The sequence below is a fragment of the Camellia sinensis genome, chromosome 1 (genome assembly GCF_055761805.1).
Source record: "Camellia sinensis isolate YWXY chromosome 1, ASM5576180v1, whole genome shotgun sequence".
Lineage (NCBI taxonomy): Eukaryota > Viridiplantae > Streptophyta > Magnoliopsida > Ericales > Theaceae > Camellia > Camellia sinensis.
The window spans coordinates 38,586,987-38,659,075 of NC_138961.1; the positions used below are offsets into that span (position 1 = coordinate 38,586,987).

General features: G+C 37.7%; 1 long non-coding RNA gene and 1 pseudogene across 2 annotated transcripts; one reads left to right on the forward strand and one right to left on the reverse strand.

Moving 5' to 3' along the window:
- The first annotated feature begins 1,234 nt into the window (after nucleotides 1-1,234).
- On the forward strand, nucleotides 1,235-9,574 carry LOC114264969 (putative methyltransferase ICS2; annotated as a pseudogene). The gene is made up of 5 exons (XR_014365902.1): nucleotides 1,235-1,496; nucleotides 6,894-7,292; nucleotides 7,869-8,140; nucleotide 8,575; nucleotides 8,969-9,574. The product of XR_014365902.1 is annotated as a putative methyltransferase ICS2 (transcript).
- Nucleotides 9,575-37,798: 28,224 nt separating this feature from the next.
- Nucleotides 37,799-41,228, reverse strand: LOC145793467 (uncharacterized). The gene is made up of 2 exons (XR_014333863.1): nucleotides 40,849-41,228; nucleotides 37,799-38,033 (listed from the first exon to the last, which is right to left on the reverse strand). It is a non-coding gene; the product is annotated as an uncharacterized LOC145793467 (long non-coding RNA).
- Nucleotides 41,229-72,089: the final 30,861 nt, after the last annotated feature.

The following is a 72,089-nucleotide window of genomic DNA, read 5'->3' on the forward strand; positions in this document are numbered from 1 at the left end:
ATTATTGTCTTGTGACCGAATTGATATTACAGAGTCCACTCCACTCCACACAAAATGCAATGATCCAGACATCCCCATCTTCACCTTCTGATTGGGCCCCATCAACCATCATCCCCTCTTTTTTGGATTATATTATCAAACTATCAAACATGCCCACAAACCCCATTACAAGGAACAAGAAGGTCTGTGTAGATCACAGACTATTTCCAAACCCCTTTCACCATAATTATTAATTTATTAAAATTAGAATCTATTTACATTTTTTTTATAGAAAATTATTAACAATATCAAAATAAATAATTTATATAATGTAAGAGAGATGCTACTATAATAATTTTTACAATTTATGAGTGGGAATAAAAAATGTAAGATTTTGTGTTACTTGTATATATAATATATATTCAATATGATTTAATAATCTAAATTATTTTAGTATCGCATAATGGCTAAAAATTTATATGTATATTTAATATTTTTATATATCTACATATGTATAATTCAGGTTTTGAGTTACTTGGGTTCAGGACCGGCCCTGAGATTTAGGGGGGTCCAAGGCAAACATCAGAAATGGTGCCCTTTTACATTGAAAAAAAAAATTCATAAATAAAACGATAAGTTACAACTTTTTTATTTGTTTGTAACCACAAAAAAAAATTTACTTGCACATATAATCATTAAAAGTATAAATAAAAATTTATTTTCGAATATTAAGATAGGAAGTAATCGTTACAAATACTTAAAAAAAATAAAAATATAATCTTGCTGCTTTTTTTTTAGCCCCATGTTCTATTGGGCCTATATTATTTGAGCCCTTTTTTTTTATATCTATAACACAAAATTATATTTGGGGACCCCCATTTTTAGCCCAAATTTAGGGATCCAAGGCGCAGGCCTCTCTTGCCTGCCGTCAGGGCCAACCCTGCTTGGGTTGTTTGATATGTTTGTCCAAGTCCTCTCAAATTTAGTTCAAACTTCTAATTTTTTGTCTAAATTCATACCGAATTCAAAAATATTTTGTCTATATCCTACAAAAATTTGGATTAGAGTCAACTTATTCAAATTGAGCTCGGTCAAGTTGTATCCCTTGAATTTAGTGTTCCTAGAGCATGTTTGATTTTTATTTTATTTATTTATTTATTTATTTATTATTATTATTATTATTATTAGTTTGGAATAGAACAAAACTAGAAAAGCACTAAATAATTGAAGCACAATCACATCCTTCGTTCTTTCATAAAGGACAACATGGCCGACCACATTGCACTAAGCTAAAATAGAGAACTGATGCAACAAATTCGAGAGAAGAAAAAGAAAAAAACAATAATAACAAAGGAAGACGCCATTGCCATTGCAGTTGGCACCAAACACAACGTGACACAGAGAGAGAGAGAGAGAGAGAGAGAGAGAGAGAGAGAGAGATGATGGAGGTGAAAGAAGCGTTGTTCATGAACAGAGGAGAAGGAGGAAGTAGTTATGCACAAAACTCTTCTTTCATAGTAAGATAATGTTTGTATATTTGTGTAATAGCATTACTCTTCATGTTCATGGTATGTCCAATTCTCACTTCTGTGAAAATTTCTGCTAACTCAACAATTGTTATACCTTGCAATTTGTATCGAAGTTATAGATTTTGTTAATCAAATAACAGTTTTGAAGTTTTATTGGATTGCTAGGTCCTTTTTTTTTTTTTTTTCCACTCACTAAAATAATTGTGGATCAAACTTTATTCCTTTAAGCCATGTTTGTTTGGGTGGGTATGTGCTTGGGATTGGACTAATAGTCTAATAAAATTATTAATCTAGTATTTGGTTAAAAAATTGAAGTATGGACTAATAATCCATCCGGATATAGTATCCCACATATGATGGACTATTCAATCTCACAGAGGGAGTAGGATATAAATTGGAGAATTAAGCCAATGTAATGCCCTCAAAAATAAATCCATTATAACATACATTCATGATAAATAGAAGAGATTTCATATTACAATCATCAGAGTATTCTTACAAAAGGTATTACATGTTGACAACAAAAGTAAATGCCTTATAGGCTTACAACTTTCCAAGTCAACACTTGGTTACAAAAAGAGAGTACTAACTCTACACAAAGTAAGCCCTTGGCTTGATATACATGTAATACAACAAAAACAACAAAAGTAGTCTGACAGCCCCAAGCCTCCCAAGCTACGTCCTTGGAGGTGGCATAACACCCGTACCTAAAAATGATGTCTCATATAGGGTGAGCCAACGCCCAGTAGAGATATGCTAAACATAATATGAGCAATAACTAAAACATTAGCACTTGATAAATGTTTAACTCATGTATACTAACATGCAGTACAATCCAGTTCAATAATCCTTCACTTAACAAAACTCAACTTATAAACACGGCTTAGAACCAGGCCAAACAACTTAAGTGAGACTACATCTCAAGCCAACAATACTTCAACTTGCCATTTTACGGAAATTGCATCCGCGGGATTCGGCACCCATGTGTGATTATTTTCTCATGGCCATTTTACGAAAATTTCATCCGCGGGACTCGGCGCCCATGTTTAGATGTTTTCGGCTTGCCATTTTACGGAAATTTCATCCACAGGATTCGGCACCCATGTATAGATATTTTGAATTGCCATTTTACGGAAATTGCGTCCGCGGGATCCGGCACCCATGTGTAATTATTTTCGAATGGCCATTTTACGAAAATTTCATCTGCGGGATTCGGTACCCATATATATTCAAATACTCAACTTGATTAGTTTTAATTCACCTAATCATAATGCAGTGTCTACAACAATCAAGACTATCCTCCACTGATAGCCCAAAGCAGTTATTTCTAAACAGATAACAAATGCATCAACAGGTAAATTATCAATAATTTCAAAGGTGAGTGATTAATAAATCCAACTTCACCATTTTACCTCATAATGAGCCAATTTCATTATTCCCAACTCAATTTCATAATTCCATAACATTCCCAAATTAATTATATAAATTAATTCATAGCAAAAATTAGGGCCCCCTTTTCTCTATAATGACCCAATGGTCTCATATATCCTCAACAACAACAACAACAACATTCTAAGACCCAAGATGCACATTATGAGTCAAAATAACCAAACCCCTCTTTATTCATTTTGAAACCCTAACACCCAAAATTACCCAAATTCAACATTACATCAAAATGACCAATAGTTTATGTCAAAAACTATAAAAATGAGTAGTTATCCCTACCTCAAATTCGGAGCTCAAAGGGAGAAGATGAAGAATTTCGAGATGCTCCAAATCCCAAGATTTTCGGATCAAAACGTAGCCCACAACGAGATCAACACTTTTTACAAAGGCCCAAGGATAGAGGATCAATCCTACTAGATCAAACCCTAGAGAGAAGTTGGGATTCTAGAGAGAGATGCTCTCCAATGGAGGTTTTGAAAAAGTAGGAGAGAGAAAGGAAATCAAAAAGTGATCCAAAATGTCACTTTTTGGATTGAAATAGCAGTCGCCCCGTTCGAGCGTGGAACTCCCCGCTCGAGCGTCAGACACAGACTCACGCTCGAGCGTCAAAAGCGCCACTCGAGCGTCGGATGCACACTTCCAGAAGTTTTGCAGACCATGGTCCCCGCTCGAGCGTCTAACTCCCCGCTCGAGCGGAGGAACAAAATCAAAGGACCCGCTTGAGCATCAAAACTCCCGCTCGAGCGTACGACGACTTGCAGATCAAAAATGCTGAGAGATGAAAAACCACGCTCGAGCGTCAAAACTCCCGCTCGAGCGGAGAAGCAAAAACGAAGGGCCCGCTCGAGCGTCAAAAGCCTCGCTCGAGCGTGAAGGCCAAAATCTGGGCATCAACTCTAGGTTTCTAAACACAACCAACCTGTTTGAAACCTGCCCAACACAACCCAAGACTCAAATACAAAGAGTAAAGGATGTAAATGAGAATAAGACAACAACATAATCACGGAACCAAGTCCGAAATGCAATAATCAAAGGAAAAGAAAACCTGGATCGCTATAGCCAAAGTCTGGATTAACTCATCAAATGACCAAATTAACTATGACTATATATATATAACCCTCATTTAAATATTTTAAAAATATTTGAAATATTTAAAAAAATTCCATAATTTTTTTTAATTTGTAAATATTTTAAAAAATTAAGAAAATTTTTAAATATTTAAAAAAAAAACCAAAACAATGTCAAAATGCAACTAAGAACATGATATTGACATATTCTTTGCTAGAGATGATCTAAGAACAATTACATTATTATTTATAACAATTATGAATGGCAGTAATCATTAATTACCACCCTAGACTTTTAATTCAACATGTTTATAATTGGTATTCTGTATGCATCTTCTCATAAATTTATTTGCTCTGTTTTCTATATTTTCTGATTTCATTATTTTTCTAAATAGCTGTATTTCATAGTTGAACGATTTTTGATATTTTTTGTTCCCAAAAAAAAAAAAAAAGTTAAATTTTTGTTTAAATGAATGTCTTTTTGAATTTTGGGCAATGAATGGTTGGATGATTAAAATAGTAGTGCATATTTTTTAATGGTTGCTTGTGTATTTAAATTTTATAGTGAAATGATTTTTGATGTTTTCTATTAAAAAAAGGGGGTTAAATGAATATTTTTTTGAATTTGAGCAATGAATGATTAAAATAGCAGTTCATATTTTTTAATGATTGCTTGTGTATATATAAATTTTATAGTTGAATGATTTTTTATTTTTTCTATTAAAAAAAAGTGAGGGTTAAATTTTGTTCCAATAAATACTTTTTTGAATTTGGGCAATGAATGGTTAGATGATTAAAATAGTAGTGTATTTTTTTTAACAGTTGCTTATATATATATATATATATATATATATATATATATATAAATTTATAGTTGAATGATTTTTTATTTTTTCTATTAAAAAAAAAGTAGGTTAAATTTTGTTCAAATGAATCGAAATGAATGTAGAACAACAATAGCGAAATTTTTTTTTTAAAAATTATAACACATGCTAGTGCAAAATTTTACAATAATTATACTAAGGGTATTATGGTCAATATATTGGATGTCCCATGTCCGGTCATGTCCTATCCATATCAATCCCCTCAAACAAACATCGGATTAGATAATATTTTGTTAATCCCTCTTTATAATCCTAACTCAATCCAAACATACGATATGGTATACAATCCAAAGGAATTCATAATCCTAAGACTATTAGTCATGGAAATACTAATCCAACCTAATCTAATCCGCCCAAACAAACATGCCCTTAATTTTAACTACAACAGAAACTGTAGCCATATTACTAATAGGACAACTTGATAAGTCACCGACAATAAAAATAAGTCGTTGATAGTTAAAAATTGTAATCATTTAAATTATATTCATATCATTAAGATAGAATGATGTAGCAAGTCATTGATAATAGCATGACACGACAAGTCACTGCTATGAATTGATTCATGTCACTCTATAATATTTTTGCCTGTGATTTTACGTCCATTTTTAATGAATTTAATAAACAAAAAAATAGATATTACAATGGATCATATGCGACATTGATAGAACTCCCGATTAGAGAATTACAAGCAAATTCTAAAACTCATATGTACTTAAAGGACTAAAAATAGATTGTCTGGAGTGAAATTGAAAACAACACTCTAAGACCTGTATTATAATTTTACAATTCAATTACTCGGCTAATTTGTCACAATCTGCATATTACAATCACATGTTAAATCGCATCTTAAAAACATAATTTTAATAAGACATTGCAAGATTGAAATTGTATCTTCAACCTATCACGTTGGCACCCTATGCAATGCTAGTGGATGCTTGAGGTGGTCATATCACAATGAAATCATATCTTTAACTTGTGATTTTATATTGAAATTGCATTTTGAAAATATGATTTCAAAAAAAAAAAATGCACTAATTTGCTAAATAGTTTGAAAAGTGTAGCATTTTTATAAATAATTTTGTTTTTTTCCAATATTTATAAATTAAGAGAAAAAAAAAATGCAAATCTTTAGTTTGATAAGTAACAACTCTATCATTCACACCATAAAAAGTACTTAAATAATGAAATGTGTGAACCAAATTTATTTTAAATTTAACATACATCATACAAGTTCAAATTTACAAAACAATTTTTAGGCCATGTTTGATTCACAAGACTAATAGTGAAGGTATTAATAATCTCATCAAATTAGTATGGTATTTACTATCCAATTGGATTAGTAGGATAAATTATCTCATTGTCCATTGTTTGATTTGCATTAGATAAGAAAACATATCAATGTACGATTACAACTATATGTATCTTCTTTTCCAATCTTACCATCCATCAATGTTTCTTTACAATCTTTACTTTATCAAAATTTCTTCATAAACGTGGTTTTGAAAAAAATTATAAATAAATAAATAAAAGAAAAATAAAAATACAAAATACCAAGGCCATGTTTGGTTTGTTTTTTATTTTTATTTTTTCAAATATGAACTAATTTGATAAAATAAATATCAAAAAATATTTTTAAACTTTTAAAGATTATTTTTAGCCTTCTAAAATATAAAATTATATAAGAATAATAAGTGTTTTTAATTTTCAGTCAAGGGTAAAAGAGTCTTTTTATTTTATGTCCCAACTCAGGATATATAATCCCACCCTTACCCCATTACTAATAATCCTACAAATTTATTGGATTAATTATCCATTGGATTAACAATCCTGAAGCAAAATTTTAAAATAAACATAGGATTATTGGGCTCATAGATTAATAATCTCAATCTCATACTCTAATCTTGTCAATCAAACATGTCGTAAGTGATATGTGCTCAGATTCATATAACTTTTTCCGGAACAAACGCAAAAGTTGTTCTCTCTTGCAGCAAAAAGTGGCCTCAATGACAATGCTAGTGCTAGAAAATGCAGTTGAAACTCTCTTCTCCAAAGATTTCCACCTTCTTCATGCTCTTAACGCAGCGGACTTGGGTTGTGCAGCGGGTCCAACCACGTTCACTGTGATTTCTATAATCAAGAGAATGATGGAAAAGAAATGCAAGGAATTGAATTGCCAAACACTGGAACTTCAGGTTTACTTGAATGATCTTCATAGAAATGATTTCAATACCCTCTTCAAAGGCCTGTCATCTAAGGTTGTTGGTAACAAATGTGAGAAAGTTTCTTGTTATGTGATGGGAGTACCGGGGTCTTTCCATGGCCGGCTTTTTCCTCGTAACAGCTTGCATTTAGTTCATTCCTGTTACAGTGTTCATTGGCTTACTCAGGTTTGTACATCCATTTGTTTCTACTAGTAATTGACCTTGTACTTATCAAATTATCCTATGTTAATTTCGATCACAATATGAGCGGAGGAGTTGGATGTTGGTCACATACTGCGATGGACACATGAATAATTTTCATTGACCATGCCATGCCACTAGAGAAAGATCAATATTTAATCTAACTGTATGACGGGTACTATATGTATTTATTTGTATTTGTTGTATGGATACATATAAAAGTTTTTAAAAAATTGTAAAATTATTCAAAATATGTAGACTAAAAAAAATAGGCAATATAAACCCGTGTAAAATGGTCTTTCTCCATGTCTTTCCCAGTGTTTATCGAAAATTTCATAAAGTCTGGAATTTTCATGTGATGGACTTGGTACATGTGCAACTTAATTAGGATGTGCTTCTTAAGCAATGAATGATGGTTCGATCCTACTCTTTTTTTGTTAATGTAATATCATCGTATTGCTTGTATAAGTTGTATTATTTATTTCATATGACCCATTTGCTTTTGACGTGTAATAAGCTTGCACACTAACCATTTCAATGGTTTCTATGGTGAAATAAAAGGCACCAAAAGGACTCACAAGCAAAGAAGGCTTGGCATTAAACAAGGGGAAGATTTACATATCAAAGACAAGCCCTCCTGCTATAAGAGAAGCTTACTTATCTCAATTTCATGAAGATTTCACAATGTTTCTCAATGCTAGATCCCAAGAGGTGGTTCCAAATGGTTGTATGGTGTTGATACTTCGTGGTAGGCTATCTTCTAATCCTTCAGACATGGAGAGCTGCTTTACTTGGGAACTATTAGCCATAGCCATTGTTGAATTGGTTTCACAGTAGTTGTAATTTTTAACACTTCTTTACCATTAAATGTCTTCGTTTGATGTTCATAAGCTCTTACATACCTCTAGAACACAATTTTTCTAGGCCTAAAAATGGTAAAACATGCAAACTATAAACCGAAAATTCCCTTAGGTGCCGTCCACAAAGGTCGATTTCGCTTGTTATATATTTTTTGTGTCAAATCTCTCATTTCTCAAAATTCGTTTCAATCATTCGTCATTATTCTCAAAATTCGTTACATACATATATAAACTATTCTTTAATTGAGTTAAAATGAAATAGTTGTTAGCCAAACCAAACCAATTCAAGCCTTAAGTCTCATCAAATGGGATCGGCTACATGAAATAGTTATTAGCATTTTACAAAAATGAGTATTCTTCATTGCTCTCAAAAAGCATTTCATATATATAAACTACGCTTTAATCAGAGTTAAAATGAAATCATTATGAACATGTTATCACATTGACTCATATTATTACCCTCTGAAGGTAAAATATTCATAACTCAAAAACGTACTAAGAGTTTGGTGCTCAAACTAGTTATATTCTTAAAGCTTTCCAACTATTTCCGATCATGAAAAACAGAGTTCAATGTGTCCAAAATTAATAATTTTTTGTTTAATTTTTCTCCCCAACATTTTAAAAATATAAGTCAACTTGATGTGTTCTTTCCTTTAAAATGATAAAATCAATACTTGTCCCATCATTTGTATATATATATATATATATATATATATCCTTATTTGGCATAGCACTACCCTAAAATTATTTGCTTTATTTATTCCAATCTATTGATTTTCTCTTTTTCCTTCGTGATAATAGGGATTGATAGATGAAGATAAATTAGACACCTTCAATGTACCTAGCTATTTTCCATCACCTGAGGAAGTGAAAGACATAGTGGAGAGGGACGGATCATTCACAATTGATCATATGGAGGGGTTTGAACTTGATAGCCCACAAATGCAAGACAATGATAAATGGGTTAGAGGGAAAAGTTTGCCAAGGTTGCCAGGGCCTTCACAAAGCCTATAATTTCAAACTAGTTTGGACATGAAATCATGGAAAAACTATATGACAAGTTCACTCACATTGTAGTTTCAGATTTGGAAGCAAAGATACCGAAAACCACAAGTATCATTCTAGTGCTTTCCAAGATTGTTGGATAGTTTCTTAGTGTTGTGAAATAAATTGTAGTCCCCATCACATTTATGCTACTAGAGGGTTGTGCCAATGTATTGCACAAGAAGATTTGAGAAGGGTCAAATATAGAAAGCTTTTTGCTCTTGTGTAGAGAGAGAGTGTTTTCTTGATTTAAATCTGTGATACCCAAATCGTAATGCAGGGATGAAATGAGAAGTTGAACATGAAATTTTAATTTCTTTACCTTATGTATGTATGGAATTAGTGGTTGTTTGCTAAAAATAACGTCTGCTCCAATTATTGTAATGTATTAGGATGGTTCTTGCAAAGAATTTTTTGCCCTTTTTAAATCTAAAATTGAAATATTTTATCAATAGTATCAAAGTCATATATAATAGCATTTCATTAATTAATTCATGATTGTGCATGTTAAGTGTATTTCTCTATGAGTCTTTTGAAAGAGAAAAAAAAAAAGAAAAAGAAACTCATATTCAAATGTAGAGGAAACCACGTGATAAGGATTTCAAAGGTTAGAATTGATATATTTTTAATGTTGATGGTTTAATTTGAAACAATTATAAGTTTCTTTATTTCAGTGTCTCTTATACTTTGCTACCTATTTGGGAACCTCTCCAATGTGGTAATGTTGCTGGTTGTTCCTTCTTGTTGTTTTGGATTGTATTGATGTATTATTTTTTATATAATATTCCATTGTGCACTAATAAAATTGGTTGCACTTTCTTTTTGCTAATCAAAACAATTTCAAACAATCAAAAAGTTAGTATTCGATTTGTTGTAGATGTCAAACTTTAGGTTTTTTTTTTTTCCCCTAATAACAATAGTCTTAGCAAAAGATTAATAAAAATGAAATCCTGAATTGGAAGAGGTTTTGTTTGATATTTTTTCAAATTAAGAAAATTTAATCACAACAAACTAGCAATTATATTTTTGAGTAATGGCAAGATATAACTAAATTTTTATATCAAATTTGCTTAGAAAATTATGTGTCATTACTGTTTTTAATGTAATAGGCCTCACCTCCACATTCATTCATAGATCATTTTCATGGCTAGACATCATTCAAAGTTCAAATTCCAAATCTTCAATACAACAAGCACAATCTCATTAATTGGAGCAAACATGAAATGACTTATCTAGCAACAACAATATGTGGGACCCATCCCTTGTGAGAGAATTGTATCCCATTATGTGTTTGATTTTTGTATTCTTAACATTACTGTTTTGATTAGTATGGGTGCCATTGAGTGCTAGCCCAAGTAGGAAGAAATCTTGGAAGCCAATTGTTGATAAGGTCAAGCTAAAGCTCATTAGATGGAAAAGAAGGCTTTTATCATTTGCTGGTAGGTTGACTTTGATCAAGGCTGCGTTATCCAATTTGCCAGTGTACTATCTCTCTTTATTTAAAATGCCAACAGGAATAACAAAGGAGATTGAAAGAATTCAGGCCGCTTTTCTATGGGGAGGACCAGATTTGAAGAGGAAATTACACTTGGTGAAGTGAAAGGAGGTTCCTAAGAGCAAGAAGCAAGGAGGGCTGGGGTTTCGAAGAACTAGAGATTTTAATGATTGTCTCTTGATAAAGTGGTGGTGGAGGTTTGCTAATGAAGATGAGGCTTTATGGAGGAAGGTGGTCTGTAGTAAATACAATCTAAATGGCGGAGTATGGTTTCCAACTTTGAACGTAGGTAAGAGGGCATCAAAGTTGCGAAGTGATATTTTAGCTGCTGTAGAGCACAGGCCTATGATGTTCATTTTTTTCACAATCAATGTTCAGATTATTGTGGGTAATGGGAACAAAGTGAGGCTTTGGCAGGATCAATAGTGTGGTGATGGTTGTTTCAAAGAGAAATTTCCCAAGTTGTTTAGGTTATCCACTGATAAAGGAGGTTCTTTAAGGTCTTTTGTTGAAAAGCAAGATAGTACTGGTGGTTGGGAAATTAGCTTCAAAAGGAATTTATTTGTTTGGGAGAAGTAGGAACCCAACAAGCTTAGAAAGGAGTTATGTCTGGCTCCATCACTAAATAGGAATGAAAAGTATAAACCAGTTTTGTTAGCAGCATAATCTGGCCAGTATATTGTTTCCACCCTCTATAAGTATACAGATTTGGGAGCTGGTGAGCAGTCTATTGTTAGTAAACTGGTATGGGTGAATTATCTCCCACCCAAAGTGCAATTCTTTGGGTGGCTTGCATGGAAACACAAGGTGAAACCATCTGATTTTCTGCAGAGGATAGGAATTTTGGATGGAAGTGTGTCTTATCAGTGTGTGTTCTGCAATAATGAGCTAGAAACAGTTCAGCATGTGCTAATCTTATGCCCTTTGGTTTGGAGGATGTGGACTAATTTGCTACAGTGGTGAGGAATTCAATGGGTGGTTCCTGAATCAGTGGAAAGGTTGGTACAATGGTGGGATGGTAACAGAGTCAAAAAATCTGAGAGGAAAATTTGGATGGCTTCACCTCTGGTTGCCTTGTGGTCTTTATGGAAGTATAGAAGTGATTGCTTGTTCAACGGTATACAACCAATGATGAGGGAGCTGTAGGAGGCAATCATCACCAAATTAGCTATTTGGTTGAAGGCTTACTTCAAAGAGTACTAGTATTCTATATCTGACTTTTTATTTAATTTTTCTCATATTAGAAAATGTTTAGGGGGCTGAAAGCTTACAAATTTTTTTGTAAGCTTGGGTGTTTTTGCTGTTTATGTTGTTCTATTGAAATCTTTCCAACTTGATTCCAGGGGTTTGGGTTGGTGTTGGTGAAGATGGTCTACTAATGTTGTACATGTTAATGATGCTGGTTCTACTTGGTGAAAAGGAGTATCTACTCTGTGGTGGTTGATCTGTGTGGGCAGTGATCCCTTTTAATTGGCTGTTGTTGTTGATGTTCTTGCTTTGATGTCCATTTTCTACTGATATGGGTTGCTGCTGGTTTTGTGTCGGTAATGATCTTTTAATTGGGCTACTGCAACTGATATTTTGTTGTTGTCCTATTTTATTATTGTGTCTGTTGCAAATGTTATTTTGTTGTTGTCCTGTTTTGTTGTGCTTGGTAGTTTTGGGTTACTTGGTATGTATTAGTTTTGGTTAGCTTTTACTTGGTTGAGGTTGATTTGGGTGTTTGTGATTGGTTCCTCACCAACTCTTGATGGTATGCTAGCATATGATATGGCGGTCTTATTGGTGCCAACCTAGTTGGGGTTGATTTGGCTTGCTATGATGTTTTTGCACTTGTAACGCCCTCAAAATACAGTATAAGCCAACCATCCATAAAATCCATAATCATAGGAGAAATATTATATTTTCATTCATCAGAGTCTTCTTTACAAATGATATCACATGCAACGTTAACTTCTAATAGCAAAATGAGTGCCTTACGGGCTTACATCTTTCCAAGCAATATCATGGTTACAACAAAAGAGAGGCCTAGCTCTAGACATATAAACCCCTTGGCTTGAATATACATTTAACATAAAAAGAAAAAAAAAAAGCTCTTCTACTCCTAAACCTCCCAAGCTAAGAACTTGGAGGCGGCATGTCCCCTGTACCTGAAAAATGGTGTCCCAAGTAGGGTGAGCCAAAGCCCAGTAGAGATATACTAAACAGTATATGAGAATTAACTAAAACATTAGCATCCGATAAATGTTTAACACTTGTAAACCAACTTACACCCTTTCCATAACCAATCAACATTGACATCCATATTTCTATTCATTTGCATTTAGTTATCCAAATCAATTCATTGACATAGTTCATCATCATCTAAACAATTCAAAATAAGACTACAAACCATTTATCAACACTTCAATCATAAACATTATTCGTACACTTCTAATTCTTGCCATTTTACGGAATTACGTCTGAGGGAACCGACACCCAAATATATATAAGATTTCGGGACTTTCACCCTGGACACTCTGGCCAACTTAATTATCAAGGGAGTCCATCCCCTATCTCCTCCCAAACAATGGAGTACATCCCGAATCTCCTCTCAAACAAAGATACATATACAATGTACTATAGCACATTGTCATATACAATGACCAGTTAAATCACATATTCAATGACATAATCCGATTGATTAGTTTCAATTCACCTAATCATCATGCAGTTTCTACAACAATCATGGCTATCCTCCACCGATAGCCCAAAACAGTTATTTCTAAATAGATACATAAATCTATCAAATAGATAATTTATCAACTTCTTCATAGGTGAGTGACTTATCAATCCAACTACACCATTTAATCACAAATTTCCCCAATTTCATAATTCCCGAACCAATTTCATATTTCCACATTGATTTCATTATTTATACAAATAATTTATTTAATTCAACTTAGGGCATTTTCCCCTTTCTCAAATATTGCACCCAAGGCCAAATTTCATCCTTTTTACACAAATATTCCCATTTTCAAGACCTCACATACACATATGGAGCCTAAAGTAGAAAACCCCTCTAACACATTTTCAAACTCAAACCCTAACTTCACCCAAACCTTCCAAATCCCACCATTTATACAAAATGACTAATATTTAGGTCAAAACTCATATTAAAGAGTAGATTATCCCTACCTCAAATGGAGAAGCTCAAAGGAGAAGAAGGGAGAAATCCAAAGATGCTCCAAACTTGAACTTTTTCTGATCCAAAGAAAGCCCACATAATGCTCTAGCTTTTTAACAAAGGGAGTAGGGTAGGAAACCTCTAAAACATGGAGTATTTGTAGAGAGAGTGTGTTTTTTAGAGAGAGAGACAGCCGATCTAGGGTTTGTGTAGAAGAAGAAGATAAAAAAAAAAGAGTGTGTTTCATCTCCACTGCGAACTGATATATGTGAGGCTTGCTCGAGCGAAGGAGTTGTTGCTCGAGCGACCAGACACAACAAAAGGCCTCGCTCGAGCGCAAGAGGCGTCGGTCGAGTGTACAATGTAAAGCTTCAGGTCTGCCACCAACGCAAACGCACGCTCGAGTGCAAGAGTTCTCGCTCGAGCGAAGGAACAAATAACACAGGGCTCGCTCGAGCGTAAGAAGTGTGGCTCGAGCGAAGAATACCAACCTTCAGGTCTTCACAGAGACGAAGACGCACGCTCGAGCGCAAGAATGCTCACTCGAGCGAAGAGACAAACACCCAAGGCTTGCTCGAGCGCAAAAAGCCTCGCATGAGCGAAGAGACCAAAAACCTGGACAGCAACCATTTGTAACAACTCACAACCAACCTGTTCCAAACTCACCCAACAAGTCCTAAAACTCAAATTCAAAGAATTTAAGGGAGGAAACAAGACAAAGACAACAACATACAACCACAGAACCTGAGTTCGGAACACAACAAAGGTCGGGGTAAAACCTAGATCGCTATAGCACTCATCCTCTTTTTTCCTTTATTGTTGAAATAGTTTTCTGCTTCATTAATAAAGTTCATTTTCTTTGCTGATCAAAAAACATTACTGCTTTGATTATTTATTTATTTATTGATTATTTCTTTTTATAATGAAACCTACACAAGGTTGTAATCCTATCTACACATTATTGTCATTTGTTTTTGTTTAATCCATTTGGATAAAAATTAAATTTAAACTTTTTTTTTTTTGACTTTGTTTTGAACAAATTCTTACAAAATTGCATTGTGGGATAGAAAACTATAATGATTTTTCATCTAAAATAGCTCTAAAACATTAATCTAAATTTCTTAATTTTTTTAAAAATTTTTAATTTTAGTAAATACACATGTTAAAAATTTAAAATCCTCGAAATAAAAAGTCAAAAAAAAAATAATTAGGCTTTTCTAACTCATTTCTAATTTGAAAGTAAAAAACTTTTAAAAGGAAATTTCAATGTAAGTTTAGTCTTATATAATTCCACATTTTAAAAACATTTACTTCTAAATTTTTTGTTATATTTTAAAAAACTAAATAATACATGTGGTGCCTAAAAATTTAAAAACTTATTCGACCTCAATATATTACGATACATTTATTAATAAAAAAAGAAAATTTAGCTTGACACAGATAAAAAGAAAATTATGTGTGTGTGTGTGTGTGTGTGTTTAATGCATATTTTTACAATGGGAAACACTATAGTGCACACATTCAAATGGTGTGTATCATGTGCACCTTACAACTAAAAAAAAGAATGGCATAATTTCAATTTTCTGAGTCATAACTTAATATATACATACATATATATATATATATATATATCATAACTAAACCCAACATGAGTCATAACCAAAGAATTCATGAGCAATAATTAAAATAATGTCATAATTAAAGAAGAAAATTGGTCATAACTAAAGAATAAAATTGTATAACTAGGGGTGCATATGGTACACCCATTTTAAACGGGTGTATATTAAAATTTTCCTTTTACGATACATAAAAAATTACATGTGTCAATTCAGTGTTTAAAAATACATTAAATAATTTTTGAGATATAAATATACTTTAATAATGATGTAATAGATAATAGATATATTTATAAAAAAAATTATTTCTTAATTAAAATTTAAAAGTTTTAATAAACATACCAAAATAATATGTATACATATTTTCTATTTATGTTATAAAAAATATTAAATATATATTTTCTATTTAAAATTCCATTTTACATTACATAAAAAATTACATGTGTCAATTCAGTATTTAAAAATACATTAAATAATTGTTGAGATATAAATATACTTTAATAATGATATAATAGATATTAGATATATTTTAAAGCTAAATATATAATTTCTTAATTAAAATTTAAAAATTTTAATAAATATACCAAAATAATATTTGTATATATATTTTCTACTTATGTTATAAAAAATATTTAAAAATATACTTACAAATTAAAATTTAAATAAATATGTTGGCCAAGTAACTTATGAATTGGATATATGCCAAGATAATTCTTTAAGGATTAGGCTTGAGTCAGGATTGGAGAGACTGCTGCGCACCATGAGCGGCAATCACTGTTGAACGATTAATGGAGCTTTTTTTGTCCTTCATTCCGACGATCCGAATCGTTCACTTTTTAGAAAATATTGAGTACAATATACCTGTAAAAATTTAAGTTAATCAGAGATTGGTATCCTTTCATCCAGACATATTTGTATCTAAAAAATTGAATAGTAAATTTAATTTTAAGTATAAATATGAATACAAACATGTCTTGATCAAAGGGATACCGAAGTCCGATTAACTTGAATTTTTGTGTGCATATTCTAGTAAATGTCTTTTAAAAATTAAACGGTTTAGATCATCGGAATAAAATCCGAAAAAGACCCCATTAACTGTGCAACAATTATTGCTGCGCATAGTGCGCAACAGCCTTTCCAAACTGGCTTGAGCCAAGAGTTGTTATCATAAAAATTGGGTCAAACTCAGTATTTAGGCTATTTTTAGTATTTAATTCAATACTAAAAATTTCAAACTAATCCATACCCATCACAACTTGAGAAACTATGATATAATGCAAACATAAAGTTCAAATTTATTATAATCAAATATTTTTTCTAATTAACCGATCAAGTTTTTAGATTAGTTGTAAGGCTAGGGTTAGAATATGGCTCAAAATTTAAGACGACCCGATATTAGATAATTTTTCATACATAAATATAACTAAGGTCTCGTTTGTCAACTATATATTTTAGCCAAAAGGGTCAAAAGTCACTATAAGTTATCACATCACTCTCTCTATTTTTTTGCATATCTTCTCGTAAAAAATCAAAAAATTACTAAAATAGTCTGTTTCCAAACAAGACCTAACTATTCATTTAATAGTTCTAAACATAAGTGTACATTTTGTTTTTACCCAAGTTCAATTTTTTAAATAAATACGCAAAAAATATATATAAATATTTTTTGTTTTTATTATAAAAATACTTACAAATTCCAATTTAATATTGTAAAATAGATCAATTGATTCCTAAGTTGGACATATACCAAGACAATATTTTAATGATTAAGTTAGGGTGAAGTTGGCAAAATAGTTAAATCGACTAAATTTTAAGTCACTTTGTAATGTCTAACCTAACTCTACAAGCCAGCCCTTGTAACGCCCTTAAAATAATACATATAAACCCAACATTTGCGACACCCATAGACATGAGAGAATAAAGCATCTTTCCATTTATTAGAGTATTCATTACAAAAGTATTACATGTTGACAACAAAAGTAAATGCCCTACGGGCTTACAACCTTCCAAGTCAACACTTGGTTACAAAAAGAGAGTACTAACTCAAAGCACATTAAGCCCTTGGCTTGAATTTACATGTAATATCAAAAGATAACAACAAAAGATCTGTCAGCCTCTAAGCCTTCCAAGCTACGTCCTTGGAGGTGGCATATCACCTGAACCTGAAAAATAATGTCCCATATAGGGTGAGCCAACGCCCAGTAGAGATATGCTAAACATAATATGAACGAAAACTAAAACATTAGCATTCGACAAATGTTTAACTCATATAAACAAACGTACATCTCTTTCCATTTCATTATCCAAACCAATTCATAGATATGGTTCTCTATTCATCTAGACAGTTCATAATGAGACTATAACTCATATAATTAACACTTCAACACTTCAAGTTCAAATGAGATTACAACTCATATTATCGTCATTTCAATATTTCAATTCATCTACGTTATGTAAACGCAATCAGGATTTCGGGACTTTCACCCTAGACACTCCGGTCAACTTAGTTATCACTAGAGTCCATCTCCTATTTCCTCCCAAATCTGGTTTAGGAGTACATCCCCTATCTCCTCCCAAATCTGGTTTAGGAGTACATCCCTTATCTTCTCCCAAACCGTGGAGTACATCCCCTATCTCCTCCCAAACAATATACATATACAATGTATTTAAACACTTATCATATACAATGATCAAGCAAAGAACATATTCAATGTGTTATTCCACCCGTCATATTCAATGACATATTCATATGATTAGTTTTAATTCACCTAATCATCATGCAGTGTCTACAACAATCAAGACTATCATCCACCGATAGCCCAAAACATTTATTTCTAAACAGATAATAAATTCATCAAACTGATATATTATCAACATTTTCAAAGGTGAGTGATTAATCAATCCAACCTGATTAAGGCCGAAATGTACATCATTGAGGCTGCTAATTAGAATCTTTTAACTTCACTTGCTGGTCAAACTGTATACTTTATGTGTTTTGAATGTCAATCAGGTTGTACATCGTCGGAGCATAAAATGGGCAAAAAGACAGAATTTGGACAGCGTTGACTTTTCCCGCACATGCGTTGACTTTTTCTGGGAAAGTCAAACTAACGTTTTAAACCTGTTTGGACGTGAGTAGAAGTATAAAAAGGCAAGGAAAAGACTTTTCTAGGGTTCGGAACTTGTTTTGACCTAAAGAGAGAGGCTAGGGTTTGGAAGGGAAGAGAAACAAAAAGCTTCAAGGATGTCTCCCATGGTGGTTTCTTCTCCATCTACCTCCTTCCACTCCTCCACGAGTGGCTAGTCTCCTTTTCTAGGGTTTTGACGAAACCCTAGCCATGTAATTATTTAGTTTTCTTTTTAATTTTTAATTATGTTAAGGTTTGAACATTTGTATAGTGATTTAGAAGTTTCTTATATATATTTCTCATTATCTCTTCGAATATTTGACTTTCTGTGATTGTTGAATGTTATCCGTACATGAGTTTTCTATTCCTTCACATTCAAGGTATGAGACGAACCATGCTACGAGGAACGAGTCGTATCACTACCTTAGTTTAGAGTGAATGATTCATATTACTTGAGATGGTTCGTGCTCGTACATTGAATGTGATGATCTTCTTGTTAAATGCTTTGAGCTTGTAGTTGCGAAGCATTAATCCATTCAACCATAGCATAATTGATTTCAATTGGAAACCCTAATTACGTGGCTAGTGGTGGACTATTTGCCCTAGTTTTTCCCCCAATTCAGTAAACCCAATTTCATTTATTATTGATAATTTAATTCCTTAGTTTAATTTATTTGTTATTAATTTAGGCTATGAACAATCAATCTTTTTATCAAAATTAATTTAGGAATTTAACAATTAAATTAGTTTAATTTCACAATTGTCCCTATGGATCGATACCTGGACTTGCCATTATTCTGAAAGAATTTGGTGTAGTTTAGTATTTAATTTTGGTGTGTTCAACGACCCATCAAATTTTGGCGCTGTTGCCGGGGACTTCTGGCGAAATTAGTTAATTTAAAGCTACATTCTTATTTTAATTTTTAGTTTAGGATTTTATGCTTTTGTGTTGCTAAGTGTGTAGAGCGTTTGAAATTCGAGCTATCATTGAAGTGCAAGTGGAGCGCAACCGAGCTTTAGAAATAAAAAAACCGCGGCACTAAAGTGAGTAAACAGAAGCAAACACTCACAAGCAAAGCACCAAAGTGCTAAAACGAAAGGCGAAGCTCAAATAGAGGTTGGAGACAATGTCTACACGTCAAGCATCCGCAAGACGAGTAAAGCATTTTCGTTGAACCGCTGTGAGTATTTCTCCTTTAGCATTTTGCTTTCGTAACTTAGTGCACAGAGTCGAACTTTTTTTGTGTGTGTGGGTAGTGTATGCACGGGCGTCGTTCTTGTCACCCTGAATTGTGGTGTTTGGACCTTGAACTAGAAAGGACCCTTAGGAGACTTAGGGCCTCTGCCCGTATTCCTAGGCTTTAATATTCATATTCATACATTGAGCCATTAGAGATGGCAGATCCTAATGTCCCGAATGTGCTTAACCGGACCCTTAAGGATTATTTCACACCCACTGCATATACATCACCATCATGCATCCAATTACCCAACACCACTACTGCTCATTATGAGATTAAGTCCAGCACCATACAAATGCTCCCCTCATTCCATGGACTAACTCATGATGATCCTTATAAGCATTTGAATGAATTTCTAGAAATTTGCTCGACAGTGAGGATCCAGAATTTCACAAATGAGGCCTTAATGTTGTGATTGTTTCCATTCTCATTAAAGGATAAAGCCAAACACTGGCTAAATTCTTTACCTACTAATTCAATCACAACTTGGGACCAATTACAGCAACGGTTCTTGGAGAAGTACTTTCCCATAGGTAAAACCAACCAACTTAGGCGAGCCATCACAAACTTTGCTCAAATGGATGGCGAGCAATTCCATGAGACGTGGGAAAGACTTAGAGACCTTCTCCAACAGTGTCCCCACCACCAAGTGTCTGATTGGCAACTTGTTCAAACATTTTATTATGGCTTAACTGAGCCGCACCGCCAAATGGTGGATTCGTCCTGTGGTGGGACATTCATGTCTAAAAATAATGCCGAGGCATGGCAATTGTTTGAGAACCTAAGTGATAATTCCCTTCACCATGCCTCCGCAGCCCGGCAAGTCCGACAACCAGTAGTTGGAGCCTCGAAAAGAGGGGGCATTTATGAGGTCGGGCAAAACTTAGAGTTAGTCCAACAAGTAGAGGCATTATCCCGCAAGATAGATCACTTATTAGCTACGGGACATGCCCCTACCCAGCAAGATCAGCCTCAATTCCGTGAGGCATGTGTTATATGTGTGAGCCATGCTCATGACTTGAGTGAGTGCCCTTCGGCATCACAATTTCTGGAGTTAGTCCAAGAGCATGTGAATGTGGCTCAAGGATTCTCCAACCCGGGTAATGACCCATACTCCAACACATATAATCCGGGATGGAGAAATCACCCTAATTTCTCATGGAGACCCCCTTCACAAGGCACTTCTTATAATCCTCCACCACCAAGGCAGAATTTCAATAATTTTGCCAACCAATCATCCTACCGACCACCGCAACCTTATCGACCCCCACAACCGTACCGGCAACCACAACCCCCACTTGTTCCTCAAGGTAACTCTGCCTTTGAGACTCAAGTGTTGGAAGTTCTCTCAGAACTTAAGGGGTTAGCACCGATAGTTTACTCCCACACTCACTCTATTGCCAAGATAGAGACCCAATTGGGCCAAATGGCTATCAACATGAATCGGAGAGAGGAGGGAAAATTACAGAGTCAAACCGTGGCCAACCCTAAGGGACAATATGGGGCAGAGAGTTCAGGTGGGAATGGTAAGCAACATGAGCAAGTGCAGGCGGTGGTTGCTTTGAGAAGTGGTAGGGAGTTAGAGCCTCAGTTAGTTGCGCCAGATACAACTAGAGTTAAGAAGGGTGACCATGGGGGTACACCTAATGAGAACAAGGGTGAGGGGGAAACACTTAAAAAGGATGACTTAGTCCCTAGCACTCCATATGTGCCTAAGGCACCCTTTCCTCAATGCCTTGATACACCGTCCCTTTTTAATAAGAAGACGACATCTGTGGAGGCAATGATGGATGTCTTTAAACAGGTAAGAATCAAACTCCCCCTGTTGGAGGTGATTAAGCAAGTACCATCATATGCCAAATTTCTGAAGGACCTTTGTACACAAAAGCGTAAATCTAGGACACATGTGTCCCAAAAGGTCCTACTCACGGAGCAAGTAAGCTCCATCTTGTTGAATGACACACCTCCTAAGCTTAAGGACTCGGGTCCCCCAACCATTGCATGCATTATAGGGGACCAGTTCATTGATAGGGCCTTATTAGATTTAGGAGCTAGTGTCAATTTATTGTCGTATTCTGCGTACGAGGAATTTGGGCATGGCAAGTTGAAGCCCACTATTGTCACTCTTCAATTGGCTAACCGGTTCCTCAGAGTGCCACGTGGCATGATTGAGGATGTGCTAGTTAAGGTTGATAGGTTCTACTTCCCTATTGACTTTTTGGTGTTAGATATGGAACCGGTAGCCAATTCTAAGAAACAAATCCCGGTGATCTTAGGTCGACCTTTCTTGGCTATGGCTAATGCATGCATCAATTGTTGGACTGGGGTTATGAAAGTTTCATTTGGCAACATGCAAGTGAAACTTAATGTTTTCCAAGCATCCCAACAACCTCATGAGAGAGAGGAGTGCTTATTAGTGGATGTTGTGGATGAGATTGTGGAGGAGGCTTTGCCCTTCATTCTTGTAGAGGACCCTTTAGAGGCTTGTCTAGCTCATTTTGGGTTTGAAAATTTTGATATTGATGGGTCAGTTGAGGAGGTGAATGTCTTGCTTAATTCTTCTTCTACACCAGATTTTCCTCCATGGAAAGCCCGATTTGAGTCACTTCTTCCTCTGTCGAGAGAGCCTGCCATACTATCTTTGGTCACACCACCTACACTTGAGTTGAAGCCACTCCCGGCCACACTTATTTTGCATGATTTGTTTCTGGACGAACAACTCTTTGAGCTGTCACAAGCGAGCCCCCCCGTGGTTTGCACATATTGTGAATTACTTGGCCATTGGGTAAATTCCGCAGAATTGGTCTAAGCAAGACAAAGACCGATTCTTTTCACAGGTTAGGTATTGCTTTTGGGAGGAAATCCGGAATGATGCATATGAGAGTTTGAGAGTTTTCAAAGCTCAGACTAAAGAATTCCATGACAAGCACATTAATACGATATCCTTTGAACCCGACCAAAAAGCGTGGCTTTTTAATTCAAAATTGAGACTCTTTCTGGGTAAGCTAAGATCAAGATGGGATGGCCCCTTTGTAGTTGTTAAGGCATTTATTCATGGCGCCGTTGAGGTGCGAGATCCAAAGACTGGCCACATTTTCAAAATGAATGGCCAAAGATTAAAACCATATATAGAGGGGATTGGGAATTGGGATATGATTGAGTCCATTGCTTTGATGGACCCATTTTACTATGATTGATAGACTGTTTTCTTTTTCTTTTTTTTTCTTTCCCTTCTATGCTATTCTATTTTTCTTTGTTCTCGTTATGCTTTATTGGCGTCTAGGAGACTTTAAATCCTCTAAAGGTGTAATTCCTTCGGTGTTAGCCGTGCCCGAACGGCATTTGACGGTCTGGTATAGCCACCTAACCGTGTTTGTACTGAGTTCGTAGGAGACCAACTGAGACGGTGGAAACTAAAGTTCGAATGGCCAAGCCTAGAACACAAAGGTTTGGGATTTCCGAGACTAGAGTCTGGTTTAAATACCCAGGGGTATGGAGATTGCTTCAAAACTACCTCGGCTTGAACTCTGTATGGCAGCCCCATAGGTTGAGGTAGCTTTATGCGCCTTGATTCTGGATACCGAATCAACCTAGTTTGTCACCCTGTTGGAGAATAGGGAAAGTTACAAACACAGTTAGGGAGAAAAGTAGCACCCGTGGTTTTCGCGTGAAGATTATACCTTTAGTGGACATTCCGTTATTTTCTTGTGTTCTATATTTATTCCGAATGTCAATTGAAGGTAGAAATACTTAGTTTTGATTAAAAAAAAAAAAGAAGGGTTATACTTGTTCATTTTAACATAAAACAAAAAAAAATAATAATAATAATTTTGTGTTGTACTTGTTGTAAAAAAAAGAAAAATAATAATAATAATAATAATTAAGTAATTTCTCACACGTGCGGCACTGTTCACGCACGTGCGGCAAGATATGTAAATCAACAAGTTGAGCACTGCTTAATAAGAAGGTGCGGCACCAACGGCGTTGACCAAGCCGCACGTGCGGCTTGAATCCCGCACGTGCGGGACGATGTTTTGCAAAAAAAAAAAAAAAAGAAAAAAAATTGCGTTGGATGAGAAAAATCGCCGCACGTGCGGCCTGGGCCCCGCACGTGCGGGAAATTGTGCATTTGAGAGGTTGCACTCTGCTTTAAAAGCAGGTGCGTGGCCAATGCGTGGCCAAGTGCAAAGAAATTAAAAAAAAAAAAATATTGTTTGGTTTTGTTTTATTTTATTTTATTTATTTATTTATTATTATTATTATTATTATTATTATTATTATTATTATTATTATTATTTTACTTTCATTTTTAATTTATTTAAGTAAATACATAAATAAATTTTAAGAAAAAAATAAATAATTATACAATTATTTTATTTATAATTTTTTATTTATAAAAAAAATCGAATTTTATTTATTTATTTATTTTTATTTTTCTATTTTCTATTTTCGTAAAAAAAAAAAAAACACCTCAGAAATCATGGCGCTGACAATAATCCTAATTTAGTTTTTTTTTATTTGCTATATTTGTTTAGTTTAAATTGTTTTGTTACTGATTCTCTTTAGTTTGTGGATTGTTTTATTTATTTTTTTTTTTTAATTTTATTTGTTTAGTTAGTGATGTTATTTTATTTTATTTTATTTTAATTTTAATTTTTTCTATTCTATGATGTAATTGTTCATTTAATTATTAAGTAGTTTAGTTTTTATTTTATTTTATTTTCTTCCCTTCTATTAATTTAAAAAAAAATTGTTTCTATGTTACTCTCTGCCTACCTAGATGTGCACCTACAATTCTGGTAATTTTCTCTCATTTCTCTTTACTTTTCCATTGAGGACAATGTCATATTCAAGTTGGGGGATAAGGGTTATATTTTCTTTTGTGCATTTCTATTTGGCACATAATTCATGCTTATACCTGTTTCACTTGATTGCATTACTTCACTTGATGTGACTTTTTGCTAGTAGGGTGATGATATTTGCATATGTTAATTGCAGAGCATAGTAGACTTGTATGAAAAGGGTTTATTGGGTAGATACTTGCATGCGATGTTTGCACGAGGAGAGTTGTCTGTGTTTGTGGTTTTAGTACACTTGTCATGAGTATGCCTTAATTCACATGAACGCACTATCATAGCGGTGATCTTTTTATTATAATCCCTAGTGTACATCATTGATAATAGCTAGACTTGCAGAAAAGAATAAATGAGGAGCCAAGATTCTTAAAAAAAAAAAAAAACCCTTGACTAGTTTTGGTTCGTAGCTTTTTTTTTAACTCAAGTTACTAAGCCCGTAGGGGTGTCTCTACACCTAATGCCCTAAAACTGTTTGGTTTGGGAGTCATTGGCCCACAACTTTCTACATGGGTTAATTAGAAAGCTTAAGGGACTTGGACATTGCACAGTTAAGGAAAAATAAGAAGAATGACTAGTTCAGATTCGTAGCCTTTTCAACTCGAGTTATTAAGCCCGTAGGGGTGTCTCTACACCTAATGCCCTAAAACCGTCTGGTTTGGGAGTCATTGGCCCAAAACTTGCTACATGGGTTGATTAGAAAGCTTAATGGATCAGGACATTGCACAGTAAAAAAAAAAAAAAAATTAAAAAAAAAATATTGAGAATCTTGGCTGCAACAGGTTAGTTTTTCTGTATATGTTGGGTGTTATTATGAGTTACACTGGGCTATTATAGTGGATAGTTAACTAACATGGAGATTGCACTTTACACCGAGGGTACTCATGACTTGTCTACTAGCATGCACAAGTATAGGGAATTTTACTTTTGTATTAACTGAATTGTGGTTTCGACTCAATAGGTTCCTTCATGCTTGTCCACTGTGCCTTTAATGACTCATGATGTCTCTATATCACACAGTAGTGGCACATAAGTTGATTGTTAGGTGGAGTAGTGTGGTCATTTGTTGTTGAGTATATATGAATATGTTAATGTTTGTGGGTGTCATTTCTGGAAACCCTTACGAGCCTTTACTCGTCCACTTGGGGTAACCTTGTGGTTTAAAGGCTTGTTGTATATGCTAAATGCAACTGTTTTTCCCATGAAAGAGGAAATAGATAGATTTTGTTTTATTTTATTTTATTTTACTTGCTTGAGGACTATCAAGTAGTAAGTTGGGGGATGTGATTAAGGCCGAAATGTACATCATTGAGGCTGCTAATTAGAATCTCTTAACTTCACTTGCTGGTCAAACTGTATACTTTATGTGTGTTGAATGTCAATCAGGTTGTACATCGTTGGACCATAAAATGGGCAAAAAGACAGAATTTGGACAGCGTTGACTTTTTCGCACGTGTGTTGACTTTTTTTGGAAAAGTCAAACCGACGTTTTAAACCTGTTTGGACGTGAGTAGAAGTATAAAACGGCAAGCAAAAGGCTTTTCTAGGGTTCGGAACTTGTTTTGACCTAAAGAGTGAGGCTAGGGTTTGGAAGGGAAGAGAAACAAAAAGCTTCAAGGATGTCTCCTATGGTGGTTTCTTCTTCATCTACCTCCTTCCACTCCTCCATGACTGGCTAGTCTCCTTTTCTAGGGTTTTGATGAAGTCCTAGCCATGTAATTATTTAGTTTTCTTTTTGATTTTTAATTGTGTTAAGGTTTGAACATTTGTATGGTGATTTAGAAGTTTCTTATATATATTTCTCATTATCTCTTCGAATATTTGACTTTCTGTGATTGTTGAATGTTATCTGTACATGAGTTTTCTATTCATTCACATTCAAAGTATGAGACGAACCATGCTACGAGGAACGAGTCGTATCACTACCTTAGTTTAGAGTGAATGATTCATATTACTTGAGATGGTTCGTGCTCGTATATTGAATGTGATGATCTTCTTGTTAAATGCTTTGAGCTTGTAGTTGTGAAGCATTAATCCGTTCAAACCATAGCATAATTGATTTCAATTGGAAACCCTAATTACGTGGCTAGTGGTGGACTCTTTGCCCTAGTTTTTCCCCCAATTCAGTAAATCCAATTTCATTTATTATTGATAATTTAATTCCTTAGTTTAATTTATTTGTTATTAATTTAGGCTATGAACAATCAATTTTTTTATCAAAATTAATTTAGGAATTTAACAATTAAATTAGTTTAATTTCACAATTGTCCCTGTGGATCGATACCTGGACTTGCCATTATTCTGAAAGAATTTGGTGTAGTTTAGTATTTAATTTTGGTGTGTTCAACGACCCATCACATCCCCACCATTCAACCTCATAATTTCCCAATTTTATTATTTCCATAATAAATTCCACTTATTACACACATGATCCGATTGAACCAACGAAGGCATTTTCCCCATTTTTCTCAACATTGACCCAAAAGTTCAAATATCATCAATAAACATCAATGACTTCATCTTAAGACCCATATACACATGTATAGTTCAAAAGGACCAAAACTCCTCTTTACACATTTCAAACTTTGAAACCCTAACACCCAAAATTTCCTAACTTCAACATTAATCAAAATGACTACATGTTTATGTTAAAGGCCATAAATATGAGTAGTTATCCCTACCTCAAGTGAAGAGACCCAAAGGAGATGATGAACAAACTCGAAGGTGCTCCAAACCCACAACTTTTCGGATCAAAACGAAGGTCTAGAAAGGCTCTATCACTTTAATAAAGGCACAAGGGTTGGGTCTCACTAAACCAAGATCAAAATGTAGAGAGAGAGAGAGACAGAGAGAGAGAGGAGCTCTCAAATTAGGGTTTAGGAAAGTTAGAGAGAGAGAGAGTCGAAAAAGTGATTCAAAAAAGGCTTCTCTCAGACTGATATACATCACAGGCCGCTCGAGCGTCAGACACAGACTCCTGCTTGAGCGTGAAAAGCGACACTTGAGCGTCGAATGCACACTTCTAGAAGTTCTGCAGACGAAGGTCCCCGCTCAAGCGTGAAAGTGGACGCTCAAGCGTCCGATGTCCAGTAGGGAAAAATACTGAAGACGGAATAATCCCGCTCAGCGTCAGACTTCCCGTTCGAGCGGAGGAGCAAATACAAAAGGGCCCGTTCGAGCGTGAAGGCCAAACTCTGGCCACCAACTCTTGGTTTCTAAACACAACCAACCTGTTTCAAACCTGCCAAACACATCCCAAACTCAAGTACAAAGAATTTAAAGGACGGAGATGCGATAAAGACACAACACACATCCACGGAACCGAGTCCGGAATACAATAAGCACTGAAGGGAAAACCGGGATCGCTATAGCCCTAATGGGAAATTATATTTGCACACACCTACTTATCTCAGTGGACACACTTAATAAAATATTATTTTAATGATAATTATACACTAAAGTAAAATGATTATAATGGATATCAAAACACACTCTTAATATTATATTCAAATTTTCTCTATACACATTTTTTTTAAATAAAAAAATCTCAGTGCACATATTGATAAATTCACAAATTTTCAACCAAACCCAAAGAACTACAAAGTTATGTGGAGGAACATTGCGAAGCTAGTCTCTTGCAAAACCCCAACAAGTTAGAACTTATTCTTCATTCTTATCTTCTGTATCTCTTGTTAGAAGACAGAAGTTTGACCCTTTTGACTGTAATGTTGCAATCCATAAGTTCTTTAGTTAATAAATGATTATGAACCCTTGCACATTCTCTCCCTAGGTAAACTAAAGTAAGGTTTCTTCTCTCAATAACCTCATAGCTACCGTTATTTTTTTCAATTCAGTCAAGCTTATGGAAAAAGAAATGAAAAGTATTAAAAAATGATGAGAAACATAGTGACCATCTCTATCCCTCCCTTTCTTCCTGATAATCAAACAAAGCCTTGAGAAATTTTTTTCTGATTTTGCAATATCATTTTTTTTTCATTGAATGTTTATTAGGACCGCATTTGATTTCGCTAATTACTCATTTTTTCCTGAAAAGTAATAGCACTGAACTTCAATGTTCTAATTTAATATATTTCTGAATTCAATGCATCCTATCACCACTACTTCTTTGTTTCTTCATTATTTCTTCATGTGTCATTTTGATACATCAGGTGTGTGGAAGAGCAAACTGAAATAAGTAAAGGTGTGTGGAATGAGGGTTTAGATAGTGTGTGTAAAGGAATATGAGTTAGGATATAATTGGAACATTAAGTGTGTGGAATAAGAAGAATAATCAATAACCAAACTAATAAGTGTGTGCACTGAGAAATGATATGTACTTAGGTAAGTAATTGCGTGAAAATAGAATTTCTCAACCCTAATCCATCTTACCTAAAAGTTGTGACGTGCGGCAAGTTATAATTTTATGTTGAAGAGCATCCACACCAGGCTCAACAAATTTTGAGCAAAATTATAACTAAAAAGTTACTTTTTCTATTTTATCTAATATTTTTTGTATGTACACCTTTGTCAGGCTCTCTATTTTAAAATTTATTTTTATAAAATATTCATTTTTAATTATGCAAACAACCTTCTAGAAGGTTCTAGGATGGTTCTATCTATATTCATCAAAAGAAAGATAAAATAAATAATGGTGCACAGCTGGTTATCCAATAGGATATCTGCCTGAATGTTCAGTAATAAATGATAAAATATTATATTTCATATTTCAAAAAACAAATGTGCAGCAGCTAGCTGTCTGATAGGATGTCTGGCTAGATGATTGACAAGATGTTTGGTCACTCTTAAGAATAAATGATAAAATATTGTATAACGTATATCAAATGTAATTCTGGTCTAATGATGCTGATGGAAGAGAGATTGTGTACCTTGCTAAGCAAATTTTGTCCTAAAACCATAATAACTAGCCTAATGTGGATGCTCTAAGTAAGTAAACTTTTAAGCTTTACAAATTAGAAATTGAGTAATTAGTATATTGATAAATGTGATTTACTATATAATCGAGTTGTAACGCCCTCAAAATAAAACATAAATCATGCATTCATGACATCCATAAACTTAAGAAAATAAAGTACATTCCCATTCATCAGAGTATTCTTACAAGAAATATTACATGTTGACAACAAAAGTAAGTGCCCTATAGGCTTACAACTTTCCAAGTCAACACTTGGGTTCAACGAAAGTAGAGTACTAACTCTTTACACAAAATAAGCCCTTGGCTTGATATACATGTAATACAAAAGATATTCACAAAAGATAAGCCTTCAGCTTCTACGACTTCCCAAGCTAAGACCTTGGAGGCGGCATATCACCTACACCTGAAAATGATGTCCCATATAGGGTGAGCCAACGCCCAGTAGAGATATGCTAAACATAATATGAGCAATAACTAAAACATTAGCATTTGATAAATGTTTAACTCATACTAACCAACGTACAACACAATCCAATTCCATGACAGATATGTCCATGTTTCTTTCCACTTTCCTTTACATATCAAATTTTCAATTCATAACATGGCTCAGAACCTGGCCAACAATTTAATGAGACAATGACTCATATTTAAGCACTTCCTTTTTAAATGAGATAACAACTTATATCAAAACACTTCTATACTTCACATTAGATACACATATTTGCTGTATCAATGTCATATTAAAACACTTCCATACTTCGTAATAGATACACATATTTGCTGTATCAATGGAGTCCATCCCCTATCTCCTCCCAAATAATATCCGGTTTAGGAGTCCATCCCCTATCTCCTCCCAAACCATGGAGTACATCCCCTATCTCCTCCCAAACCGTGGAGTACATCCCCTATCTCCTCCCACACAATACAATGTATATAAACACTTATCATATACAATAATCAATCAAAACACATATTCGATGTATTATTCCAACCATCATATTCAATGACATATTCAACGTGATTAGTTTCAGGTTTCCCTAATCAACATACAGTGTCTACAACAATCAAGACTATCCTCCACCGATAGCCCAAAGCAATTATTTCTAAACAGATAATAAATGCATCAACAGATAAATTATCAATATTTCCAAAGGTGAGTGATTAACTTATCCAACTCCACCATTCATTCTCATAACTCCTCAATTTCATTATTTCCAAACCAATTTCATTATCTCATAATTAATTTCATTAATTATATAAATGACCCAAATAAACCCAATTAGGGTATTCTCCCATTTTTTCTCAAAATTGACTCAAGGGTCCAACTACCTCTAATAAACATCCATAACTTCATTTTAAAACCCACATATACAAATTTATTTCAAAGGAAACAAAGCCCCTCTTTATATATTTCAAAACTCAAACCCTAACTTCCCAAATCAAACCATCTATACAAAATGCTCAACATCTATGTTAAAGATCATAAAAATGAGTAGTTATCCCTACCTCAAATGGAGAGACCAAATGGAGAAGATGAAGAATTTTGAAGGTGCTCCAAATCCAATAATTTTTGGATCAAAATGAAGAGCAAGCCAAACTCCACACTTTATACAAAGGGACCAAGGTAGAAGATCACTTGATCTAGATGATTTCTTAGAGAGAAGTTGAAGTCCAGAGATAAAAGCTCTCTAATGGAGGTTTTGAAAAGTTAGAGACAGAGAAGGTGCTGAAAAAGTGATCCAAAAAGCTGAATTACGGACTGATATACAAACAGGTCTGCTCGAGCGTGGAACTCTCCGCTCGAGGGTCAGACACAGACTCACGCTCGAGCGTCAAAAGTGCCGCTCGAGCGCCGGATGCACACTTCTAGAAGTTTTGCAGTTGATGGTCCCCGCTCGAGCGTGAAAGTGAATGCTCGAGCGTTCGATGACCTGCAGAACAAAATACTGGGAGATGAATAATCACGTTCGAGCGTCAAAATTCCCGCTCGAACGGAGATACAAAAACAAAGGGCCCACTCGAGCGTCAAAAGCCCCGCTTGTAACGCCCTCAAAATAATAACATTAAACCCATCAATATAAACATACATTCATATACAAAAGATCCACATTTCCTCAATTCATCAGAGTACTTCATTACAAAAGTATTACACGTTAACAACAAAAGTAAATGCCCTACGGGCTTACAGCTTTCCAAGTTAACACTTGGTTACAAAGAGAGTATTGACTCGGTTACACATTAAGCCCTTGGCATTGAATTTACATGTAACACGTCAAACGGAGATAAGAGTCTGTCCGCCTCTAGCCTCCCAAGCTATGTCCTTGGAGGTGGCATGCTACCTGAACCTGAAATGATGTTCCCATATAGGGTGAGCCACAGCCCAGCAGAGATATACTAAACCAATTATAAACAATGCCTAAAAGATTAGCAACTGAAAGATGGTCAATACTTATACCTCCATTTATATCTTATTTCAATTCCATGACAACTAAGTCTATGATACAATTCAATTTTCATTTCTTATTCAACTTTGAGTTTGAAAACAAGGCTCAGTACTCTGGCCAAAACATTTGATGAGGTTATAGTTCATCACTAGAACACCTTCGAAATTCACGGTGGATACCCATTTTGATGTTATATCAATAACACACAAACTACTTCCATACTTCACAAACGATTATGATATACATTTTAGTGTTATATCAAATCAAACCAACTTTTCAATAGATAAGCATATGAGCTATATCAATACCACAACAGATAAGCATATGAGCTATATCATTACCATAACAGATAAGCGTGTTACACATCAACAGATAAGCATATAAGTTGTATCCACACTTCACTAGACAAGCCTATGAGCTATATCTACACTTCACAAAGACAAGCATATGAGTTGTATCTTCACTTCTCTAGACAAGCATATGAGCTGTGTCTACGGAGTTCATCCCCCATCTCCTCCCAATCCTATCCGGTTTAGAGGTACATCCCCCATCTTCCCCTAAACCGCGGAGTACATCCCCCATCTCCTCCTCTACACAAGCAATGCATATAAACACAAAGGTTCTATACACAATATAACGCATGTAAACACAGAATCACATACTCAATCAATCAATACATAAATTTAATGTATTCTACTAACCGTCTACACATAATGCATATAAACACATTGGTCATATACACAATCACTCAATATATACAGTTAATGTATTCTATCAACCGTCATACTCTATGACACATCCGATTGATTAGTTTTAGTTTGCCTAATCATCATGCATTGTCTACAACAATCAACACTACCCTCCACCGGTAGCCCAAAGCAATTATTTCTAAGCAGGAAATAAATGCACAAATGGATAATATATCAACATTTCAACTAGATGAGCAATAAAAGATTCATCTACACTCTTTAGTCACATACATTCTCAATTTTAACATTCTCAATTCAATTCCTCATTTTCTTCAATTAATCGTGTGCATTAATTAATTAATCCAATTAGGGCAAATCACCATAGTTCACAAAACAACCCTAAGGTTCCATTTCCATCAATGTCCCAACATTAATCTCATTTCTCTATGCCTAACATGCATATAGGTTTATATATTTAAAACCCCAACTTTTGTAAAATTACACAAAGGCCCAAACTTTCTCTAAATTACCCAACAACCCCCAACATATCAAAATACTAAAATTCAAAGACAAAGCTCATAAGATGGAGTAGGTTATCCATACCTCAAATGATGGGGCTCAACGAAGGAGATGAAGAAACAGAAATGCTCTAAATCCCGAAATTTTCAGATTAGAAGATAGCCCTCGACGATCAACACAACTTTTGTAAAGGCCCAAGGTGAGAAAACAACTCCTACTAGATCAATTCTAAGAGAGAAGTTAGGGTTTTAGAGTGAGGTGCTCTCCAATGGAGGTTTTGAAAAAGTAAGAGAGAGAAAGGAAATCAAAAAGTGATCAAAAAAGTGATTTCACGGACTGATATAAAAACAGGTCCGCTCGAGCGTACAACACCCCGCTCGAGCGTCAGACAGAGGCTCACGCTCGAGCGTCCCAAGATCCGCTCTCCCAGAATTTTCTGCAGATGTCCAAAATGTTGAGAGAAGGAAATTCACGCTCGAGCGTCCAAACGTCCGCTCGAGCGAAGAGACCAAAACCTGGGCAAAAATTCTAAGTTTTAAAACACGACCAACTTATTCCCAACTTGTCCAACACAACCCAAAACTCTAATTAAAAGAGTAGGGGATAGAAATGAGGATAAGACAACAACGAATCTACGGAACCGAGTCCGGATTATAGTTAAACAACAACAGGAAATACCGGGATCGCTATACCGCTCGAGCGTGAAGGCCAAAATCTGGGCATCAACTTTTGGTTTTCGAACACAACCAACCTGTTCCAAACCTGCCCAACACAACCCAAGACTCAAATACAAAGAGTAAAGGATGGAAACGAGAATAAGACAACAACACATCCACTGAACGAGTCTGAAATATAATTAAACAATAAAGGAAAAACCGGGATCGCTATACAAGTGAACTCTATCATAGACTAAGTTAAAATTATAAACTCATAAGATCAAATTTATTTATATTTTATCGTGAATGAACTTTTGCAATTTCTTTAATTTTTACTAATTACACTATGACGTGTATTTTCTATTAAGAATTTAAAACACATATGAACAACCCAAGAATTGAAAATAATAATAATAATAATAATAATTTTTGAACAAATTTTATGTTATTATTTAATTTAAAAAATTAATTTTTGATTATGTATCTATATCCATGGATACCACAGGTATTACGCTAGTATATATTATAGCAAAAGATCTTTTCAATGAAATATATCATCAACATAAGTGTTGTTTTAGGGTTTGCTTATTTTTTGACTTATTGTTTCTGTTTATTTTCATGTTTAGTGAACTTTAAAAAAAAAAATTAAAAAAAGTTAGATTTCTAGATTCAACTCAACAAGACGAACCAGAAAATTATAATTTTTAAAAAAAAATTCCAAAAAAAATTAGAAAAGACAAAAATAAGTGTTCTTTTTTTTTTTTGGCTTATTTTTGTTTTTTGAAAATTTTCAAAAAAAAATATACATTTTATATTCGTCACAACAAGACGGACTGAAAAAGAAAAAAAGCTTGACATAATTTTTTTTTAAAAAGACAAAAAAATTGGAAACAAAAGGTCTCTTTTTTTTTTTAGTTGCCAAAAGAAGCCTAAATTTGTTTGAAACTTAAAAAAAAATAAAAATAAATAAAGATGAAAATAAACTAAAAAAAAAGTTACAGTGACTATTTTTAAAAAAATTTCAAAAAGTTTTAGGTTTTAAGATTCAACTCAACAAGATGAACCCCAAAAAAAAAATATTTTCAAAAATTAGAATTTTCAAAACAAATTCAAAAACGATTTTTTTTTTTATTTTGGCTTTTTAAATTTTGTTTATAGGATTTTTTTTTTAAAAAAATTACTTTTTAAATTTGTCAATACAAGTTATGCCCAAAAAATAAAAATTTTAACTTAATTTTAAAAAAATCACTCAAAAATAAAAATAAATAAATAAATGACTTTTTTTAGGTGTCTATAAAAACATACGATCACTTTATAAAACCATTCTTCACACGGCAGAAACTGGAAGTGTGCTTTCAACGCTCGAGCATCCGTTTTCACACTCGAGCGGGAGTCTGTGTCTGACGCTCGAGCGGACTGTGTGTATTTCAGTCCGAGAAGAAGCCATTTTGAATCACTTTTTCGGCTCTTTCTCTCTCTAAAGCATTCCAAAACCCTAGGTTGAGAGCTTTTCACTCTAGAATACTCTCTCTCTCTCTACATTTTGATCTTGATTTAGTAAGACCCAACCCTTGTGTCTTCATTACAGTATTGGAGCTTCTCAAGACCTCCATTTCCATCCGAATAGAAGTTGATTTCGCCACCTTTGGAGCTCACCACTTGCTTGGTTCATCTTCTCCTTTGAGCTCCGAAATTTGAGGTGCAGATAACTACTTATTTTTATGAGCTTTGACATAAACTTTAGGCATTTTGATTAAATGGTGGAATTATGGAAATTTTGGAAAGATAGGGCTTGAGATTTGAAATGTTAGCAAGAGGGGTTTTGTAATTTTCAGCTCTATGTGCCTATGAGTCCTTGAAAGTGAGATTAGTGGTGTATAATGGGTAGAATGTGGACTTGGAAACAATATTTGAGAATAGGGGAAAAGTGCCCTAATTTAATGTAATTGATTAATTTGTATCATTAATTTAGTAATTGGGGGAATATGAAATTGATTTGGAAATCATGAAATTGGATGGAATTGAGATTGAATGGTGTAGTTGGATTGATTAATCACTCACCTGGGAAATTGTTGATAGTTTATCTGTTTGATACATTTATTATCTGTTTAGAAATAACTGTTTTGGGCTATCGGTGAAGGATAGTCTTGATTGTTGTAGACACTGTATGATGATTAGGTAAACTGAAACTAATCACCTGGAATATGTCATTGAATATGATGGTTGAAATAATACATTGTATTTGTGCGTTAAATGATCATTGTATATGATAAAGTGTTTAAATACATTGCTTATGTATCTTACATGGGAGGAGATAGGGGATGTATTCCATGGATTGGGAGGAGATAGGGGATGTAATCCACTGTTTGGGAGGAGATAGGGGATATACTCCATGGTTTGGGAGGAGATAGAGGATGGACTCCATTGTTAATTGAGTTGTAATCTCATTTTGAATTATTGATAATCAAAGTGTTAATAACATGAGTTGTAGTGTCGTTTTGAATTGTGGATAATGGGAGTGTTGATGATATGAGCTATAGTCTCACTTAAATTGTTTGGTTAGATAATGAACCATGCTCTAGAATTGAATTGGATAAATAAAAGGGAAGTGGATTGAAACATGGGTATAAATGTTGATTGGTATGAAACGATGTACATTGGTTTACCTGCGTTAACTATTTGGTGGATGCTAATGTTTTAGTTATCGTTCATATTATGTTTAGCATATCTCTACTGGGCTTTGGCTCACCCTATATGGGACATCATTTTCAGGTATAGGAGACATGCCGCCTCCAAGGACTTAGCTTGGGCGGTTTAGAGGCTGCAGGCTTCTTTTTGTTGTTTTATTGGCTTTGTATTACATGAAATTCAAGCTGAGGGCTATATATGTAAAGAGTTAGAACTCTTCTTTTCTTGTAACCAAGTGTTGACTTGGAAAGTTGTAAGCCCGTAGGGAATTTACTTTTGTTGTCAACATGTAATACCTTTTGTAAAGAATACTCCGATGTATGAATGTATGATATTTCATTTATGTTTATGGATTTGTTGTATGATGGGCTTATGTATTTTTTGAGGGTGTTACAAAATTGACAGATGAAGAGTGAAAAAAAACCCCTCTCTCCCTTCTCTAAGTCGTTTGCGTCATTCTTTCTTCCCCGAGCTCAAAGGTTTCAACAATTCTGTAGCCTACGATCTGGAAAAAAATAAAATAAAATTGAAAACTATTGCATATATATATGATGATACTAAATTTATTGTGGTTAATTTATAAACATATTTTGAATCTATAATCATTTTGGAATTTGATATGATATTTGTTTTTCTTAATTGTCTTCACTTCTTTGATGTTTTTATTTTTTATTTGCATATAGTTGAACTTGAAGCTCTGGATTTAGTTAGTTTTTATACATCAATACAGATATGTTTCTAAGAGTCAATTAGGGTTTATTGTTGGTCTTTTGTATAGAAGAGGGGAATAAAGACGTAGAAGACATGACAGATGGGGAGAGGAATTTTTTTATGCATCTCTCATTTTCTGTTCTCAATAGAAGAGAAGAGATCTAGAGGTGAGCTACTTCCCTACATATCACGGGAGAAGTTTTCTCAAGATTTTATTTTTTTCGTAACTTTCGGTACTTTATTTTGTGCACCTCACAGGATTTACAATGGTAATCTGTCACGCCCCAAAATTTGGACAATTAAATATTAAATTAGGACTAAACCCCAATCAATATTCCATCATCCAAATCCTAGGAGTGAAACAAAAATCTAAACATTCTAATCTCAATAAGGTAATTAACAAAACAGCAAACATACCATGCACCATAATTTCATAAACTATCTAATATACCCAACGTTACAGTAACATTAAATACTTCAAAACAACTTAAATAATGTAAGGTTACAACCCAAGCCAAATTATCCAAAATACTAAGGTCATAAAAAAAAAATAATAATTACATAAATTAGTATCAAACCTAAGCTCAAGAAAAAAATAAAAGAACTCCAAACGACATGTCCTACGATCACGGTTATTTCTCGTCACCACCAAAGCCTCTACTAGTCCTGCAAAGAAAGCTCAGCTGCGCTCCAACAGAACGCACCCGAGTTGCCAAGAGACAAAACGGGTCAGTATACAAGTATACTGGTATGAGTACAAGAATTGACACCCACGTGTCTACCAGACACAAACAAAAAGTACATTATTTCTTATCACGGGACAAGACAAGTAGTTCTAACCGCACCGAGACGAATGGGTAGTTTCTCGAGACACGGTGGCATTTAGTTTCTTGTCCGTATACAACGAAATATAAATGTATTATAAAATAAACAAAATAGAAATAGAAATATGGTGGGTTAGCCCTGCATAAAAAGTTAGTAAGACCCACCATCCTGCAAAACAAATAAAGTTAGTATAATTTAATCATAAGTAACTTGTTGAAACAAATATAAAATTACACCGTTTCATACTTAAATAATCCGAATTGATCAAAACTCAAATAACGAAAGTTGTACAGAATCAAATTTCCTATAAGACACAGCGAACGAATTTAACAGAAACTGAACAGGTTAAGAGAAAAACTTGATATAAAAATCTAAACAGAATTCAATCGAAAAACCTGAAGCTGAAAACGAACCAAAACTGCCCTAAGATGATTTTTTTTTCGAAAAATTCCAAAACAAGAAAAGTGTGCAGAATGATGTTTTACTTCATTTTACGCGAAACCAATAAAAATGAGCTCGTTTCATGGGTTAAAACAGCTTATAAAATCTGCATTACCAAAATGAATCAAACCGACAATAACCAAGGTCATCCGATTATAAGTTCTAATCGATCTTTTTAATAAAAAGGCACAACACAAGAGTTGTCCAAAATCACGTATACATGCCTCTCCTCAAATTTCATAATTCATCAAGATCGTTTACTATTTTTTTTTATCATGTACATAACAGTACCATACACACTATACTAATAAATTCATAATTAAATTCTTTGTTCCTTAACTCCACCACTTCGGCCCTCCACTTCTGGCCTACACATATATCCCATGTGCCTCCCGTATATCTAACACCGCTCCGAAGCCAAACTTGCACGGGGATATCGTCCCGAGTTTGACTCACACTCCCCGGATGGTTAGCATATACGTACGCGCGTAAATCAAAGCACTCGTCTACTCATGAGAACGAGGCAACAATATAAATAACATCTCATCAACATCATGAGACAAATATAACAATGCCGGGCATAAGGCATGAAACAACTCTCATAATCCTCACTTTTTTATACACTCTTTCTCCCCATCACTCAAATAAAACAACAATCCATGGAGTCATGGTGGAGTATAAGGAATTTATCTACAAGTTCATGATTAATATCAATTTCATATAACCATGAGTGTAATTACAACCATAAAATAAATCCCTATAAAAATCATAAACGTGGCATACACAATTAATCCAAATAAGTAAAATCAATCCTTCATTTACATGCAAATACAAAATCAATACAACATCAAAATAAAAATAAATAAATAAAAACAACGAATCAATCCATCCTCTAACCAATATCAATGGATTCTAAGTTTATTTTAATTTTATATAATCATGAGTGTGATTACTATCATAAAATCAATCCATATAAAAAAAAAACCCGAAACCTGGCATGCAACTAATCAAAATAATTAAAATCAAACAATCATCTAAAAACCCTAAACCTTACACAAACAACCAATCAAAATAATTAAAAATCAATCAATCATCTATAAACCCTAAACCTTACTTACACAACTAAACACAATAATTAAAATTAATCAATCATCTAAGAAAAAAACTAAACTTTACCTACACAACTAATCAAAGTAATTAAAATCAATCAATTATCTAAGAACCCAAAACTTTACATACATCACTAGTCAAAATAATTAAAATCAATCTATCATCTTTGTGTGAATACAAAATCAAACTAATATCCAATAAATAAATAAAAACAAAGAATTAAATACAAATCCAGGGAAGTGGATTTTGTACTCACAATTATTTTTGAAGATTAAAGAATCACTCAAAGAATTAATAAAGTCACCCAAAATAAAACCCTAAACCTTGCATACCCAACTAATGCAATTAATTAAAATCAATCGATCATCCAAAAACTCTAAACCTTACATACACGTCTAATCAAAATAATTAAAAATTAGCCAATCATTTAAAAATTCTAAACCTTACATATCCAACTAATTAAAACAATTACAATCAATTAATTATCTAAAATCTTAGACCTTATATATACATCTAATCAACATAATTAAAATTAATCAATCATCTAAAAATCTTAAACCTTACATATACATCTAATCAACATAATTAAAATTAATCAATCATCTAAAAATCCTAAACCTTACATATGCGTCTAATCAACATAATTAAAATTAATCAATCATCTAAAACAATCCCAAACCTTACATACCCAACTAATTAAAATTATTACAATCTATTAATCATCTAAAAATTCTAAACCTTACATATACGTCTAATCAATATAATTAAAATTAATCAATCATCTAAAAATCCTAAACTTTACATATATATCTAATCAAAGTAATTAAAATTAATTAATCATCTAAAAACCCTAAAGTTTACCCACACAACTAATCAAAGTAATTAAAATCAATCACTTATCTAAGAACCCTAAACTTTACATATACTACTAGTCAAAATACTTAAAATCAATCTAGCATCTATAAACCCTAAATCTTATATCCACAACTAATCAAAATAATTAAAATTAATCTATCATCTTTATATAAAACAAAATCAAACTAACATCAAACAAATAAAAATAAATAATTAAATAAAACAGCGAATTAAACATAAATCAAGGAAAGTGGGTTTTGTACTCACTATATTATTTTGAAGGTCAATAAAATATTTGGAGAACTAAAGGAGCCACCAAAACAAAACCCTAATCTTTTTTTTTTCTCCTTTTCTCCTCTCCTCCCACCGTTCTGCTCTTTCTGACGCCATACAGAGCACTCTCTTTTGATTTCTCTCTCTCTCTCTCTCTCTCTCTCTCTCTCTCTCGGCTCTCTCTCACGGCAGCCTCCTCTCTGATTCACTTTGCTAATCTTTGTTTTCTTATCAACTCCTATACCTAGTTGATTACTTATAATATATATATATATATAATAACCGAATTTCCTTTCCTAATCTAATATGACTATTATAATATATTATAATATATAATACACATAATTACAATATATATAAATATAAATATAAGATAAAATATATATCTATATATTTATATCACCTCTCTTTTTTTTTTATATAGAACAAACATAAATATTTAAAGATTAATAATATATAATTAAATGACACATTTAATTAATTAATTACCACATTAAATTCATTAAATACCACATTAAATCTCATGTAACCATACAATTAGTAAAGTCAAAAATAAAATAAGATAATAATAATCATAATAATAAATAAATGACTTAAGAAAATTAGGGTCGCTACATAATCTGAATAGTTCATTTCGTAAGTATTAAAGAATAGAACATATATGTAAAATATCGGCTTACTAAGAAACTAATAAGTATAATAATTTATCTTATTTTGTTTTATAAATCAATGTTTCAATTTAAAATTATATTTATTATTTTTTTATAAACAAAACACGATTAGTTAGTGCCTATCAATATCTGATGAAACTAGTTTTTACATATGTAATTTTCTCTTTAAACTTATGAGATAAACGGCTTGTATCAAAGATCCATGTACACAGAGTGAATTCTTGACAAATATGAAAAAGATAAAGTCTTGAGAGGAGCTGCTCCCATATATTACCTCTTTTTTTTTCCATATTATTTTATATTACCACCTATATGACATTTTATTAGTAATCTTTATCTTGATTGTCTTCAATTAAGGTACCAATAAAACTAGTTGATTGGCAGTAGGTATAACATCTGTATTTAAAATAAAAATTCTTTCTGTGCATAGCATAGGTTGATTGTTAGTAGGTAGTGATATAAATGAATGATAAAAAAAACAAGAGATACACATCATTCCTCTATTTAATAACTCTTACAAGGTAAAGTACATATGCAGATAACAAAAAATTCCTACTACCTTGTCTCTAGGAAATCCTTTCCCGATTGAGAATTTAGTAGGGGTACAATTGGGCAAGTTTGATCAGATTGGAAGGTTATCTAATCTCAATTTAACTTATGTTGAGACCTATCAAGGCTTGAATTGCTGAATTGTAATCCAAGATTATTTACCTAAACTCAATCCGAGTTAAACCCGAATTATCCAAGTTGTCTAAATTATTAGAGTTTTTTTTTTTTTTGATCAGTAAAATGAAACTTTATTAATGAAGAAAGAAAAACATGCTAAAACTTACATCAACAAAGAGGGAAAGTGCATAAAGCATCAACACTAACCTTAACAAATACACCTCCGTGGTTTGCTTAAAATACGAATTGCCCCCTAGTTTGATTTCGTCGGTGAGTTATTATTGTCTTGTGACCGAATTGATATTACAGAGTCCATTCCACTCCACACAAAATGCAATGATCCAGACACCCCCATCTCCACCTTCTGATTGGGCCCCATCAACCATCATCCCCTCTTTTTTGGATTATATTACTTGGATATATAATACATTTTCTAAGAAATTCATTACATACACACCCAAAAACAAAACAACAGAGAATGAAAGGCCACAAATAAAAGCATCATATGGTGGATCCAAACATGATCATCACATGGACTTGAAGGGGATGGCTTTGATCATGACTTGGTGGTACAAAGCTGCGATTGTTGCACTGATGAATGGGCCCTCCCAGAAAATCCACTGCCAATCACAGCCAAACAAAAATTAGCAAAACATTAATCAACGTCTCTCAATGCTTTATTATTTTTACATGTGTAGATCCTAAATGAGTGGTTTACTTACGTGGTCATCCCAAGCGTGGCCCTTGTTGAAGACGATTGTAGCACCAAGACTCCTTACTAGGTTGATACCCGTGTCGGTTATGGGGATAGTGGTTAAGCAATTAATTAGTCATTTCTAATTTGTAATTAATTTGTTAGTTCCATAGAATAGTTGTAGTTAATTAATTGGTTTTGTAATAATTAGCTTAGCTAGTTAGTTTATTCGGTTTGTAAAAATTAAGTTGATTCGTAGTAATTAGCTCAGCTTATAGCGATCCCAGTTTCTCTTCCTTTGATTGTTATATTCCGGACTTAAGTTCCATGGAGTTGGTGGTTGTATATCTTGTTGTTATCCTTTAATTCCGTGTGTTTGAGTTTTAGGATGTATTGGGCGTGTTTCGAACAGGGTGGTTGACCTTTAGTCCCATTCCTTGTTGCCCAGATTTTTGGTGTTACGCTCGAGTAGGTCCCTTTGCGCTCGAGTGGAGTTTGATTTTTGGTTGTCCGCTCAAGCGGGCCTTATTGCGCTCGAGCGGGGTTTTCACACTCTCAGCATTTCGTGCCTTTGCAAAACTTCTGTAGGTGTGTTTTTCATGCTCGAGCGGATTTTCTTACGCTGGAGCGGGTAGCTCTCGAGCGGGTGTCTTCGCGCTCGAGCGGGTAGTTTATTGTCTGTAAAAGTTCTGGAAGGGGGGAATCTACGCTCGAGCGGCCTTCCCTTCGCGCTCGAGCGGGTGTGTTTTGTAGTTGTGTCTTGGCGCTTGAGCGGGAATCTTTACGCTCGAGCGGGTCCAGTTTTTGTGTCTGACGCTCGAGCGTCCTATTCTCCGCTCAAGTGGGTCATATGTATATCAGATACCAGCTAGGTCTTTTTAGATCACTTTTCAACTTCCACTCTCTCTCTTACTTTTCCGAAAAGCCATTTTTGAGAGCTTCTCTCACTACTTTCTTCCTTCTCACTTAGGATTGATCTAGTAGGAGTGATTTTCTACCCTTGGGCCTTTGTAGAAAGTGTGTTGATCGTTGAGGGCTACATTTTGATCCGAGAATCTTGGGATTTGGAGCATTTTTTAGTTCTTCATCATTTCTTTTGGGTTTCATCTCTAGAGGTAGGAATTCCTACTCATGTTTATGATCTTTAACCTAAATGTAGAGCTTTTGTATAAATGGTTTGGTTTGGGAAGTTAGGATTTGTAATGTATTATATTGAAAAAGAGGGGTTTTGTCTTTTTGACTCATATATATATATATATATATATTTGGGGTCTTAAAAAGAGATTATTGATGTTGTTGGTAATATTTGGACCTTTGGGTCAATATTGAGTTTAAAGGGAAAAATGCCATATTTGGGTCATTAGTGTAATTAATGACATTTGTTATGAAATTGAGTTGAGGATAATGAAATTTGATCATTAAGAGATAGAATGGTGGAGTTGGATTTATAAATCGCTCACTTTTGAAATTGTCAATTATATATCTGTTGAGGCATTTATTATCTGTTTAGAAATAACTGCTTTGGGCTATCGGTGGAGGATAGTCTTGATTGTTGTCGATATTGCATGATGATTAGGTGAATTGAAACTAATCAAGTTCTGTATTTGAGTACATGGGTGCCGAATCCCGCGGATGAAATTTCCGTAAAATGGCCATTTGAATGTAATTATACATGGGTGCCAAATCTCGCGGACGCAATTTTCATAAAATGGCAATTCGAATATATCTATACATGGGTGCCGAGTCCCACAGATAAAATATCCGTAAAATACATGAGTGCCTAATCTCGCGGACGCAATTTTTGTAAAATGGCAAGTTGTAGTATTGTTGGCATGAGATGTAGCCTCATTTCAGTTATTTGGCCAGGTTCTGAGCCATGTTTATAAGTTGAGTTTTGTTAAGTTGAACATTTATCAAGTGCTAATGTTTTAGTTATTGCTCATATTATGTTTATCATATCTCTACTGGGCGTTAGCTCACCCTATATGGGACATCATTTTCAGGGACAGGTAGAATGCCACCTCCAAGGACGTAGCTTGAGAGGCTTAGTGGCTGGGACATCTTTTGTGATTACATTTTTGTATTACATGTATATCAAGCCGAGGGTTTCTTTTGTGTAGAGTTAGTACTCTCCTTTTGTAACCAAGTGTTGACTTGGAAAGTTGTAAGCCTATAGGGCATTTACTTTTGTTGTCAACATGTAATACATTTTGTAAGAATACTTTGATGGTTATAATATGAGAACTCTTTTACTTATCGTGAATGTATGCTATGATGGGTTTATTTTTGAGGGTGTTACAACTTGGTATCAGAGCGTACCGGGTTCGAATACTTTGGGTACGCGGGAAGTGGTTAGTACCACAATGGGTTCGTCTCGCTTGATAGAAACTTAGATGTAGTGTTATATGCTTATGTGATAACATGATTATGTGACTATATGGGTATAAGATTTAGTTTCTAGGATGTTGATTGGATCCTTGGGTTTCTGTGAGTCTTGTTGGAAAAGCACTTGATCAATGCTGTTTCTAACCGGAACTCTAGTAATGCCTCGGGACTATAATTATTCGGAAATGAAATTCGTAAGTGCTTATGTGATTATGTGCTTATGTGGAGTGAATTACAGTTGTCCATGCATTAGGACGCGAGTGTTTTAGCTTCGGCACATTTATGAATGTGCTAATGTTCTTCGTTACCTTTATTAGGATGTCAGGACGAGGACATGGTGGTAGGCGAGGCAGGCCTAGGAGGCAGGAAATGCCTATACCGGATGATATTCCGGCGCAGCAGGAAGGGATTGGTCAGGCCAATATGGCCGAGCCAGCAGGTCAGCAGGCTATGGGCGCCTTAGCTCGTGGGATAGCCAATGCTTTGAGGGAATCTATAGGCATTCTCAGAGCTGAGGTTCCAGTTCAAGCCCAGGTTCAGGCCCCGGTTGTTGATGCAGGGCCTTCCTTTCAAAAGAGAGAGTTCTTCCAGTCTAATCTGGACGAGTTTGTTGGGGATCCAAAGGAGCCACTCAAGGCTGATGAGTGGTTAGAGCAGATGACCAAGACATTTGAGATGGTTGGCATCGAGGATGAGTTATTAAAGGTGACCTTGGCATCTTTCCAGCTTAAGGGGGATGCGGGTCAGTGGTGGAAGTTCACGAGGGGCCGTATTGGTGGCACTTGGGAGGCTTTTGTTGATGCTTTCTAGGAGAAGTACTTAGCCCCAGCTATCAAGGAAAAGCTGAGGGAGCAGTTTTGTCAACTTAAGCAGCTAGGCTTGTCAGTGGCCGAGTTTGAGGCCACCTTTACCAGTTTGTCCAAGTTCGCACTTGAGCTCGTGGCGTCGGAGGAACACCGTCATATTGAGTTCGAGAGGAAGTTGAAGCATGGCCTCAAGATGAGGGTTGGAGGATCCATGATCCGGGAGTATGGGCGTCTTGTGGATGCCGCGACCCATATGGAGTCTATGATGGAGGAGGAGGAGACGATGAGGGGCTCCAAGAGGAGTCATGAAGGCTAGGGGGATGGTAGGAGGCAGAGGGGTTCTAACCCTCAGCAGTCCCAGAGTGCTTTAGCGAGATCCACCTTTCCAATGCCGAGTTCAGGTTCTGGAAGAGGTAGCTAGGGGGACTTTACCTGTTTCAAATGTGGTCAGCTGGGCCACAAGTCTCCAGCTTGCTCGCAGAGGGGAAGAGGTCAGGGAGCAGCTTCATCTTCAGCTCGACCTTAGAGTCAGAGTCAGGGCAGAGGCTGGTCGTCCTCTTGTTATCAGTGTTGTTAGACAGGACACTTGAAGAGGTTCTGTCCACAGTTGGGTGGTACACCCGGTGCGTCTGGTTTGAGACAGACGCAGAGTTCGCAGCCAGCACAGTCTGTTCAGACCTCGAGGGCCAATCAGTGGGCTTCATCGTCTCAGTCTGTGCATCAGTCCTTTGCTCCAAGAGGTGAGCAGGTAGATCAGGAGCCTACAGGGTGCATGTATGCTATTACCGCGTAGGATCTTGTACCGGCTCCATCTGCTGCGAGAGGTACCTTTTTGTTTTGCAACTCGGTTGCCAATGTGTTGATTGATACGGGTGCATCTCATTCCTTTATATCTGCTGTATTCGCATCTGTTTTTGGATTGGAGTTAGCACAGTTAACATCTCCTATTTGTGTTATATCGCCTGCTGGGGGCAAATTAATTTTGAAACACGGATGTAGAGGTTGTGACATAGAGGTCGCCAACCGCCGACTTCCATTTCCTTTTGTAGTTATGCGTATGTCAGGTTTTGATGTTATTTTGGGTATGGACTGGATATCGTCATACGGGGCAGTTATTGATTGTTACCGCCAGAGGGTCACAGTTTGTACCATGAGCGGGGAGTGTTTCCATTTCTTGGGGGATTGGGTTGGTAGTGTGTTGCCACCGATGTATGATCTGCTAGGGCGGAGTGAGCTTAGTGGTCTTCTCGCTAGCCTTATGAGTAATGAGTGTAATGAGACCGGGGTTGAGTTACCGAGAGTGGTTTGGGAGTATTCGGATGTTTTTCCCGAGAATCTTGTTAGTTTGCCACCACATCAAGAGATAGAGTTCTTTATTGATTTAGTGCCGGGCACAGCGCCGATTTCTATAGCACCTTACCGTTTTGCGCCAGCCGAGTTGAGTGAGTTGAAGGTTCAACTCCAGGAGTTACTAGATAAGGGTTTTGTTCGCCTTAGTGTTTCACCGTGGAGAGCACCGGCCCTCTTTGCTAAAAAGAAAGATGGTGCCTTGAGACTTTGTATCGACTACCGGAAATTGAATTGGGCTACGGTTAAGAATAAGTACCCTATGCCCCGTATAGATGACTTGTTTGACTAGTTGAAAGGGTCCCGTTGTTTCTCCAAAATAGACTTAAGATCGGGTTATCATCAGTTGAGGGTCAGGGAGGAGGATATTCTAAAAACGACATTCCGTACGCGGTATGGCCACTATGAGTTTCTAGTGATGCCTTTCGGGCTCACCAATGCACCGGCAGTGTTTATGGATTTGATGACCTGGATATTCTGGGAATTCTTAGATCGCTTTGTAGTCATTTTCGTGGACGACATTCTGATTTATTTGCCTTTGGAGGAGGAGCACGAGGAACACTTGAGAGTGGTGCTCGAGTTGCTTAGAGCCCATAGGCTGTATGCCAAATTTGGGAAGTGTGAGTTCTGGCTAGGAGAGGTCAAGTTCTTAGGCCATGTGGTTTCTGGGAAGGGGTGTTTGTTGATACATCTAAGATTGAGGCAGTGCAAGATTAGGCACAGCCTAAGAGCATTTTTGAGATCCACAGTTTTCTGGGATTAGCTGGGTATTATCGCCGGTTTGTGAAGGATTTCTCCAGGCTAGCTTCACCGTTGACTAGATTGACGCGGAAAGGGGTCAAGTTCGTGTGGAGTGAGACTTGTGAAAAGTCGTTCCAGGAGCTGAAGGTAAGATTGTCCACCGCTCCGGTCTTGATTATTCCGGAGAGAGGTTTGGGTTATGCGGCTTATTGTGATGCCTCACGAGAGGGATTGGGTTGTGTCTTGACGCAAGACATGAAAGTGGTAGCCTATGGCTCACGTCAGTTGAAGATTCATGAGAGGAATTACCCTACTCACGACCTAGAACTAACAGTAGTAATTTTTTCCTTGAAGATTTGGAGGCACTACCTGTATGGTGAGAAATTCGAGGTGCTCTCGGATCATAAGAGTTTGAAGCACATGTTTACACAGAGGGACTTAAATTTGAGGTAGAGGAGGTGGATGGAGTTCATTGAGGATTATGACTTTGAGTTACACTATCACCCGGGAAAGGCCAATGTTGTGGCCGATGCCCTTAGTAGGAAATCCATTAGTGATGTTGCTTGTATAGCCATCCGGTAGTGGGAGATGTTAGGTGCACTGGGCGAGTTCGATTTGCTTCTGGGTGAATCCATTGAGGCTGCGGCCTTGTTTTCTGTTGTTGCACAGCCTACACTTATGACTCGAGTGTTAGAGGCACAGAGAGGTGACCTTGAAGTAGAATCCCTCCGAGAGAAGATTTCCAGTGGGAAGGCTGAGAAGGGTTTGACTGTGTATCCCGACCTGAGTGTGAGATACCGTGACCATTTGTTTGTGCCGGAGTCTTGCCGAGAAGAAGTACTCCAAGAGTTTCACCATTCACGCCTTGCGGTACATCCGGGAGGCACTAAGATGTATCGTGATCTAGCTCATCAGTTTTGGTGGCGGGGTATGAAGAAGGATGTGGCAGTTTTCGTGTCTAAGTGCCTTACTTGTCAGCAAGTGAAGGCCAAGCATCAGAGGCCAGCGAGTTTGTTGCAAACCTTGCCTATTGCTGAGTGGAAGTGGGAGCATGTTACTATGGATTTCGTTGTAGGTCTTCTGAGGACTCAGCGGGGTAGTGATGCTATTTGGGTGGTTGTAGACCGGTTGACTAAGTCAGCGCACTTTATTCCTATGCGCGTGGGAGATTCGGTAGATCAACTTGCTGACTTGTATATTCGGGACATAGTGAGGTTGCACAGAGTCCCAGTGTCGATCGTCTTTGATAGAGATCCTCGTTTTACTGCTAGGTTATGGTAGAGTTTGCAAAGTGCCTTGGGCACTAAACTAACCTTTAGTACAGCTTACCATCCTCAGACTGATGGACAGTTCGAGCGTTCTATTCAGATCCTTGAGGATATGCTTTGGGGTTGTGTCCTTAACTTTAGTGGGACGTGGGAGAGGCACTTGCCCTTGGTAGAATTTGCCTACAACAACAACTTTCAGTCTAGTATCGGTATGGCGCCGTTTGAGGCCTTATATGGTCGACCGTGTAGGTCTCCAGTTTGTTGGGCCGAGGTGGGTGATGCACCTTTGTTGGGCCCAGAGTTGGTGAGGGAAACGATGGAGAAAGTTGAGCTTATCCGCAAGAGGCTTGTTACAGCCCAGAGTCACCAAAAGAGTTATGCCGACCGTAGGGGGAGGCCTTTGGCATTTGAGACGGGTGATCATGTTTTCTTGAAAATATCACCTAGGCAGGGTTTGATGAGGTTTGGGAAGAGTGGGAAGTTGTCCCCTCGATTTATCGGTCCCTTTGAGATCCTTGAGAGGATTAGGGAGGTTGCTTACTGTTTAGCTTTGCCGCCGCTGTTGTCCAGAGTGCATAACGTATTTCATGTTAGTATGCTTCAGAAGTACGTGCCAGATCCATCGCACGTGTTGGATTGGACCGACATAGAGGTAGATGAGGATGCCTCGTATGAGGAGAGACTGGTACGGGTCTTGGATAGGTGGGATCAAGTCTTGCGAGGCAAGACCATTCCCTTGGTAAAGGTTTTGTGGAAACATCACAGAGTGGAGGAAGCCACTTGGAAACGTGAGGCGGATGTCCGTGAGAAATATCCGGACTTGTTTGTAAATGTTTAACCATGTATTGGGATTTTGTAATATTAATGAACTTTAAGAGCATTAAATATGTCTTAAGTTGTAAAACATTGTGAATGTTTTGGTTTATGGGAATATGGTGGAACTTGCCTTGTAATGGAAATTTATTTTAACATTGCATATGTTAACTCTGTTGTAGAAATGCAAATATAATTTTGGCATTGAATTTGTTTTGTGATGCATGTTGATAATGCATGTTGGAGATTACGTTGGAAGTTTGCCTCTTGAATAGAGATGGAATGACCGGTAATGGGTCAAGTTGTTGAATTTTACATTGTAATAATGTTGGCAATTGAGAAAACATGCTTTTGAAAAACTTGTACTTAATTTCGGGGACGAAATTCTTTAAGGGGGGGGGGGAGGTTATAGCGATCCCGGTTTCTCTTCCTTTGATTGTGGTATTTCGGACTTAGGTTCCGTGGAGTTGGTGGTTGTATATCTTTGTTGTTATCCTTTAATTCCGTGTGTTTGAGTTTTAGGATGTATTGGGCGTGTTTCAAACAGGTTGGTTGAGCTTTAGTCCCATTCCTTGTTGCCCAGATTTTTGGTGGTACGCTCGAGCAGGTCCCTTTGTGCTCGAGCAGAGTTTGATTTTTGGTTGTCCGCTCGAGCGGGCCTTATTGCGCTCGAGCGGGGTTTTCACACTCTCAGCATTTCGTGCCTCTGTGAAACTTCTGCAAGTGTGTTTTTCACGCTCGAGCGGATTTCCTTACGCTCGAGCGGGTAGCACTCGAGCGGGTAGTTCATTGTCTATAAAAGTTCTGGAAGGGGGGAATCTACGCTCGAGCGGCCTTCCCTTGGCGCTCGAGCAGGTGTGTTTTGCAGTTGTGTCTTGGCGCTCGAGCGGGAATCTTTACGCTCGAGCGGGTCCAGTTTTTGTGTCTGACGCTCGAGCATCCTATTCTCCGCTCGAGCGGGTCATATGTATATCAGATATCAGCTGGGTCTTTTTAGATCACTTTTCAACTTCCACTCTCTCTCTTACTTTTCTGAAAAGCCATTTTTGAGAGCTTCTCTCACTACTTTCTTCCTTCTCTCTCAGGATTGATCTAGTATGAGTGATTTTCTACCCTTGGGCCTTTGTAAAAAGTGTGTTGATCGTTGAGGGCTACATTTTGATATGAGAATCTTGGGATTTGGAGCATTTTTGAGTTCTTCATTATTTCTTTGGGGTTTCATCTCTTGAGGTAGGAATTCCTACTCATGTTTATGATCTTTAACCTAAATGTAGAGCTTTTGTATAAATGGTTTGGTTTGGAAAGTTAGGATTTGTAATGTATTATATTAAAAAAGAAGGGTTTTGTCTTTTTGACTCATATACATATATATATATATATATATATATATGTATTTGGGGTCTTAAAAAGAGATTATTGATGTTGTTGGTAATATTTGGACCTTTGGGTCAATATTGAGTTTAAAGGGAAAAATGCCATATTTAGGTATATTTGGGTCATTACTGTAATTAATGACATTTGTTATGAAATTGAGTTGGGGATAATGAAATTTGATTATTAAGAGATAGAATGGTGGAGTTGGATTTATAAATCGTTCACTTTTGAAATTGTCAATTATATATCTGTTGAGGCATTTATTATCTGTTTAGAAATAACTGCTTTGGGTTATCGGTGGAGGATAGTCTTGATTGTTGTAGACATTGCGTGATGATTAGGTGAATTAAAACTAATCAAGTTGTGTATTTGAATACATGGGTGCCGAATCCCGCGGATGAAATTTCCGTAAAATGGCCATTTGAATGTAATTATACATGGGTGCTGAATCCCGCAGATGCAATTTCCGTAAAATGGTAATTCGAATGTATCTATACATGGGTGCCGAGTCCCGCGGATGAAATATCCGTAAAATGGCCATAAGAGAATGAAAATACATGGGTGTCGAATCCCGCGGACGCAATTTCCGTAAAATGACAAGTTGTAGTATTGTTGGCATGAGATGCAGCCTCATTTCAGTTATTTGGCCAGGTTTTGAGCCATGTTTATAAGTTGAGTTTTGTTAAGTTGAACATTTATCAAGTGCTAATGTTTTAGTTATTGCTCATATTATGTTTAGCATATCTCTATTGGGCGTTGGCTCACCCTATATGGGACATCATTTTCAGGTACAGGTAGCATGCCACCTCCAAGGACGTAGCTTGAGAGGCTTAGTGGCTGGGACATCTTTTGTGATTACATTTTTGTATTACATGTATATCAAGCCAAGGGCTTCTTTTGTGTAGAGTTAGGACTCTCCTTTTGTAACCAAGTGTTGACTTGGAAAGTTGTAAGCCTATAGAGTATTTACTTTTGTTGTCAACATGTAATACATTTTGTAAGAATACTCCGATGGTTATAATATGAGAACTCTTTTACTTATCGTGAATGTATGCTATGATGGGTTTATTTTTGAGGGTGTTACATAGCTAGTTAGTTTATTCGGACCCTTCTGCATGAGGGCACAATTGTAATGATGTGTATGTCTTCCAACCCCACGTTTTTCTCCCTTTTATTTACTTGCTTATGATGGTTAGTTTAGGGCATCTTGTTTCGTTTAGCATCTCTCATGCCTTGCATCCATTGTCTTGCATGCATTGAGCTCGACGCATCATTTCAGCTTGCATTATTAGTTAATACTTCTTTGAATACGTGCTTAGACCGCAATAACTGCATATCGTATGCGTTGCATTAGCCATATTGCATAGTTAGGATCATGCATTTTTTTAAACTCTTTTATCTTTTTGGCTTGGGGTACTAGGTGAGCTTTTATTTTGCTTTAGCATGATCGCATGAGTGTGAATCTTGCTATGTCAAAGCATAACCACCACGAGGCTAAGTGCTTAAGTGATAAACTGTTTGAATGCCTGTGGATAAAGGCTAGTTGCTTGAATTGGAATAATTTGAGTACTGTTCATATGGGATCACTTTTTCAAGTGGTACATATTCAAAACTCTTTTCAAACAAAACATGAAATCAAATGTTCCAATTGTTGCAAATTAGTCTATTCTCGTGCGCATCACATAGTAAGGTTAGCCTAATAATCAGAACAAAAGCATGTAATGTAAATAAGAATCACATCATGACTAGTAGAGGTCAATCTTTGATCAGGCGAGTGGGGCTGCTTAATTCATGACATTCCCTTCTCGTACCTAAGCTCTTGAGCCGAAACAATCTTTGTGACGACGGATAGATGAGTTTCCTAAATTTTCAAAAAATATTTAGGCGGCAACTCTGTATCTGGCAAAGCAGTCCATTTTCGGCAATTTGATTCAAAATTGATTTTCCAAAAGATTTGTCGGATTTGGACTCTTTGGTGTTTATCTATTTCAGATTGCACTTTTGAGATCAGATTCAGAACTGCTGGAGTCCTATACTGTAGAGCTGTTCGTCTTCCGAAAGGAGCGCAAAAAGTCGAGCTACACCATGACATCATCAACTCTTTTACCAGAGCTGGTAAACATAGTCACCAAGTAGTGATCTACGTCCTTGGCTCTTAGGAAATAACGACCCTACCGACCGGTTGACTTTGCCATAATGTAGCAGTGCCGAATAGTTGGGGTTCCTAGGTTAAGTCTCAACTGCAAGTTAAATTCTACTATATACATAATTATTCGTTAAAAGTTCACGTTAGGCTGGGAATGGATTAACCCCCAATAACATAGAACGGTCCTAAGAAGAGAATGGAGGGGGAAACAAACCCCACCCTCAGCGATTAATAGAAGAGAGAAGATAATGGTGTTCGTATCAGCCCTCTCCATATCAACTACGGTGTCTGCAACAAGTGATAGTTGGACGTCGTCTAGGATTAAAAAATGACAATGTTGTGACTCGCACTTCAGAGAGGAGGGCTTTCAAATGTTTTGCCATTAACAATGGAATAAAAATGAAATGTGTACTAAATAAGACACAGGGGCTGGAATGAGCGCAGAGGAAGAGAAGAGGGAACTTACAGGTTAAACAAGAAGATGAACAGTGGGAAGCAGAATCAAAATTGCAGAAGACTTGAAGAAGAAATGTTGATGTGAAGAATACCAAAGGAAGGAGCGAAGAGCCTTTCGATTCAAAGCATACGGAGTGGTAGTTTTCAAATCGCATTAAATGAATGTCAGATTCGATGGGGCAGGAAGTTGTAATGATTTCACATCACGTTGGTTTTGATGAATAGCACTAAAAGGAGCGCGTCTGCCGTATTTCCAACTTTCAAGGGTTTTCTGCTCTAAACAGCCGAGTAACGTGCACTATTTCAACCAAACATGCTGATGAGAAGGATCCAATTCAGATGCTTGGGGGGCAAATATAGGGGGCCCAAAATTGAATGAGCCGTAGACAAGTCGGCTCAAACTAGGCTTCACCCTCAAGTCGAGTTGAGAACATTAAGAAGAGGGCCGACTACAAGATGGCCTATGACAGTCATTTGAACGCCCTGGTCGAGTATGACCCAGCTCAAGGGCCGAGTTGTCCAGGTAACTTATACGACGTATGGGGGGCCCAAGTGTGAGGAGGGAATGTCCTGAATATGGATGTGGGCCCCCAAAGAACAATATAAAAGAAGGAGCCTCATCTGAAGTAAAGGTATGTGAGATAATAGCGAGTAACTCGTAAGAAAAACAAACATTAAAGCAGAAGACTAACTTGCTCGTCAGAGTGATAATTCCGGCACCCCCGACCGGAGCGTTTGTTCCTCTTTCAGGTATCATTTCAAGGATCAGGAAGCTCTGTCTGGATCAGAGAGTATTTCCAAACCCTTTTCACCACAATTATTAATTTATTAAAATTATAATCTATTTACATTTTTTTATATAAAATCATTAACAATATCAAAATAAATAATTTATATAATGTAAGAGAGATGCTGCTATAATAATTTTTACAATTTATGTAACGCCCTCAAAATAAGACATATGACAATCATGCATAAGATCCATAAACATAAAGAAATATTATATTTTCATTCATCAGAGGCTTCTTACAAATGATAGTACATGTTATCAACTAAATGAATGCCCAGCGGGCTTACATCTTTCCAAGTAATAACTTGGTTACAACAAAAGAAGAGTGCTAACTCTTTACATATAAAACCCTCGGCTTGAATTTACATGTAATCACCAAAACAAAAATAACAAAATGGAGCCTTCAACTTCTAAACCTCCCAAGCTAAGACCTTGGAGGCGGCATGTCACTTGTACCTGAAAATGGTGTCCCAAGTAGGGTGAGCCAAAGCCCAGTAGAGATATGCTAAACCAAATATGAGAAATAACTAAAATATTAGCATTCGACAAATGGTTAACACTTGTAAACCAACTTACACCCATTCCATAGCCCAATAACAATTACAACCATATTTCAATCCGCTTCCATTTATTTATCCAAATCAATTCAAAGACATGGTTCATTATTTATCAAAACAATTCAAAATGAGACTACAACTCGTATTATCAACAATTCAATCATCAACGTCATTCAAACATATTTAAGATTTCGGGACTTTCGCCCTGGACACTCTGGCTAACTTAATTATCAATGGAGTCCATCCCCTATCTCCTCCCAAACAATGGAGTACATCCCCTATCTCCTCCCAAACAATGGAGTACGTCTCCTATCTCCTCCCAAACAAAGATACATATGCAATGTATTTAAACACGTTATCATATACAATGACCAATTAAAGCACATATTCAATGTGTTAATCCAACCGTCATATTCAATGACATAATCTAGTTGATTAGTTTCAATTTACCTAATCATCATGCAGTTCTACAACAATCAAGGCTATCCTTCACCGATAGCCCAAAATAGTTATCTCTAAACACGTAAATAAATATATCAAACAAATAAATTATCACATTTTCCACAGGTGAGTGATTTATCAATCCAACTACACAATTTAATCACAATTTCCTCCAACTTCACAATTTACAAACCAATTTCATATTTCCACATCTTACTTCATTATTTAAACATGTAATTCAATTAATCCCATTTAGGGCATTTTTCCCTTTTCTCAAAAATTGCACCCAAGGCCAAATTTCATCAATTATATATAAGAGGGCCCCAAACTCAAGACCTTTCATACACAATGAACCCAAAATTGGAAAACCCCTCTTTTATAATTTCAAATCAAATCCTAACTTTTCCCAAAGCTCCCAAACACCGCCATCTATACAAAATAACCAACATTTATGTCAAAACTCATAATAAGGAGTAGATTATCCTTACCTCAAAGTTAGGAGCTCAAAGGAGAAGAAGAGAGAAACTCAAGATGCTTCAAATCCACTCTTTTTCGAATCAAAGGATAGTCCACGCCAAGCTCTACCTTTTTTACAAAGGGACTAGGGTAGAGAGACCCAAGAACAAGGTGTATTTGTAGAGAGAGAGAGAGTTTAGAGAGAGAAACATTCAGATTTAGGGTTTGGAGTGAAAAAGGAGATGACAAATAATAAGAATCACGCTGCTATGAACTGATATATGTGAGGCTCACTCGAGCGAAGGACTTGTCGCTCGAGGGACTAGACACAACAAACACCTTGCTCGAGCGCAAAAAGCGTCGCTCGAGTGAACAATGCGAAGCTTTAAGTCTGCCACTCATGTAGACGCACGATCGAGCGTAAGAGTTCTCGCTCGAGCGAAGGAACACAAAACACAGGGCTCGCTCGAGTGTAAGAAAGCTTTCTCTAGCGAAGAATACCAACATTCAGGTATTTATAGAGACACAGACGTACGCTCGAACGCAAGAATGCTCGCTCGAGTGAAGAGACACACCACAGAAAGCTCGCTCGAGTGCAAGAACCTTCGCTCGAGCGAAGAAGCAAATACTCAAGGCTCACTCGAGCGCAAAAAGTCTCGCTCAAGCGACGAAGCCAAATCCTGGACAACAACCATTTGAACCAACTCACAACCAACATGTTCCAAACTCGCCCAACATATCCCAAAACTCAAATACAAGGAATTAAAGGATGGAAACAAGATGCAGACAACAACATATAACTACGGAACTCGAGTCCGGAATACAATAAATGACGGGGAAGAAACTGGGATCGCTATAACTTCCCCCCTTAAAGAATTTCGTCCCCGAAATTTTTATGCAAGTTTCAAAACCGTGATTATCTAATTCTCAACATGACTATAATTCAACTTTCACCATCATGACCCACCACCAGTCATTGCATCTCTTCTCAAGAGAACAATTTATAATATATAGCTCAAGATACATTATCAACATGCATTCTTTTGAAATTCAACTAATTTCAATACACATATTCCACATCTCCATAACATATTCAATGTTAATAACATATTTGCATTTCTAAGACACATTCAACATATACAATGTTAAAGTAAACTTGCATTTCCGAAACATATTCAACAATTACAATATTTCCATAGTCCAAAACATATACAATGTTTTTAGAGTTCATCAATAAAACAAAATCTCCAACATATGCTCAACCATTAACAAACAAGTCCGGATATTTCTCTCGGACCTCCAATTTACGTTCCCAAGTGGCTTCCTCAACCCCGTGATGTTTCCACAATACCTTAACCAAGGGAATGGTCTTGCCTCGCAAGACTTGGTCCAGTCTATCCAAGACCCTCACTGGTCTCTCCTCATACGAAGCATCCTCATCTACCTGTAAGTCGGTCCAATCCAATACATGTGATGGATCCGGCTCGTATTTCCGAAGCATACTAACATGAAACACGTCATGCACTCCAGACAGTTGCAGCGGCAACACTAAACGGTATGCAACCTCCCCAATCCACTCAAGGATCTCAAAAGGGCCAATAAATCGAGGGACAACTTCCAACGCTTCCCAAACCTTATCTAACCCCACCTAGGTGATATTTTTAGAAAGACGTGATCACCCATCTCGAATGACAAAGGCCTCCTCCTACGGTCGGCATATCTCTTTTGGCGACTTTGGGCTATAACTAGCCTCATACAAATAAGTGCCACTTTCTCCGTTATTTCCCGCACCAACTTCGGGCCCAACAATGGTGCATCGCCCACCTCGGCCTAGCACACTGGAGATCAACAAGGTCGGCCATACAAGGCCTCAAACAGTGACATACCAATACTCGATTGGAAGCTGTTATTGTAGGCAAATTCCACTAAGGGTAGGTGTCTCTCCCACGATCCCTTAAAGTCAAGGACATAGCCTCGAAGCACATCCTCAAGAATCTAAATAGTGCGCTCGGACTGCCCATCAGTCTGAAGATTGTAAGCCGTACTAAAAGTCAAGGGACTCTGCAAACTCTACCACAACCTAGCAGTAAACCATAGATCTCTATCTGAGACGACTGACATTGGGACCCCGTGCAACCTCCCTATGTCCCGAATATACAAGTCGGCAAGATAATCTACCGAATCTCTTACGTGCATAGGAATAAAGTGCGCCAACTTAGTCAATCGGTCAACCACCACCCATATGGCATCACTACCCCGTGGAGTCCTCGGGAGACCCACAACAAAATCCATCGTGATGTGCTCCCATTTCCACTCGGCTATAGGCAAGGGTTACAACAAACCCGCTGGCCTCTAATGCTCGGCCTTCACTTGCTAACAAGTAAGACACTTTGACACAAACACTGCAACATCCTTCATCATACCCCTCTGTAGACGTGCCCGCGGGCCTCACTACAGTTCGGACTCGATTTGTGTCACGGTTCTTAATCTGAACCAAAGAGTCCAAATCTGGCAAATCGTTTGAGAAACAGATTTTTAGAAAAAGAAGTGCCAAACATGGACTGCTTTGCTAGATACAGAGTCGCCACCTAAATATTTTTTATGGCGGAATTTAGGAAACCCTGACTCGGTACCGAAGGCCACATGTCCGTCATCACCAGAGTTGCCTCGGCTCGGGAGCTAGGGTACGATTGGGGAAGGTCAGCTATGAGCACCCCCTCTCGCCCGATCCGAAGATCGGCCTCTACTAACCGTGATATCCGTTTTTGAAAACGTTATGTGTTCTTATTCCATTTATTAGCCTAGAATTACTACGTTATGCGCACAACAAACAAGTATAGACTAGCTTGCCTAATTTGGAAACAAGCATTGCATATCCGTTTGTTTTTGGAAAAATGTTTTGGAATTTGCTACTCGCAAGTAGGCTAAAAATATGGATTTCAACGAGTTTTTCCAACTCAAACAATCCAACCTTCACCCACAGGCATTCAAACAGTTTATAACACATAATCATCTAGCCACATGGTAAGCATGCTATCATGTTAACATTCACACGCATGCGAGATGCTAAAGCATAAATACTTACATCGTACTCCGTGCCAAAACAATAAACAAGTTAGCAAACATGTGTGATCCTAATTCATGTTAAAGTGGCCAATGCAACACATACAGAATGCAATTAGAGTAGGCTCGGCTAACTTAAGCATGGCATGTGAAATGTAATCAATTGATGCACGTATTCAATTTGGATTTGAAGTACAAATGCAGTTACCATGATGTATCGAGCTCGGTGCATGCAAGACAAATGTATGGATGCACGCATACATAGCATAAGGTATGCTAATTTAAACATGCCCTAATCTATCATCATAAGCAGGTAAATAAAAGGGAAGAAAGAAGTGGGGGTTGGAAGACATTCACACACTCACGCACACTTATTACATAATTGCCCTCACTCGGAGGGTACAAATAAATATTACAGTCCAAATAATAAATACATTAATTATTACAGAATTTCTAATTAATTAATAGAAAGAATATAAAAAAAGAAGAAAGGTGGCCACAGCCTCCTCCTCGGGATGCGCGAATGATGCATGCTCGAAACCCGACCTGCCTGGGAAGCCCGTACCATACTACTGCCGCCTCTGTTTACACTACCCTGTCTCTCTGAAAATTGCCAAAGCCCTAGAACAGGTTCCTTGCATGCTGCAGAATACCACCGGCTGGAGGAAATTCCCACCGGCCAAATGTAATTTCCATCGGCTGCTGTTGGAGTTATCGGCCGTTCACACATGGCCGGTCGGCATTGGATGTTGCCGGTTGGCAGAAGATTCCTACAGAGGACAGTTTTGATAGCAACAGAGGACAGACAGTATATGGCATGGGATTTCAGGCACATGTGAGCACGGTCATGTTTCCCATCATGCTTTGAACTCAGGGAAGCATGGCCCTCGATCCTCGAGCCATCAATGGTGCATGATAGCCCAAGAGATCAAGCTTGCCATTTGATGTAAAAATGCATGCAATCACACAAATGAGGACCAAGACCCTATCATACCGAAGTCAAGGGCCCCGGTGACCGAGAGTCAAGGCGCATTAGATCACTTATAGTATGAACGCTCCTTAACCCTCACACTTGGTTTGACACCCCAAACCCAGTAATACAATGCATGTTATGGGAACAATGACTCAAAGGTACAGCATGAGATCGAAAATGCAAGGCATGCCAAATGCCATGCAACTAATATGGCAAGTATGCAATGCTAGGCATGCAAGATGCGAATGCAATGCAAACATGGACAATTTAAGCAATAGGATCAACATATTACAACACTTAATGAAGCAATTATGCAATGGACATGAGCCAAGCATGCAATGGTGGGCTTAAACCATGAAGGGGCAGACCTTGATCCACCCCAAAACAGTGGCCAAAAGTGCCTAAAAAGGTGGACAGATACTCATGCCAACAAGCAAGCCAATGGTACTAAGGTTAAGGCACAAAAGGGGGCACTTCACTTCGACCAACATGACCACTCATGGCATGAATTGGACAAGCCAAAACAGAAACTTAGCATGCAAAAATAGACCCCAAAACCTGCTAACATGGCAGCTAAAGTGGCTCCAATGAGATGCATGCACCAAGGCTCATTTCTAGGCATAAAAGGCATATCCTCAAAGCATGAAAGAGGTCACTTATGCACACATATAAAAATGATTTATGGACTGAAAAACGATCCTAAATGATGCCAAATCATGAGGATGGTCTAGGCTATGCATGCTAGAGGCCAAAATGTTCAAAGCTTACAAGCCAAAACACAAAGAGAGGACACCAAATAAGGAAAGCATGACTGAAATAGATGGCCAAGAGGCCTTAAGCATGGTAAAATAATGCCAACACCTTCATGGGACTAAGCCAACACATGCAAGAATCATGGCCTAAACACAAGATGCATTTCTAGGCCAAATGGAGGAATGCAAAGCAAGTATATTAAGCATGCAAAAGGCCATAAATCCGACCAAAAACAGAGATTACATATGACCTAAAAACACCCAAAAACCTCTGAAAAAAAAGGCAAAACCAATCAAGCATGCATGTTACCCTTTAAGCCAAAATGCAAGGAAATAAGACAATGAAGGGAGAGGGGTGTCCCTCCCCTATGCAAGACTTCAAACCACCTTCCTCACCACTGAAAATCCACTGGTTTTCAGTGGTGAGAAGACCAAAACACTTAAGCAAACAAGGCCTTACCAAAGAGGCAACAAAAAAGGCCAAATAAGGCCTAAGAAGGTGAGTTTGAACTCAAACCACAAAGGACCCTTAATGAAAGTTCTTAAGCATGAAAATATAAGCCTTTTTTATGTTATGCACAAAAACTAAATCAGCAAGCAAGATAGGTAAAAGACTAGTGCAAGTTTGGGGAAACTAAAGCAAAGTGCTCACCCTTGAAGCACACCTCAAGAACAGCCAATGCAGCCCTCTTCTTTTGATCAAAACAGCCCCAAAACTCAAGAATCAACCCTCAAAGCCCCTCAATCTCGAAGCAAGGTGTAATAGTGTGTGTATTAGTGCAAAAGTAAGGTAAAAGCACACTTTTAGGCCAAGAAACACACACAAGGGAGGAGAGAGAGGGAAATATAGAGAGAGGGTGTATCTATATGTATAAGCTCTGGTTTTTGCCTTTAAAACTTCTAACCTAGAATAAGGAGAAGGCCTCTCCTCTTATAGAAGTCCCTCTTGCCAAGCTTACACAACAAGCTTGCTTAGAGGGAAATCCCTCCATACACGTGTATGGAGGGAAGCAGAGTTGGTGCCAGCTATCACAGCTGGCACAAAATATCTACATAAAGTAGATGAACAGTGGTCGGCTACTCAAAATTGCCATTTTGACAAAAATAAGTGCCGACCGGCAACAAAATACCAGCCGGTGGCCTCTAGCCATGGCCGGTGATGTGTGGGGATGCCTCACAAGGCATTCCCTGCTCCTCCAAGGAAAAACACAAGTGTTTGGTGTGAAACCAGACACTAAACAGTCGAGTTTGGAGATCTTGAGGCAAGGCGCGTAGCCGGGACCTCCGGGAACTCCAAACGAACACAAACAAGGGTAATCCCCAAGTGTTCCAATGGTGACGTCCAAGTCTTGAGGACGGTCAAAAATGGGGTGTCTACAGTTGCCCCTCTTTGACAGAACTCGAAAGTCATAACAATGACGGGAGTGAATGTCAAAGCCCAGAGACGACCCGTTTTTGACAAGGCCGAAGACTCAGACAAACATACAAGACAAACAAGGTATGCGCCTGAAGGCAGGGGCAAAATTCAAGATAATGCACGAAGCTGAGCATAACTTATGATCATGCAAAGGAAGCTGTAATAAAGCATACATGCGATAATTTTAAGCTAGCATACACCGAACTACACTACAATGTAGAAGGGATGTAAGAGAATTATGTAATTCTCAATACGTCTCACTCGGAGGATACAATACCTGTGCGGCTCGTCTGGTTGCACCAACCTCAAATGAACCGTACATACAATATCGCGCCTGCAGAGAAAACAAACTTAACTGGTACGATACCGTTAGCAACATGCATAATAGTGTACTCGGAATACGTGACAACGCAAAGCAAGTGGGGAGCATAACAATGCTGTGAAGGTACAGATGTGTAAGTGGAGCATGCGGTCTACGCAGGCAATGAATTTGATCATAAGCATGCAGTCTATGCAAGCAATGAAATTTGAACCAACATGCGGTCTACGCAAGCAATACATGCGGTCTACACAAGTAATGAAATGATTATGAACATGCGGTCTATGCAGGCAAAACATACGGTCTACGCAAGTAATGAAATTAACATGCGGTCTACGCAAGTAATGAAATGATTATGAACATGCGGTCTACGCAGGCAAAACATGCGGTCTACGCAAGTAATGTAATTAACATGCGGTCTACGCAGGCAAAACATGCGGTCTACGCAAGTAATGTAATTAACATGCGGTCTACGCAAGTAATAAAATTGATTACAAACATGCGGTCTACGCAGGTAATGTAATTAACATGCGGTCTACGCAAGTAATGAAATTGATTACAAACATGCGGTCTGCACAGGTAATGTAATTAACATGCGGTCTACGCAAGTAATGAAATTGATTACAAACATGCGGTCTACGCAAGTAATGTAATTAACATGCGGTCTACGCAAGTAATGTAATTAACATGCGGTCTACGCAAGTAATGAAATTGATTACAAACATGCGGTCTACGCAGGTAATGTAATTAACATGTGGTCTACGCAGGTAATGTAATTAACATGCGGTCTACGCAAGTAATGAAATTGATTACAAACATGCGGTCTACACAGGTAATGTAATTAACATGCGGTCTACGCAAGTAATGAAATTGATTACAAACATGCGGTCTACGCAAGTAATGTAATTAACATGCGGTCTACGCAAGTAATGAAATTGATTACAAACATGCGGTCTACGCAGGTAATGTAATTAACATGCGGTCTATGCAAGTAATGTGTATAAGGAGAAACTTGAACACATGTGAATAAGAACATATCATTCATAATGCAAGGGAGGGGGGCAAAATACTGTAACACAGAGTAGTTGAAGCGATTTGTGGGAATCCTCAAGACATAAAAAGGATACGGGAAGGGACATTCTTCGTACGTATCGAGCATCATTCGCAGAAGTTGTGGCCTGAGGTCAACTTGAAGGTCCACGTTTCAAAAGTGCGCTTCCCCGCATGGTCTCAAGTAATGAAGGTGCCAAACCATGTGGTTGACCCGAACAAAGGCATGGAAGGTGCATTGACCGCCAGGGGAGTTTTGCTGGTATCCATTCCGACACTTTGCTACCCTGTCATTCTATGTTTTACTTTCCTTTTTACTGGTAGTTTAAGCACATTGCACTGCCTCGGGCAGGTTTTATTCTTTCTCAAAATTACACATTTCGCAAAACACGTAACGGGAATGAAACAACCATTTTGTTCAAAAGATGTTGCATTTGTAAACTTTCTATGCATCGTATCGCAAGGTATCACACCACAATGTGAACGAAATTGAACTTATTTTGAACACCAAGTATTCGCATCGTAATAATCAGGTAGTGAACCGATTTACAACTCGATAAGCAAAACAAAGGCATGGTATAACCAAACAAGTGTGAATACAACTCGATAAACAAATCAAAAACTCAAAGAGAGTGAAATACAACTCGATAAACAAATGTACAATAACTCGATAAGTAGATAGGTGTGACTCCGCAAGAATCGATCACCGGGGGAGGGATTGGAGGTGGTGGAGTTCCCCAATCCCTAGCATAAACAACTCAGGGGACCAGGAGGAAGCCCATCGGCCAGGGGTAAAGGCCATCGACCACAAGGAATGGCTTTCGGCCAGAAATTTGTTCAGTCGGCAACAGATAATGGCCGGTCGACAGGATATTCGGCCGGCCGGCTATGAATGAGGGAATCACCAGAATGTTGACACCTGTCCTCTACCCAATCTTGTCTCCTACAAAAGACCCCAGCTTCGTAGTTTTTCTCAATTCCACACTGATTTGCTCTGATGGAAGAGTTTCTTGCCCAAAATCTCACAGCTTGGATTTCTAGCTTGGATGGCTCGGAAAAGTTGAATTTCCGGGGTTTCGGCATAAATGCACTATTCACTCTGGGTCGTACCCCGCTGCACCTCCCGTTTCTCCATACCGCGGCAAGGTTTTGGAATCCGGTGACGCATGTCTTTAGCTTTGCTGGGCAAGAGATATGTCCTACCTTTGAAGATTTTCGAGCCTTAATGGAGTCCGAGCGCGACGAGGAGCTCCTGCCGCAACTTAATTTTGGCCATGCCCAATCCTTAGGGCGAATGTGTGCAGCATGCGTGACGCTCGGTCTCTGATTTGTGACGGGATGCTAGACATTCCGAGTTTGACCGATCGTTTTTCTGATGCTGGTGATCGCAACAACCATCACTGGCAAGGCTTCCGGCGACATGCCCTCTGTTTATGCACGCTATCCCATTTTCTATTCGTCTCAGGCTCTAGAGGGTCTAGTGTCCGGCTGATTGAGGTTGCCCAAGGCTTGAAGGAGGGCAAGAGCTGTATTGCCATGACTTTGGCAGAGACGTTAATGGGCTTAGACGCCTTTTATCGTCATGAGACGACCAGATTAGCAAGGAGTCCACTACTACTATAGGTAATGTTTTCCACCCAATCTCACATTATGCATTGCTCACATCACTCGGCCCTCAAGCTCGGTCTTTTCTCAAAAAACCCTATTCTCGCTTTTCTCTCATCGTACATCTCTCTATTCTTTATTCTCTCATTTTTCATCCCTTCCCAGGTATGGTTGATGGACAAACTGCAGGTTGTGGACTCTTGCCCAGCATATTCGGCTCGTGGCTACTTATTTCGGCACCGTCTAGTCAATGCCCTGGATGAGGGATGGTGGTTCGCTTGGATGTGCTGCTTGTCCGCAGACCGTATTGCTTGGCGGTGCCCTTGGCTGAGCCATCCGGCAATGAGTTACAATATGCCCCCGACAGACTGGGATTCAATTGGTTGGTCTCACTCGCTGTGTATTCTACTTCCCATTTCGGATTCGACGCCAATTTGGCCATGATCAGACTTGCCCGCCAGAGGGGATAGAGTATCCTGCTGCATTCCCAGCTCGAGGTGCACAGCTTGCTTGGCAGGCCATCGCGTGGAGGATGAGAGAACTCCTGGCCCCCGCTCCTACTTTCAGTTGCACCTTGTCTGACGAGTGCGTGGATTGGCTCAATGAAGAGGCACAGATTGGGCCCAGCTTGGCGTCAGAAGCTTCGACTAGCTCTGGGAGGGGGCGCAGGAGCACCTGACTTGACTATGCCCTGGATTTATTGCTTTATTAGTACTTTCAAGTTTTCTTTATGAATGTAATAAAAAACAACTTCGATTGTATGCAAGAGCAGGAGAACTCTGTTTTGAAATCAATGAAATTGAAGGTTGTGGTACTGAAAATTTTTCGCTTTGGTCCAAAAATGATCAAAGTTGTAAAAAGATTATTTGAAAAAAGTCGGCTTTTATTAAAACTTCCCAAAAATCATTTTTGATGTGGATCAGAACTGGACACGCCTGAGATCTGTCACTGAGATGCACAACCCCAGATCCCTGCAACTGGAAAGTTGCCCCTAGTCTGAAGAGCACCGCAGCACTGTATAGCAACGGAAAGTTGCCCCCAGTCTGAAGAGCACTGCATCGGAGATCATAACCGAACCCTTGAATGCTGAATAGATAAAGATGGCCGAGACGATCAAATGGACAAAGCTGATCGGGGAAGTGTTATGGCTGAACTTCAGGATGAAGTTGCCTACGTATCCCAAAGATGGGAATCAAGCCTTACGTAGTTCAGGCTTAGGTTCACTCGGGTATTTCACTCTCCTTTTGCGCTCTAACTTTTGCCAAAGCCGCCCTTTGCAGGTTTTCAGCCTTGCGAGCTCAGTTTTTATATTTTCTAATTTTTTGTGCTCTAACTTTTGCCTAGGTCGCCCTTTCGGGTTTTCGGCCTAGCGAGCCTCTCAAGGGTAATATTTCTTCAACTGGTCCATGTTGATCGGTTGGGAGAACTCCAGGCCATCTAGGTCTATCAGAACCATAGCTCCACCTGACCAGATAGCTTTGATGATGTAGGGACCGGTCCAATTGGGTCTGAACTTGCCCCTACGGTCGTGGATGGGAGCTCGGTTGTCCTTGAGCACCAAATCCCCTTCCTTTAGGTTCCTGGACTTAACCTTCTTGTTGAAAGCCCGGGCAATTCTGCGCTGATAACTTTGAACGTGGTATAGTGCTTTCAGTCTTCTCTCGTCAAAAAGCATGAGTTCCTCAAACCTGCTCTGCTGCCAATCTGCTTCGGCTATTTGACACTCAGCCAATACCCGTAAGGACGGAACCTCAATTTTGATAGGTAGAACGGCCTCCATCCCATAAACCAATGAATACGGAGTCGCTCCGGTAGAAGTTCTAATTGAAGTCCTATAGCCCCACAGAGCAAATGGCAGCTTATCTGGGCAATCCCGGTAGGTTTCCGCCATCTTTTGCAGTATATGCTTGACGTTCTTGTTGGCGGCCTCAACTGCTCCATTGGTTTGCGGCCGGTATGTGGATGACTTATGAAAAGCCACGTTATATTTCTCCAACAAATCAATCACTTCCTTCTTAAAGTGGGATCCATTATCCGAAATAATCTCGTTCGGAACCCCGTAGCGACATATGATGTTGTTTCTGATGAACTTTGTGACGTGCGATGCCTTCAACACCGCGTATGATTGGGCCTCGACCCACTTCGTGAAATAATCTATCGCTACCAGGATAAATTCATGCCCATTCGATCCCTTCGGGGTAACAGCTCCGATCACATCAATTCCCCAAACTGAAAACAGCCATGGGGACGTCATATTGTATAGTTTTGACGGCGAGATGTTCATGCGGTTTGCATGGATCTGGCATTTGTGGCATCGCCGAACAAAGCCGATACAATCCTCTTCCATGGTAGACCAGTAGTAGCCCTGTCTGAGGATCTTTCTGGCCAGCATTACTCCATTCATGTGTGCACCGCACTCTCCCCCATGGATGGCCTCCATCAGGCGCTTCGACTCCTCAACTTCTACACAAAGCTTATGCATTCCCAGATGACCTCTCTTATACAGTTTACCCCCGCAAATGATGAACTGAACAGCCATTCTTCTGATTGCCCTTTTATCCTTGGCATTTGCCCTTGGCGGATACGCCTCCTTTTCCAAGAAGTTCCAAATATCGTAATACCAGGGGTTGTCGTCCTGAGCTTTCTCTATGGCAGAAATTGACTCGTACGCTGGCGCAAACTTCTGGTCAATAATGACTGGATGCATCCGGACTCCGGACGGGATGTCTATCATGGAAGATAGAGTTGCTAGTGAATCTGCGAACCTGTTGTTCTCTCTTACTAGGTAGGTGAAATTTAGCTTCTCAAATCGAGGAATTAACAAATCCAAGGTTTGGTGGTAAATTATCATCATTTCCTCTTTGAGTTTCCAGTCTCCTTTTGCTTGAGATACAACAAGGTTCGAGTCCCCAATGACGTCCAACCGTCTTGCCCCTAGTTCTAGGGCTGCTTCTAGGCCAGCAATACATGCCTCATACTCTACTTCATTATTCGAGACTTTGAACCGAAGCTTGAATGCTAAAGGGATACAGGAATCGTCCGGCGCTATCAGCAACACTCCTATCCCATACCCGTATTGGTTCGACGCTCCATCAAAGTACATCGTCCAAGTTTCATCTTCGATGTGCAGAATGGCTTCATCTGGGAACAGGTACTCAACCGCTTCATCCCCTTCAACCGGGTGGTCGGTAAGGAACTCCGCTACCGCTCTTCCCTTTACTGACTTGCGTGTTACATACTTCAAATCAAATTCAGAAAGCAACAGCAGCCAATGAGCTAGCCTACCCGTAAGTGCCGGTTTCTCGAAAAGATATTTGATGGGATCCAAGCGTGAAACCAACATTACAGAGTGAGCTAACAGGTAGTGCCGCAGCTTCCTGGTAGCCCATACCAAGGCCAAGCAAGCCTTCTCCAGCGAAGTATAGCGGGTCTCATAATCCAGTATCTTCTTTCTCAGATAGTAGATGGCCATTTCTACCTTGTCCTCTGACTCTTGTGCAAGCATGCAGCCCATGGTGGTCTCAGTTACTGAAAGGTACAATATCAACGGTCTCCCTGGTTCTGGCGGTGACAACACGGGTGGGTTCTGTAAATATTCTTTGATCTGTTCAAAAGCTGTTTGACATCGGCCGTCCCATTGGAATTTCTTTCCTTTCTTCAGGAGACCAAAAAGTGGTTCACAAGTCAAGGTTAATTTTGAGATAAACCGTCTTATGAATTGCACTTTACCTAGAAAGCCTCGCACCTCCTTTTCAGTCATTGGTGGTGGCATTTCCAAGATGGCCTTGATTTTGGAAGGGTCGACCTCGATGCCCCTTTGTGTAATCAGAAACCCTAGCATTTTCCCTGCTGTAACACCGAATGTACACTTTTGGGGATTCAACCGCAGCCGAAACTCTCTGATCCTTTGAAAGAACTTTTGTAAGGCGGTGTAGTGGCCCTCTCTTTCTTTGGACTTGACAATCATGTCGTCCACATACACCTCAACCTCTTTATGGATCATATCATGCAATATCGTGGTTGCTGCCCGTTGATAAGTAGCTCCAGCGTTCTTCAACCCAAATGGCATCACTTTGTAGCAATATGTGCCCCACGGGGTAGTGAATGCAGTCTTCTCCCGGTCTTCGGGTGCCATTACTATCTAATTATAGCCTGAGAAGCCATCCATAAACGAAAGCAAGGCGTGCCCCGCCGTGAAATCTACCAATTCATCAATGTGCGGCAAGGGAAAGTCGTCCTTCGGACTGGCCCTGTTCAAATCTCTAAAGTCTACACATACCCGAATTCTGCCATCCTTCTTCGGCACTGGAACAATGTTGGCCAACCAAGTCAGGTATTCGGATACCAGCAGGAAGCCTGCATCGATTTGCTTGGTGACCTCTTCCTTGATCTTAATGGCCCAATCAGGACGGATCCTTCTGAGTTTCTGCTTAACAGGTCGGGCCTCGGGATCAAGAGGAATCCGGTGCTGTACAATCTCAGGATCGATTCCAAGCATGTCTTCGTAGGACCACGCGAAAACATCTTTGAAATCTTTTAACAAAGCGACTAAGCGCTCGCGTTCCTCCGAAGACAACGTGGACCCGATCTGGACCAGCTGCGGGTCCTTCTCAGTACCAACATTCACGGTAATGATTTCATCCATTAAGGGCTTAACAAATCTTTCCTGCTCTTGATCAATTAATCGTTGCAAAACCGGAGGAATTTCTTCCTCGTCGTTTTCATCAAAATTTTGAAAATCCTGATTTAAGCAATAAATCAAAGGCACAGAAAAATACTCAGAAACCACATCCACATCATTCTCATTAAATACTTCCAAGCCGTCCGATTCTTCTGTTACAACAGACTCAAAAGAGAAAGAAAATGACGACCTAGACAGGACTGTGGCATCCGGGTTATCACCCCCAGGAATATCGAACTCAGACTAAGTCGAGTTGGAACCTGATTCCGACTCACAAGACTCGGTGGAATCAGATTCCGGCTCACTACCTGACCCGGTGCTGCTGGACAAAAATCTTTCTTCATATTGCTAGACGAGAGAGGGTGCGATGGATGCATCCAAAATAGTTGCCGGTAGGCTCGCAGCTGTTTCGTTCCTGATCACGCATACCGAGGAGTTATCCCCCAAGCACTTATGTTCGATTGGAGGATCTGAAAGTAGACATGCCAGTGCTACCCCCATTTCATTTTCAGTGTCCTCAGACTGCACTTCCTTACTGTATTCAGCCTCAACCGATAGATCTAGCTTCCCTTTGATGACGTCATTCTCAGGTAGCTGCAGGTTAAAGAAGATCTCGAAACCTGGCACGCGTTTCTTCTCCGCGTTCAACCACGGCTCTGGGAAGCCACAAAACAGAAAGTCTTCCCCCTCCCGGATGAAGCGTCCGTTTAGGGTACCTTGAATGGGCCTATGTATCAACTTCAAAGGCTTCCCAGCCTTCTTTGCTCTAGCTCTTCCGGCCATTTCCTTTCCTTTCCTTATCCAGTCCTCTTTGGTGGGTAGATAACCCAATCCAAAGGCATGAGGGTTGTGTGGCACTTCGGCCAATGCTGCGACGCCCTTCCGGCCGCTCTTGCCCAATCCCATCCCGGGGATGTGTTGGAGCTTGTTCATGAGATAGACTACCTGAGCACTGACATATACCCCTTCACTAGTAGCCATGATGTCCTGTACAACCCGAGCCTCAGCCAAGGTAAAACCTGATATGAACACATCTTCTATACCGTGTTCAATTTCTAGAACAGGCGTAGATACTTCCGGCGGCGGATGAATTGATGAATTTCTGAAAACGATGGCTACTCCCTTCCCATAGGGGTATTTCACCACTTGATGTAGGGTAGAGGAGACTGCCTTCACCTAATGCAGCCACGGCCGCCCTAAAAGCAGGTTGAAAGTTACAGAAACCTCCAAGACATGGAAATCTATCTCATGCTGTCCCGGCCCAACCTTTGTTTGAATCTTAACTATTCTCATTACTTCTCGGCTTGTGTTGTCATACGCCCGAATCACCTGGGCCGTTGGCACAAAATCCGCGATTTTCAAACCGATCACATAGGCTGTCCTTGCTGGGCAGACGTTGATGGCGGACCCCGTGTCGACAAGCACCACGGGTATCCATTTATCTCTGCACTCCACAGAGATGTAGAGTGGCTTGTTATGGTTCACACCCTCAGGTGGCAGTTCTTTGTCAGAAAAGGTCAACATCGGGGTAGTCCCTCCCGAAAAAACCAGGCCCACCAGTTGTTCGGGCGTGGTGTCTATAGAAAGCTTGGCTTTATCCATGGCTGAAAGGACAGCCTGTCTATGTACTCGGGAAGCCATAAGCAGCCCCCAGATGGAGATGTTTGCTTGTATCTTCTTCAATTGTCTCAATACGGCTTCATCTTCGAGTTGGTTTTCATTTTGCTTCTCTGCCTCCTTATCTTTTCCAGACGCCTCTGGTTG